The 56,772-nt window shown below is 65.7% G+C and overlaps 2 protein-coding genes across 11 annotated transcripts; both read left to right on the forward strand.

Moving 5' to 3' along the window:
* Positions 1–4,551: 4,551 nt before the first annotated feature.
* On the forward strand, positions 4,552–39,000 carry LOC311514050 (aurora kinase C-like). Of its 10 annotated transcripts, none has more exons than XM_084616351.1 (13): positions 4,552–4,567; positions 4,883–5,010; positions 9,906–9,973; positions 11,230–11,330; positions 13,535–13,631; positions 33,194–33,245; positions 34,158–34,308; positions 34,750–34,813; positions 35,545–35,736; positions 36,367–36,505; positions 37,488–37,636; positions 37,717–37,891; positions 38,411–39,000. In XM_084616351.1, exons 2-13 carry the CDS (start codon positions 4,924–4,926, stop codon positions 38,585–38,587), a joined length of 1,452 nt encoding a protein of 483 aa, XP_084472477.1. In that variant the 5' UTR covers positions 4,552–4,567; positions 4,883–4,923; the 3' UTR covers positions 38,588–39,000. The 10 variants fall into 10 exon arrangements, with proteins under 10 accessions (XP_084472477.1, XP_084472474.1, XP_084472475.1 ...); XM_084616348.1 differs by lacking the exon at positions 4,552–4,567 and adding an exon at positions 4,578–4,661 and having other exon boundaries at positions 4,887–5,010; XM_084616349.1 differs by lacking the exon at positions 4,552–4,567 and adding an exon at positions 4,582–4,661.
* Positions 39,001–39,833: 833 nt separating this feature from the next.
* Positions 39,834–52,535, forward strand: VAMP2 (vesicle associated membrane protein 2). The gene is made up of 5 exons (XM_084616361.1): positions 39,834–39,943; positions 45,782–45,899; positions 45,992–46,150; positions 47,268–47,319; positions 49,510–52,535. Coding segments are annotated over exons 1-5 (348 nt in total). The 5' UTR covers positions 39,834–39,941; the 3' UTR covers positions 49,527–52,535.
* The last annotated feature ends 4,237 nt before the right edge of the window (positions 52,536–56,772 follow it).

Consider the following 56,772-nt stretch of genomic DNA (forward strand, 5'->3'; position numbering starts at 1 on the left):
CCTTCCAACCCTGATATTCTATGATTCTATGATTCTAAGAAGAAATGGCAGGCATTGAGAGGTGAAAGCAGGTCCAATATACGTACTGGTGAGTCACGGTCTGTCATTCCACATGGTAGCAGAGATTTAGTAATTTGCCAGTTTCCCAAAAGTCTCCCAAGGCTACCCAGAGTTAGAATCCGAACAGTCCACAGATGAAAAATGTTTCCGCCTGCCCATATTTACAGCAACAGCTCCCACGTGGGTCTCCTTGTGGGCAGGGGGAGGAGTGGACGCCCGTAACAAAGTCTTTGATCCTCATTTGCATTCAGCGGACAGGATTTACCAGCTTCTCGCAAGAGCTCATCAGCTGCATTCCGCAAGGCTTCGTTCTCGTTGGGCGGGTTATTTCGGTACAGGGGTACGCGCAAGGCAAACATTTACTGTTACATTATAGCCCGGGGTATCGCTGGGTGAGAACAACACACACAGCGCATCCCGCGAGCAGTTTATAAACCGCTTAGCGACACAATGTCTGATGTTTATTCTGATGACGCTGACACCCAGGTGACTCAGAGAGGTTTCCAGCTAGGCGTTTGTCAGGGTTCAGGGAGGCCTGGGACCTCGGCACAAGCCAGCCTCTGGTCTGCCAGTATCACAGAAAGGAAGATCACACAAGAGGGTGGATCGGCAGCTGTCAGAATTGCCGGGTGGCCGGAGACAGGAGTGGGCGCAAGCTGGTTCACAGTTACATAGCCAAGGCAGGAGAGACTCTTGTTTTATGCTCCTGCTGGGTGCGGACTAAGGTTCTCTGTTACCCTAGAAGGGCCAGGCGGACTGAACCACATTTAGAGCTCCGGTGGGGAAACTGAGGCAGAGCGCTGCATGGCCACAAGGGGGTGCACCAGGATGGCGCAGCTGTTGCAATGTCCTAGCCCGACTGGGATTTCATCTCCCAAAGAAGTGAAATACTTTTGCCTAGCTAAAATCTCTGGCTCAACACAGGGGTATCGGGGGTTAAACTGACGAGCCAGGAAATCAGATTGATGCTCTAACAAACTCTGAAATCAGAACTCCAGCAAACCGGTTTCCTCCCCAAACTTGCCAGGAAAATACCACCCTGGCCTACGCACACCCATTATGAAATGGGGTGCTTGAATGCTTGGAACAATTGGACTGTGCCACGGAAGCGTGGTGGGGAAAGCCACCCCTAGCTTGTTTGCAGGGCCGAGACTAGACTAGTGCCCGTGAATTCAGAGGAAAAGTTGCAGGGGAAAGACAGCCCAGGACCTGGGGATTGAGCGGGGCCGGGTGGGGAGCTAGAAGCTGGCTACCTATGCTCAGTGCTGCTCCCTGGAAGAAAAGATCTTGCCAGAGGAAAAACCAACGCAGGATGTAAGAACATAAGAACGGCCAGACTGGGTCAGACCAAACGTCCTTCTAGCCCAGTGTCCTGACTTCCAACAGTGGCCGATGCCAGGTGCTTCAGAGGGAATCAACAGAACAGGTCATCATCAAGTGATCCATCCCCTGTCGCTCATTCCCAGCTTCTGGCAAACCGAGGTTTGGGACACCCCACTCTGGTTGCAGATGAACCCGGGTAAAATCCCTGCAGGGTGCGACACCCCTGAAACTGCTAAAGGCAAATCTCACAAGGCCGGCAGTCGAATGTTAATTAGCAACTGTGGGTTGTATCGGTAGGACAGATAGCGCCACGGAAGGGAAAGGGCGACCCCTTGAGGTGTCACTGAAGAGCCGCATCTTATTAAGATTAGTTAGTATTGTTCCATCACGTTTTAAGAGCCCACCAGAGCATCTACTCTGACCTCCCGGCTGGTCAGTTTCAAGCAGCTACCCCTAGATTGACTTTAGTTAGACCAAAGCAACTTAGCTCTCAGGAGACGAAACTGGCAGAGAACAGGAGGGGCTGAGACATACTTCCTGACCGGCTGCAGGCGACTGGCTGCAGCCCTGAAGCATGAGAGTGGATTGGAGTCGTGGTCCAAATGCCATGTTGCAAACATGGCGATCATACCGAGGGCAATGCAGGCAATTCTGTTCTTCCCCATGAGGGGGACTCGGAGTGGTTATCGACCGTCGCTGCTGGACTTTAGCACAGGTCCATGGGTTCCTCCAGCCAGTCGGGCCGTCTGGCTAAGGGAAGGGCTTCTGCCGCCAGCCCTAATTCTTGACAACGCGCTGGTCAATTTCCTAGTGTAGACAAAGCCAGTGGCTCAAATGGGTGGAGCTTATTTGGTGGGAGGGGCTCAGAAGAGTGTCATCAGGGATGACCGTGTGAAGGCAGCTTTTGGGCTGATGCCCTCTGCCCTCCATCCCATGTGCTGGCCCAAAGACTGGGGTGAGCAAGAGGGGAATTGGCGCCTCTGATTCCAGTGGAGTGACTCCTGATTTACACAGGGCATCAGCCCCCGCCCTCCCCCCAGGCCCTGGCAGGGGGCAGGCAGCACAGAGATCTGAACCCCTCTGGCTCTCTGTGCTGTGGGGGGTCTTGCTCTGGGTTGGACAACACCAGCGGCTCAGTCTTGCAGGGGCCAGTTCCAGCCCGCAGCTGCCAACCCAGCCGGGCATCTCCACGGTACCTCTGTCCTGGCCTCTCGGCGGCCACGTCCCTGCCGGCGTTTGGCTGGGGAGGCTGCTCTGCGGGGATCGGGGCTCCGGCACTGGGCTCACATCCCCAGATTGGCCCCGGGGCAGGCTCCCACCAGAGCCGGGGCCACCCCAAGTGGTGGGTTTTTGGCTGGAGAGTCGATGATGGGTTTGTTGGGTGCCCTGGGTCAGAGAGCGAGTCCTGAACACTGGCCTCCCAGGGCGTGTGTCTTCAAGTGGCGGGGTTTCCCCTCGCCAGCCCCACTGAGGAATTTGGGGGTCATTCCCCTGGCCCCAGAATTTGCTTTTCCTGAACCCAGTAGTGCCAGCCCACAGGTCCCTGCCTGGCATTTCACCGCCGAAAATGCCCTGAGCTAGCGAGATCTCCAGGCATCACCTTGCTGAGCAAAATCAACTAACCGCTGTGAGCAGGATTTGAACCTGCGCAGGGAAACCCTATTGGATTTCAAGTCCAACGCCTTAACCACTCGGCCATCACAGCTGGGTGATATTAGTGCTTCTCCCTCCTGCTGTAGAAAGTCTGTTCTTTGTGGGTGCAATGGGGGTGTTATGGCTCAGAGCTCTGGCTTTCTAAGTAGGTACATTTCTGCGGGGGTGAGTAGATTGGTAAATAGAGGGGGGTGTCAGCGAAGGGGTGCATAGACAGCTCGGGTAGGGGTAGATAGAGAGATTCTGTTTCTTAACGTTTACCTTATGAAAGCAAAACTCGATGAGAAATACATTCTTTCCAGATTTCCCCCCTCTGCCGGTAGTTTCAAGACTCAACCATTCTTCAAACGCAGTCAGCAAGGAGCCTTCGCTGACCATGTTGTTTTGTATGTTGATTGGAGCGTAGCCAGGTGTAAATCATTTTGCCCCTTCCTGATTGGAGGATACCTGGATATAAATCATTGTGTTCCTTGCTGGCTGGCGAATACCTGGGTATAAATCACTTTACCTGTTGCTGATTGGCAGATACCTGGGTATAAATCATGTTGTTCTCGCTGATTGGCGGACACCTGGGTATAAATCATTTTGTTCCTTGCTGATTGGCAAATACCTGGGTATAAATCATTTGCCCATTGCTGCTGGATCTTGCCTTTACTGAAACCTTCATTTTTTCGGCTCCTCCCGAGAGCTGCCTGGAGTTACAGCCTCACAGGGAAACAGCTCTAGCTGCAATAACAAAACCTCTGGAGATGCCGGGGATTGAACCCGGGGCCTCATACATGCAAAGCATGCGCTCTACCACTGAGCTACATCCCCCACATGTAACTGAGCCCTACCCCTGTGAGAACTCCTCTCTATGCCTGGTTCTCAGCCCAGCTCCCCTGGTCCATTCCCTACCCCATCCACCTGGAGAGCCCAGGGCCGATCTCACACCACGTTCTGCCCCCAGGGTGCAGTCAGGACTGGGCATGGGCCTGGGGTTAAGAGGGACTGGACAAAAATTTGGAGATGGGCCTGATGGTGGGGGGAGAGGCTCCTTGAAGCTGTGGGAGCTGGATTTGCACTCAGCATACTGGAAGCCTTTAAGCCTCATGGATACCATATGACCCTAGGAGGAGAGGGGGACCTGTATGGCCCTGGGGGGTGGGGTCTCTGTATTGGCCTGGGGAGGGGGAGTCCCTATATGTCCCCTATGGCCCTGGGGAGGGGAGTCCCTATATGTCCCCTATGGCCCTGGGGGCAGGGTTCCCCTATTGCCCTGGGGAGGGGAGTCCCTTTATGTCCCCTATGGCCCTGGGGAGGGGGAGTCCCTATATGTCCCATATGGCCCTAGGGGAGGGCACAGAGCAGGGGGGAGGGGCCCCTGCCCTTCTTCCTGCCCTCACTCAAGATGGCGGCATGGGGCTCGCCGTCGCCGGCTGCGCCGTTCTCGCGGGATCTCCTCCGAGCGCACGGGCGCGCTCTCTCGATCTATCGCTCTCTCGCGCGCGCAAGCGCTCGTGGCGGCGAGGGGCGGGGCCGGGAGCTGCTGGTCGGTTGCCAGGGGCAACGAGGGGGCCTAGGGCCGGGGCGCGGAGCCTGAGCGAGAGAGAGAGAGAGAGAGAGAGAGAGAGAGCGAGCCCGGGGTGGGCGCGCGGGGCTGCGCCTCCAGCGGGTGGGGCACGAGGGAGGGGGAGCCTCTATGGGGGGGGCGATGCGGGCAGGGGAGGGGGGGCCGTGAGGATGGGGGGGTCCCCTGGGGGTCTGTGGTGGGAACGACGGGCGATGGGGGGGGGCTCCCCAGGGCGGGGGGCCCGGTGCTGCCTCCGGTCACCCCGGCCTGACGCCTTCGCTTCCCCCGCCCCAGCCAGGCCCGGCCACGGGACCCCCCCGGCCGGGGCGCCGCCGATGGCGCTGGTCAGCGGGCTGGTGCCGGCCCGGTTCCTGACCCTCACGGCCCACCTCGTCCTCGTCATCAGCCTCTTCTGCTGCCGGGTAAGAGACCCCGACGGCGCGGCGCCCTGACCCCAGCGACCCCGCCCGCCCCGGCCCGCCCACCCCGACGCCTGCCCGTCCGCCCCGACGCCCTGCCCCGGCCAGCCCGCCCCGACGCCCTGACCCCAGCGACCCCGCCCGCCCCGGCCCGCCCACCCCGACGCCTGCCCACCCGCCCCGACGCCCTGCCCCGGCCAGCCCGCCCCGACGCCCTGACCCCAGCGACCCGGCCCGCCCACCCCGACGCCTGCCCGCCCGTCCCGACGCCCTGCCCCGGCCAGCCCGCCCCCACGCCCTGACCCCAGCGACCCCGCCCGCCCCGGCCCGCCCACCCCGACGCCCTGACCCGCCCGCCCCGGCCCGCCCGCCCCAACGCCTGCCCGCCCGCCCCGACGCCCTGCCCCGGCCAGCCCGCCCCGACGCCCTGACCCCAGCGACCCCGCCCGCCCCGGCCCGCCCACCCCGACGCCTGCCCGCCCGCCCCGACGCCCTGCCCCGGCCAGCCCGCCCCGACGCCCTGACCCCAGCGACCCCGCCCGCCCCGACGCCTGCCCGCCCGCCCCGACGCCCTGCCCCGGCCCGCCCACCCCGACGCCCTGACCCGCCCGCCCCGGCCCGCCCACCCCGACGCCTGCCCGCCCGCCCCGACGCCCTGCCCCGGCCAGCCCGCCCCGACGCCCTGTCCCCAGCGACCCCGCCCGCCCCGGCCCGCCCACCCCGACGCCCTGACCCGCCTGCCCCGGCCCGCCCACCCCGACGCCCTGACCCGCCCGCCCCGGCCCGCCCACCCCGACGCCTACCCGCCCGCCCCGACGCCCTGCCCCGGCCAGCCCGCCCCGACGCCCTGACCCCAGCGACTCCGCCCGCCCCGGCCCGACGCCCTGCCCCGGCCAGCCCGCCCCGACGCCCTGACCCCAGCGACCCCGCCCGCCCGCCCCTATGCCTGCCCGCCCGCCCCGGCCCGCCCGCCCCGACGCCCTGACCCCAGCGACCCCGCCCGCCCCGGCCCGCCCACCCCGACGCCTGCCCGCCCGCCCCGACGCCCTGCCCCGGCCAGCCCGCCCCGACACCCTGACCCCAGCGACCCCGCCCGCCCCGGCCCGCCCACCCCGATGCCTGCCCGCCCGCCCCGACGCCCTGCCCCGGCCAGCCCGCCCTGACGCCCTGACCCCAGCGACCCCGGCCCGCCCACCCCGACGCCTGCCCGACCGCCCCGACGCCCTGCCCCGGCCAGCCCGCCCCGACGCCCTGACCCCAGCGACCCCGCCCGCCTCGGCCCGCCCACCCCGACGCCTGCCCGCCCGCCCCGACGCCCTGCCCCTGTCAGCCCGCCCCGACGCCCTGACCCCAGCGACCCCGCCCGCCCCGACGCCTGCCCGCCCGCCCCGACGCCCTGCCCCGGCCAGCCCGCCCCGACGCCCTGACCCCAGCGACCCCGCCCGCCCCGGCCCGCCCACCCCGACGCCCTGACCCGCCCGCCCCGACGCCCTGCCCCGGCCAGCCCGCCCCGACGCCCTGACCCCAGCGACCCCGCCTGCCCCGGCCCGCCCGCCCCGACGCCCTGCCCCGGCCCGCCCGCCCGACCCGACGCCCTGACCCGCCCGCCCCGGCCCGCCCGCCCCAATGCCGGCCCGCCCGCCCCGGCCCGCCGACCCCGTCGCCTGCCCGCCCCAATGCCGGCCCGCCCGCCCCGGCCCGCCGACCCCGTCGCCTGCCCGCCCCAATGCCTGCCCGCCCGCCCTGACCCGGCCAGCCCGCCCGCCCCGACGCCCTGACCCCAGCGACCCCGCCCGCCCCGACGCCTGCCCGCCCCGGCCCGCCCGCCCCAACGCCTGCCCACCCGCCCCGATGCCCCGGCCCGCCCACCTCGACGCCCTGACCCGCCCCGGCCCGCCCGCCCCGACGCCCTGACCCGCCCGCCCCAATGCCTGCCTGCCCGCCCCGATGCCCTGCCCCGGCCAGCCCGCCCGCCCCGACGCCCCGCCCCGGCCCGCCCGCCCCGACGCCCTGACCCGCCTGCCTGCTCGCCCCGACGCCCTGACCCCCGCCCGCCCCGACGCCCCAGCCCGCCCACCCCGACGCCTGCCCGCTCGCCCCGACGCCCTGACCCCAGCGACCCCGCCCACCCCGAAGCCCCCGCCCCGGCCCGCCCACCCCGACGCCCTGACCCGCCTGCCCGCCCGCCCCGACGCCCTGCCCCGGCCAGCCCGCCCGCCCTGACGCCCTGACCCGCCCGCCCACCCCGACGCCCTGACCCGCCTGCCCGCCCCGACGCCTGCCCGCCCGTCCTGATGCCCCCGCCCCGGCCAGCCCGCCCGCCCCGACGCCTGCCCGCCCCGGCCCGCCCACCCCGACGCCCTGACCCGCCTGCCCTCCCGCCCCAACGCCCTGACCTGCCTGCCCGCCCGCCCCGGCCAGCCCGCCCGCCCCAACGCCCCCGCCCCGGCCCGCCCACCTCGACACCCTGACCCGCCTGCCCTCCCACCCCAATGCCTGCCCGCCCGCCCTGACGCCCTGCCCCAGCCAGCCCACCCCGACGCCCTGACCCCAGTGACCCCGCCCGCCCTGATGCCCTGACCCGGCCAGCCCGCCCGCCCCGACGCCTGCCTGCCCGCCCGCCCCGGCCCGCCCGCCCTGACGCCCTGCCCCGGCCCGCCCGCCCCGACACCCTGACCCGGCCAGCCTGCCCACCCCGACGCCTGCCCGCCCACCCCGACGCCCTGACCCCAGCAACCCCGCCCGCCCGCCCCGACGCCCCCGCCCCAGCCAGCCCACCCCGACACCCTGACACGCCCGCCCACCCAGACGCCCTGCCCCGGCCCGCCCGCCCCAATGCCTGCCCGCCCGCCCCGACGCCCTGCCCCGGCCAGCCCACCCCGACGCCCTGACCCCAGCGACCCCGCCCGCCCTGACGCCCTGACCCGGCCAGCCCGCCCGCCCCGACGCCTGCCGGCCCGCCCACCCCGACGCCTGCCCGCCCACCCCGACGCCCTGCCCCGGCCCGCCCGCCCCAATGCCTGCCTGCCCGCCCGCCCCGGCCCGGCCGCCCCGACGCCTGCCCGCCCGCCCCGACGCCCTGACCCCAGTGACCCCGCCCGCCCGCCCCGACGCCCTGCCCCGGCCCGCCCACCCCGACGCGTGCCCGCCCGCCCCGACGCCCTGACACGCCCGCCCACCCCGACGCCCTGCCCCGGCCCGCCCGCCCCAATGCCCTGACCCCCGCCTGCCCGCCCGCCCTGACCCCAGTGACCCCGCCCGCCCCGACGCCCTGACCCGCCCGCCCCGACGCCCCTGCCCCGGCCAGCCCGCCCGCCCCGACGCCCTGACCCGCCCCGGCCCGCCCGCCCCGACGCCCTGGCCCCTGCCGGCCCGCCCGCCTGCCCGCCCCGACGCCTGCCCGCCCGCCCCGACGCCCTGGCCCGCCCGCCCTGACGCCCTGACATGTCCCGCGCCTGCCCGCCCCGACTCCCTGACCCGCCCGCGCCTGCCCGCCCGCCCCGACGCCCCCGCCCCGCGCCTGCCCGCCTGCCCCAACGCCCTGACCCCAGCGACCCCGCCCGCCCCGACGCCTGCCCGCCCGCCCCGACGCCCTGACCCCAGCGACCCCGCCCGCCCCGGCCCGCCCACCCCGACGCCCTGACCCGCCCGCCCCGACGCCCTGCCCCGGCCAGCCCGCCCCGACGCCCCCGCCCCGCGCCTGCCCGCCTGCCCCAACGCCCACGACCTGCGCCCACCCTAGAGGGGACAGGCCCCAGGCCCCATTCCGTGCCCCCATTCCGTGCCCCCATTCCCCCGCCGTCCTTGCCCTGGGCAAAGGGCCTGTCTCCCGGTGCCTGTTCTCACCACGAGGGGTTATTTCCCTGCTGGCTCCTCCCCAGCACTCCTCCACCCCGACGCCCACGACCCGCGCCCAGACGGCCCGCCCGCCCCGACGCCGTGCCCCTGCACGACGCCCACAACGCCCATACCTCTGCAGCACACCTGCCCACCCATCCACCCCGATGGCACACACCTGCATGACACCCACAAGGTACCCCCATGTAGCACACGCTGACAATGCACACCAATGCAGCACTCCCGCCCGGAGACACCCGCCCACCCTGACAACACACAGCCCTATGGTGCTCGTGAGGTCCGCCCATACCGCATGCCTGCCTGCTCACCCAAGGGTGCACACCCGTACGACATGTCTGCCCCGATGACACATGCCTTTATGACACCCGCGCCTCCAATGTACACCCGTACAACACGCCGACCCTGATGACACACAGCCGCATGATCCCTGTGACGTACCCCCATACGACGACCATGCCTGCAACACACACCTGCCCTTACAACGTCCATGCCTACAGTACATCCCCGTACCATATGCCCATCCTGACAATGGCTGCCTGCCCTAACGACGCACCGCAGCTGCCCCGGCAACACCTGCCTGCCGTTACCACGCACACCCCTGGGACACACATGCCGATCTCCCAGCACGCTCACCACCTAACCCACTGCACAGGATCCTCCAAGGCCACCCCTCGCACAGCAGGGCCTTCCATCTCTCTCACACATCAGGCCTCTCCCAGCCCCCAGCGTGTGCACCTGGACGCACGCTCACCGCCCACACACGGTCGCTTTCCAGAGGTGAGAGGAGGGGTGTGGGGAGCGCTGGCTGCAGGGATCCGGGAGGGGTAGTGGCTGCAGGGAGGTGGGCGGCCACAATGTGGATCAGGACTCCTGGATTCTCTCCCTGGCTCTAGGAGGGGTGTGGGGGCTGGTGGGTTAGAGCAGGGGAGGGCTGGGAGTCAGGGTGGCATCCTTTCCCCTGCCTCTGTTGTGCCCCCCCGATTCTACCCCAGCCTGCCCCCCCCCCCGCAGGGCTGCTCTCACCGCCCCCTGTCTTCCAGGACAACAACGTCCTCGCCTCGCTGCCCCTGCAGTACAGCCAGCAGCAGTATCAGCGCCAGGACCTGGAGTGAGTCAGCCAGGGCCTGTGGGGCGGACGGGTCTGGGTCTGCAGCGGGACGAGGGGCACCTGGGATGGCAGGGGGACAGGAGGGAGCAGGATGGGCCCGGCAGGGCATGGAGGGAGGAGGATGGGACTGCAGAGGGGGTGGAAGTGGGCTCAGAGAGGTGGGGGAGGCATGAGATTGCAGGGGGCTGGGCCTGTGGGGAGACCGGGGCAGGCAGAAGGGGCCTGGGAGGGAGGGAAGGCAGGACCTGGGGGGCGGGCTGGCCCAGGCAGAAGGGGCCTGGGAGGGAGGGAAGGCAGGACCTGGGGGGCGGGCTGGCCCAGGCAGAAGGGGCCTGGGAGGGAGGGAAGGCAGGACCTGGGGGGCGGGCTGGCCCAGGCAGAAGGGGCCTGGGAGGGAGGGAAGGCAGGACCTGGGGGGCGGGCTGGCCCAGGCAGAAGGGGCCTGGGAGCGAGGGAAGGCAGGACCTGGGGGGCGGGCTGGCCCAGGCAGAAGGGGCCTGGGAGGGAGGGAAGGCAGGACCCGGGGGGGCGGGCTGGCCCAGGCAGAAGGGGCCTGGGAGCGAGGGAAGGCAGGACCCGGGGGGTGGGCTGGCCCAGGCAGAAGGGGCCTGGGAGGGAGGGAAGGCAGGACCTGGGGGGCGGGCTGGCCCAGGCAGAAGGGGCCTGGGAGGGAGGGAAGGCAGGACCTGGGGGGTGGGCTGGCCCAGGCAGAAGGGGCCTGGGAGGGAGGGAAGGCAGGACCTGGGGGGCGGGCTGGCCCAGGCAGAAGGGGCCTGGGAGGGAGGGAAGGCAGGACCTGGGGGGCGGGCTGGCCCAGGCAGAAGGGGCCTGGGAGGGAGGGAAGGCAGGACCTGGGGGGCGGGCTGGCCCAGGCAGAAGGGGCCTGGGAGCGAGGGAAGGCAGGACCTGGGGGGCGGGCTGGCCCAGGCAGAAGGGGCCTGGGAGGGAGGGAAGGCAGGACCCGGGGGGGCGGGCTGGCCCAGGCAGAAGGGGCCTGGGAGCGAGGGAAGGCAGGACCCGGGGGGTGGGCTGGCCCAGGCAGAAGGGGCCTGGGAGGGAGGGAAGGCAGGACCTGGGGGGCGGGCTGGCCCAGGCAGAAGGGGCCTGGGAGGGAGGGAAGGCAGGACCTGGGGGGTGGGCTGGCCCAGGCAGAAGGGGCCTGGGAGGGAGGGAAGGCAGGACCTGGGGGGCGGGCTGGCCCGGCCTGGGCCCGTGTAACCCTGTGTCTCCTGTCCGGCTGTCGGCGCTGACCCCAGGCTGGTGGTGGCCCTGTCAGTGACTCTGGGCTTGTTCGCCGTGGAGCTGGCCGGCTTCCTCTCCGGGGTGTCCATGTTCAACAACACGCAGAGTCTACTCTGTATCCTTCCGCCCTGCGGTGGGGGGGGAATGAACTCTCCCGCCCACCCCCCGTGCGGGGTTACAGCATCCCCGGGACCTGCCTGCTCCCCCCCCCCCGGCACAACGACTGTCGTCCCCAGGGGGCGCCACCGCTGATCTGCACTTGCTGGCTCAGGGGCAGGGGAATGGGCGCGGGGCCTGTCCCCTGTAGGGGGCGCCAGCTCCCATCCAGGCCCAGGGCGGGGACTGGCTGGCTCGGGGGGGCGGGGAATGGGAAGGAGGGGGTGTCACTCAGCTGACCCCAAAGATCACCCTGGTTAGCACTGTTGGCATCCACAGCGGAGAGACCAGGGCCTGGATGGGTCCGGGAGAGAGGGGACTGGCAGCCCCCGCCCTGCCCCAGCGGCATCCGCCCCCACATCGGTCCCCGTTGTTGGTCCCTGACTCTGCTCCCCCCCCCAGCCATCGGGGCCCACGCTGCCGCGGCCGTGGCCCTCCTCTTCTTCCTCTTCGACCAGTGGGACAGCAGCCTCTACTGGTGGATCTTTGCCTTCTGCAGGTCAGTGGCGCCACCTGCAGGAGCCGCAGCCCCTTCCCTCTGCCCAGTGTCAGAGACTGGCGGGAGCACAGCACTCCAGGAACCGGCGCCCCCTGGAGGGGACAGGCCCCTGCCCCATTCCCCGCCCCCTGAACCAGCCGTCCCTGCCCTGGGGCCGGACGGGAGCCCACGCCCCCGAGAGGGGACAGGCCCCGTGCCCCATTCCCCGCCCCCTGAACCAGCCGTCCCAGCCCTGGGGCCGGACAGGAGCCGGCGCCCCCTAGAGGGGACAGGCCCCTGCCCCATTCCCCGCCCCCTGAACCAGCCGTCCCTGCCCTGGGGCCGGACAGGAGCCGGCGCCCCCTAGAGGGGACAGGCCCCTGCCCCATTCCCCGCCCCCTGAACCAGCCGTCCCTGCCCTGGGGCCGGACGGGAGCCCACGCCCCCGAGAGGGGACAGGCCCCTGCCCCATTCCCCGCCCCCTGAACCAGCCGTCCCAGCCCTGGGGCCGGACAGGAGCCGGCGCCCCCTAGAGGGGACAGGCCCCTGCCCCATTCCCCGCCCCCTGAACCAGCCGTCCCTGCCCTGGGGCCGGACGGGAGCCCACGCCCCCGAGAGGGGACAGGCCCCTGCCCCATTCCCCGCCCCCTGAACCAGCCGTCCCTGCCCTGGGGCCGGACGGGAGCCCACGCCCCCTAGAGGGGACAGGCCCCTGCCCCATTCCCCGCCCCCTGAACCAGCCGTCCCTGCCCTGGGGCCGGACGGGAGCGGGCGCCCCCTGGAGGGGACAGGCCCCTGCCCCATTCCCCGCCCCTTGAACCAGCCGTCCCTGCCCTGGGGCCGGACGGGAGCCGGCGCCCCCTGGAGGGGACAGGCCCCTGCCCCATTCCCCGCCCCCTGAACCAGCCGTCCCTGCCCTGGGGTCGGACGGGAGCCGGCGCCCCCTCGAGGGGAGAGGCCCCGTGCCCCATTCCCCGCCCCCTGAACAAGCCGTCCCTGCCCTGGGGCCGGACGGGAGCCCACGCCCCCTAGAGGGGACAGGCCCCTGCCCCATTCCCCGCCCCTTGAACCAGCCGTCCCTGCCCTGGGGCCGGACGGGAGCCGGCGCCCCCTGGAGGGGACAGGCCCCTGCCCCATTCCCCGCCCCTTGAACCAGCCGTCCCTGCCCTGGGGCCGGACGGGAGCCGGCGCCCCCTGGAGGGGACAGGCCCCTGCCCCATTCCCCGCCCCCTGAACCAGCCGTCCCTGCCCTGGGGCCGGACGGGAACCGGCGCCCCCTGGAGGGGACAGGCCCCTGCCCCATTCCCCGCCCCCTGAACCAGCCGTCCCTGCCCTGGGGCCGGACGGGAGCCGGCGCCCCCTAGAGGGGACAGGCCCCTGCCCCATTCCCCGCCCCCTGAACCAGCCGTCCCTGCCCTGGGGCCGGACGGGAGCCCACGCCCCCTAGAGGGGACAGGCCCCTGCCCCATTCCCCGCCCCCTGAACCAGCCGTCCCTGCCCTGGGGTCGGACGGGAGCCGGCGCCCCCTCGAGGGGAGAGGCCCCGTGCCCCATTCCCCGCCCCCTGAACAAGCCGTCCCTGCCCTGGGGCCGGACGGGAGCCCACGCGCCCTAGAGGGCAAAGGGCCTGTCTCCCGGTGCCTGTTCTCACCAAGACGGGTTATTTCCCTGACGGCTCCTCCCCAGCACTGGCTGCTCACTGCAGTGCCTCCATCTGCCTCTCCTTCTTCATCTTGGAGCGCTGGGAGAGCGCCACCTACTGGTACATCCTGGCCTTCTGCAGGTAGATGCCCCCCAGGGGGAGGGCTGGGGTGGGCCCCTCGGGAACGTCCTGCCCGCGGCAGAGCCCCTGGCACTGACCCCGCCTGCCCTTGTGCCCCCAGCGCCCTGCCCGCGGCCTTCGAGATCCTGCTCTTCGTGTCCGTCTTTGGGTTCAAGAGGAAGCCCCTGTGAGCCGGAGCCGGGCCCCCTGGCAGGTCTGTTCCGCTGGCCCCACAGGCTCTGAGCCAGGGGGTGGATACGCCGGACGGGGCGCTCGCCAGCGCCCGCTGCTGCTCCTCAGCCCCACAGGCCCGGCGCTGGACGGGGCAGCTGGTGGCGGGGTGGCTGCATGGGGCAGTCAGGACCTGGTGCTCTGCCTCTAGGGGGCAGGGCTGAATTAGCCCCCTAGGAGCCTGCAGCGAGCTGCACCAGGACGCCCCAGTGGCGGCAGGCGGTACTGCACCCTGCGTCAGCCCCTGGGACCCTGCAGCGCCCCCCAGGGGCCACAGGCGGGACTGCACCCTGTGTCAGCCCCGTGGGACCCTGCAGCGCCCCCCAGGGGCCACAGGCGGGACTGCACCCTGTGTCAGCCCCGTGGGACCCTGCAGCGTCCCCCAGGGGCAACAGGCGGGACTGCACCCTGCGTCAGCCCCTGGGACCCTGCAGCGCCCCCCAGGGGCCACAGGCGGGACTGCACCCTGCGTCAGCCCCTGGGACCCTGCAGCGCCCCCCAGGGGCCACAGGCGGGACTGCACCCTGTGTCAGCCCCGTGGGACCCTGCAGCGCCCCCCAGGGGCCACAGGCGGGACTGCACCCTGCGTCAGCCCCGTGGGACCCTGCAGCGCCCCCCAGGGGCAACAGGCGGGACTGCACCCTGCGTCAGCCCCTGGGACCCTGCAGCGCCCCCCAGGGGCCACAGGCGGGACTGCACCCTGCGTCAGCCCCTGGGACCCTGCAGCGCCCCCCAGGGGCAACAGGCGGGACTGCACCCTGCGTCAGCCCCACGGGACCCTGCAGCGCCCCCCAGGGGCAACAGGCGGGACTGCACCCTGCGTCAGCCCCTGGGACCCTGCAGCGCCCCCCCAGGGGCAACAGGCGGGACTGCACCCTGCGTCAGCCCCACGGGACCCCGCAGCGCCCCCCAGGGGCCACAGGCGGGACTGCACCCTGTGTCAGCCCCGTGGGACCCTGCAGCGCCCCCCAGGGGCCACAGGCGGGACTGCACCCTGTGTCAGCCCCGTGGGACCCTGCAGCGCCCCCCAGGGGCCACAGGCGGGACTGCACCCTGCGTCAGCCCCTGGGACCCTGCAGCGCCCCCCAGGGGCCACAGGCGGGACTGCACCCTGCGTCAGCCCCTGGGACCCTGCAGCGCCCCCCAGGGGCAACAGGCGGGACTGCACCCTGCGTCAGCCCCACGGGTCCCTGCAGCGCCCCCCAGGGGCAACAGGCGGGACTGCACCCTGTGTCAGCCCCGTGGGACCCTGCAACGCCCCCCCAGGGGCAACAGGCGGGACTGCACCCTGCGTCAGCCCCTGGGACCCTGCAGCGCCCCCCAGGGGCAACAGGCGGGACTGCACCCTGCGTCAGCCCCGTGGGACCCTGCAGCGCCCCCCCAGGGGCCACAGGCGGGACTGCACCCTGCGTCAGCCCCGTGGGACCCTGCAGCGCCCCCCCAGGGGCAACAGGCGGGACTGCACCCTGCGTCAGCTCCATGGGACCCTGCAGCGCCCCCCAGGGGCCACAGGCGGGACTGCACCCTGCGTCAGCCCCATGGGACCCTGCAGCGCCCCCCCCCAAAGACCCTCCATGGCAGCCCCTGTGCATGGCAGTGATAGGATCAGTGGGGTGGAGCCCCTAAGGAGCGTCTGACGCAGCGAGGGAGAAGAATTATTCCTGTTTCGACCAGCTGCTCCCCCTCTGGCTGTGTCCCCCTCCCCCCGGCCGGGGCCGACGCCATGCCCCATGAATAAAGCTGACTTTCCTAGCCAGAATTGGGGTCTGTTCCAATCTGCTCCCCGTTCGGCTGTGGGCTGGGGGGCAGAACTCACGGCGGTGATCCCATGAGCAGGGGGCTGATTCGCAGAGGGTGCTCTCCCTTCACAGTCACTGCTGCCCCACTGTGCTACCCCAGGGGGCTGTGCATCAGGTTTGAGGGACAAATGCAGTGTGGGGCTGGGGCTGGGCTACCCCCAAGGGGCTGCGGGTCAGGAGTGAGGGGCACTGGCAGAATGGGCTGGGCTAGCAGAGGCTGCAGGTTGGGAGTGAGGGGCACCGGCAGAGCTGGGGGGGCAGGGGCTGCGGGTCAGGAGTGAGGGGCACCGGCAGGGCTGGGCTAGCAGGGGTGTGGGGCAGGAGTGAGGGGCACCAGCAGGCCTGTGGGGGGCCCAGGGCCCGCAGGGGTTGTAACAATTCCTAGTGGCCGCTCCAGGCTGGAGTTAAGCTCCCGCGGTTGCAGCTTCTCTCTGACCTTGGCTTGGTAAACGCTCCCACCACCCAAATGCAAAAACCCCTTGAACCCAGGAAGCCCACTTGGGAATCCCACCCTGTGGGGCGCCCTCAAGCCCTTTCGCCCCCCTCCGGGGAAGAGCTGAGAAAGAAAAGGGGCCACCAGCAAATTACACAAACGGTGCACAAACCCCTTAGGCCACCAAAAAGCCAATCCCGTTCTTAAAAAAGGGAAATTTTATTCAACCCAAAAAGAAAGCCTGCAACTGAGGCTTTGGCTGGATTTGAAAGGAGCCGTTCCGAACATCAAGCGGGGCCCCGAGCTCGGTCGGGGGGTCTGGGCGGCGCCCGGCACGACAGGGCCCCGAGTTCAGTCGGGGGGGTCTGGGCAGTGCCCGGCGCGACGGGGCCCCGAGCTCGGTCGGGGGGTCTGGGCGGCGCGACGGGGCCCCAAGCTTGGTCGGGGGGGGTCTGGGCAGCGCCCGGCGCGACGGGGCCCCGAGCTCGGTCAGGATGGTCTGGGCAGCGCCCAGTGCGACGGGGCCCCGAGCTCGGTCGGGGGGTCTGGGCGGCGCCCGGCGCGACGGGGCCCCGAGCTCGGTCGGGGGGTCTGGGCGGCGCCCGGTGCGACGGGGCCCCGAGCTCGGTTGGGGGGGTCTGGGCGGCGCCCGGCGCGAGGGGGCCCCGAGCTCGGTCGGGGGGTCTGGGCGGCGCCCGGTGCGACGGGGCCCCGAGCTCGGTTGGGGGGGTCTGGGCGGCGCCCGGCACAACGCGGCCCCGAGTTCAGTCGGGGGGGTCTGGGCAGTGCCCGGCGCGACGGGGCCCCGAGCTCGGTCGGGGGGTCTGGACGGCGCGACGGGGCCCCAAGCTCGGTCGGGGGGGGGTCTGGGCAGCGCCCGGCGCGACGGGGCCCCGAGCTCGGTCGGGGGGGTCTGGGCGGCGCGACGGGGCCCCGAGCTCGGTCGGGGGTGTCTGGGCAGCGCCGGTGCGACGGGGCCCCGAGCTCGGTCGGGGGGGTCTGGGCGGCGCGACGGGGCCCCGAGCTCGGTCGGGGGGGTCTGGGCAGCGCCCGGTGCGACGGGGCCCCGAGTTCGGTTGGGGGGTCTGGGCAGCGCCCGGCGTGATGGGGCCCCGAACTCCGTCGGGGGGTCTGGGCGGCGCGACGGGGCCCCGAGCTCGGTCGGGGGGGTCTGGGCAGCGCCCGGCGCGACGGGGCCCCAAGTTCGGTCGGGGGGTCTGGGCGGCGCGACGGGGCCCCGAGCTCGGTCGGGGGGGTCTGGACGGCGTGACGGGGCCCCGAGCTCGGTCGGGGGGGTCTGGGCAGCGCCTGGCGCGACGGGGCCCCGAGCTCGGACGGGGGGGTCTGGGCAGCGCCTGGCGCGACGGGGCCCCAAGCTCGGTCGGGGGGTCTGGGCAGTGCCCGGCGCGACGGGGCCCCGAGCTCGGTCGGGGGGGTCTGGACGGGGCCCCGAGCTCGGTCGGGGGGGTCTGGGCAGCGCCCAGCGCGACAGGGCCCCGAGCTTGGTCGGGGGGGTCTGGGCAGCGCCCGGTGCGACGGGGCCCCGAGTTTGGTCGGGGGGGTCTGGGCAGCGCCCGGCGCGACGGGGCCCCGAGCTCGGTCAGGATGGTCTGGGCAGCGCCCAGTGCGACGGGGCCCCGAGCTCGGTCGGGGGGGTCTGGACGGCGTGACGGGGCCCCGAGCTCGGTCGGGGGGGTCTGGGCAGCGCCTAGCGCGACGGGGCCCTGAGTTTGGTCGGGGGGTCTGGGTGGCGTGACGGGGCCCCGAGCTCGGTTTGGGGGTCTGGGCGGCGTGACGGGGCCCCGAGCTTGGTCAGGGGGGTCTGGGCGGCGCCCGGTGTGACGGGGCCCCGAGTTCGGTTGGGGGGGTCTGGGCGGCGTGATGGGGCCCCGAGCTCGGTCAGGGGGGTCTGGGCGGCGCCCGGCGCGACGGGGCCCCGAGTTCGGTCGGGGGGGTCTGGGCAGCGCCCGGTGCGATGGGGCCCCGAGCTCGGTCAGGGGGTCTGGGCGGCGTGACGGGGCCCCGAGCTCGGTCGGGGGGCTCTGGCCAGCGCCCTGTGGAAGGACCGCCCGGTACCAATGTTAACTAGCAGTGATGTGGGACGCTGTGCGGCCCTGCCTGTCACTCCGACGCCCAGCGAGCTGTGGGGAGAAAGGCAGTCTGTGAAACCCCCAGAGCTGGGGGGCAGTCAAAAGGCCAGTGCTTGTCCTGGGGCTCCCTGCCCCGCACAGGGGGTCACAAGAGTCGCGCTCTGGAGCCACAGCTACTGCCGGCTCAGTGCCCCGTGTGACACGAGTGTGATGGGGCTCAGAGCGGCCCCCGCCAGCAAGGAGGCCAGAGCCTGGGGGAAGCGGGGCCTCCACCCCTGCTCCAGAGCCCCATGGAAGATGCAAACCCGGCCCCGCAGAAGGACCAGAGGTGGGGGGTGGGACGGGGAGGGCTGTCAGGTCTCTCTCTCTCTCTCTCTCTCTCTCTCTCACACACACACACACACACACACACACACACACACCCCCCCCCTTGCAAATCCGCTTGCCTGACTTTTTTGGTAGCTACGGTCACAGCCCTGACCCCGCTGTTACGAAAAGCCTAATGCGCCTCTTTCCTGAGACGTACGGTCGCTACCGACTTGCGGCATATGCAAATATGTTCCGTGGGGCATTGTGGGAGGAAAGAGAGCGGAGCCGGTACTGCGCGGGTTTTTGCCATGCGGGGCCTCCGACCCCCTCCCCGCGGAGCGAGGGGAGGGGCAGGAGCGGCGACGGGACGGGGGTGTCTCCCGGGGTGGGTTGCGGCGCTCACCCTGAGCTGGGCGGCGGTGGGCGGCCGGTGGGTCTCGGCGGCGGGGCCGGCTCTGCATCGTCAGTGAGGTACATCCTTACCTGTTCCCCGCCGGGGGCAGCACGTGATGATCGGAGAGCGCATGAGACGTGATTAGAGTCTCCGCGGCCGCGGCCCGCAACGCCGCGGCCCGCTCCTGTCTGATCCTCCCTGGCGGGGGGGGCCGCGGGGACGGGGGCCCGCGGGGTCCCCTGAGCGGCGGGGGGAGGGGCTCTGCTTATGGCGACCTTAAAGGGGTGGTTTTATGTTCGCCGACTGTTCACGCAGGGCAGAGTAACCCTGGGTCCAGCCTGTCTTCCCGGGGCAGCGCTGCACCGTTACAGGCACGCGCCGCTCTTTGCACGAGCGGGGGACAGCAGTGCAAGGTTACAGGCACGCGCCGCTCTTTGCACGAGCGGGGGGCAGCGCTGCACCGTTACAGGCACGCGCCGCTCTTTGCACGAGCGGGGGACAGCAGTGCAAGGTTACAGGCACGCGCCGCTCTTTGCACGAGCGGGGGGCAGCGCTGCACCGTTACAGTCACGCGCCGCTCTTTTGCACGAGCGGGGGACAGCAGCGCAAAGTTACAAGCACGCGCCGCTCTTTCCACGAGCGGGGGGCAACGAGCGGGGGACAGCAGTGCAAGGTTAGAGACGTGCGCCGCTCTTTGAACGAGCGGGGGACAGCAGTGCAAGGTTATAGACGCGTGCCGCTCTTTGCACGAGGGGGGGGCAGCGCTGCACCGTTACCATGCGCCGCTCTTTGCACGAGCGGGGGACAGCAGCGCAAGGTTACAAGCACGCGCCGCTCTTTCCACGAGCGGGGGGCAACGAGCGGGGGACAGCAGTGCAAGGTTAGAGACGTGCGCCGCTCTTTGAACGAGCGGGGGACAGCAGTGCAAGGTTATAGACGCGTGCCGCTCTTTGCACGAGGGGGGGGCAGCGCTGCACCGTTACCATGCGCCGCTCTTTGCATGAGCGGGGGACAGCAGTGCAAGGTTACAGGCACGCGCCGCTCTTTGCACGAGCGGGGGGCAGCGCTGCACCGTTGCAGTCACGCGCCGCTTTTTGCACGAGCGGGGGGCGGCGCTGCACCGTTACAGTCACGCGCCGCTTTTTGCACGAGCGGGGGGCGGCGCTGCACCGTTACAGTCACGCGCCGCTTTTTGCACGAGCGGGGGGCGGCGCTGCACCGTTACAGTCACGTGGCGCTCTTTGCACGAGCGGGGGGGGGCGGCGCTGCACCGTTACAGTCACGCGCCGCTCTTTGCACGAGCAGGGGACAGCAGTGCAAGGTTACAGGCGCGCGCCGCTCTTTGCACGAGCGGGGGGCGGCGCTGCACCGTTACAGTCATGCGCCGCTCTTTGCACGAGCGGGGGGCGGCGCTGCACCGTTGCAGTCACGCGCCGCTTTTTGCACGAGCGGGGGGCGGCGCTGCACCGTTACAGTCACGCGCCGCTCTTTGCACGAGCGGGGGGCGGCGCTGCCGGTTCCAGTCACAGCCGATTCCCTTGTAATAACGGTGGTGCGGGGGACAAAGTTACAGTCACAATCGATTCCTTTGCAACAACAGCAGACAGCATAATGTTACACTCACAACCCTTGCACTAGCGGCGGACATTGTAACGCTTGTCACAATCTCCCTGCTTGCAAGCGCGGGGGACGGCGTGGTAACGTGACTGTCACAGCCTATCCTGTTGCGATAACATTACAGTCACAGCCTATCCCCGTGCAAACGTTGTCCCGGTACAGTCACCGTCTAGCCTCCTGCCCTAGTGGGGGACCATGTTACCGTCACCCTCCGTCGCCTGCAAGAGGCGAATGACATTTGCGGCGTCGCCATAAGCCACCGGAGATGACAGGCGTGTTTGCAGGGTCGCCGTGTTGGTCCCACCACACCTGGGAGACGAGCGGGGTAAAAAGACGGGGGGGGGCTGTTTGGCCTGGAAAAGAGACGACGGGCGGAGTGGGATCGATACAATCCCGTTGAGAGCGTCCTTCACCCCCTTCGCACAACGCACGGCGAGCCGGGGGTCACCGGTTGCAAACCAAGCGCGCGGTTAACCCGTGGAACTCCTTGCCACTGGACGTGGGGGAAAGCCAGAAGCCACAGGTCCAGCTGCTGGCTATGAGCCAAGCCGGCCCCACGCTCCAGCTGCCCCTGGGACCCCCAACTCCGAGCCCAGCCCCCCACGGCCCTGGGGCCAGGGTGAGGGGCTTCCAGAGGGGAGGGCCAGCTCTATCCTCGCTGCTCTGATTGGCCGGGGGGTGGGGTGATTGCAACAGCTCTTCCCTGGGATTGGCTGGGCCCAGCCCTCTCTCTTGCTTGTGATTGGCTGAGGGTTGCCCCCCCTTCCCTCTGATTGGCCAGGTGCTGCAACAGCTCTTCACTGTGATTGGCCGGCTCCTTCCTTTACTCTTGCTCCCTTATGATTGGCTGGACGCCCGCACATCTGTTCCCTGCCCTTGGAGGAGGAGAAGGGGGATGGGGCCCTCTCATCACCCCTGATTGGCTGGGGGCCTCCCCTGCCCCGCCCTCCACTCGATGGCTGCCCTCCCCCCTTCTGTGATTGGCTGGTCTCCGCGTTCTGTTCCCAGGCAGAAGCCGGAGCCCTCACAAAATGGCGCGGGCGCCACGCCTCCCTCCTCTGATTGGCCGAACAGGGAGTGATTGACAGGAGCTTCCGTTTTTTTTTCTGTTTAATCCTAAAGGCGCCGGCGCGAGCCCCGCCCGCTCCCCAGTGACGTTACAACAGACACAAGCACAGCAGCAGCGCGAGACTCCCCAGCTCAGGATCCCTCCCGCCGGTCGCGCGAGCCTACCCAGACGGTGTGTTCGCCAGGGCGGGGATAGGCGGCTGGCAGAGCCAATGAGGGGACGGTCAGGCCCGGGTAGCCAATAGCGAACGAGCGGGAGGTGAAGAGCGTGCTGTGCCAACCAATGAGAGGGCGCAGTCCCAGATGGAGAGAAGGCCGTGGCGGCCAATGGGATGGTTGGAGGGGCGGGCTCGGCTGCCAATGGGAAGCCTGAGTGGGCGGGTTTGGCCGGGGTTGTCTTCCAATGGCAGGGCGGAGGGCGGGGACCGACCAGGAGAGGCGGACACTCGGGGGCGGGGTCGGTCGAGCGCGGTGGCTAATAGCAGGGAGGTGGGCGGAGTCTTTCGGATGCGGCCGCCAATGGCGGGGCCGGAGGGGCGAGGCCGGCTGACTCTAGCCCCTCCCTCCTCTTGCCTGCCTGCCCAATGATCCGCCAGGAGCGTTTTTGAACTGCGAGCTGAGGCCTCTGATTGGTCGGTTCGCCCCTGGCTGGGCGCCGCCGGTCTCCGCGATTGGCTGGTGGCCGCAGAGCGCGCGGCCTGTCAGCGCTCGCGGGAGGCCGGCTCGGCAGAGCGAGGGGAGCGCGCGAGCCCCGGGTAGGTAGCGCTGGGGCGCGGGGTTATGGGGTGGGGGAGCTGGGGGGTTCTGGGGATGGAGACTGAGGGGTTCTGGGGACGTGGGGGGCTGGAGGAGCTGGGGGGTTACGGGGACATGGGGGTCTGGAGGAGCTGGGGGTTATGGGGACGTGGGGGGCTGGAGGAGCTGGGGGGTTCTGGAGATGGGGATTGAGGGGTTATGGGGACGTGGGGGGCTGGAGGAGCTGGGGGGTTCTGGGGATGGAGACTGAGGGGTTACGGGGACATGGGGGTCTGGAGGAGCTGGGGGTTACGGGGACATGGGGGTCTGGAGGAGCTGGGGGTTATGGGGACGTGGGGGGCTGGAGGAGCTGGGGGGTTACGGGGACGTGGGGGGCTGGAGGAGCTGGGGGGTTCTAGGGATGGAGACTGAGGGGTTATGGGGATGTGGGGGTCTGGAGGAGCTGGGGGGTTACGGGGACATGGGGGTCTGGAGGAGCTGGGGGTTATGGGGACGTGGGGGGCTGAGGAGCTGGGGGGTTCTGGAGATGGAGACTGAGGGGTTACGGGGACGTGGGGGGCTGGAGGAGCTGGGGGTTATGGGGACGTGGGGGGCTGGAGGAGCTGGGGGGTTACGGGGACGTGGGGGGCTGGAGGAGCTGGGGGGTTACGGGGACATGGGGGTCTGGAGGAGCTGGGGGTTATGGGGACGTGGGGGGCTGGAGGAGCTGGGGGGTTCTGGAGATGGAGACTGAGGGGTTATGGGGACGTGGGGGGCTGGAGGAGCTGGGGGGTTCTGGGGATGGAGACTGAGGGGTTACGGGGACATGGGGGTCTGGAGGAGCTGGGGGTTACGGGGACATGGGGGTCTGGAGGAGCTGGGGGTTATGGGGACGTGGGGGGCTGGAGGAGCTGGGGGGTTCTAGGGATGGAGACTGAGGGGTTACGGGGACATGGGGGTCTGGAGGAGCTGGGGGGTTACGGGGACATGGGGGTCTGGAGGAGCTGGGGGTTATGGGGACGTGGGGGGCTGAGGAGCTGGGGGGTTCTGGAGATGGAGACTGAGGGGTTACGGGGACATGGGGGTCTGGAGGAGCTGGGGGTTATGGGGACGTGGGGGGCTGGAGGAGCTGGGGGGTTCTGGGGATGGAGACTGAGGGGTTATGGGGATGTGGGGGTCTGGAGGAGCTGGGGGGTTACGGGGACATGGGGGTCTGGAGGAGCTGGGGGTTATGGGGACGTGGGGGGCTGGAGGAGCTGGGGGGTTCTGGGGATGGAGACTGAGGGGTTATGGGGATGTGGGGGTCTGGAGGAGCTGGGGGGTTACGGGGACATGGGGGTCTGGAGGAGCTGGGGGTTATGGGGACGTGGGGGGCTGGAGGAGCTGGGGGGTTCTGGGGATGGAGACTGATGGGTTATGGGGATGTGGGGGTCTGGAGGAGCTAGGGGTTTAAGGGAATGTGGGGGCTGGAGGAGCTGGGGGGCTATGGGGAAGTGGGGAGCTGGAGCAGCTGGGGGGTTCTGGAGATGGGGATTGAGGGGTTATGGGGATGTGGGGGGCTGGAGGAGCTGGGGGGTTCTGGGGATGGGGACTGAGGGGTTATGGGGATGTGGGGGGCTGGCGGAGCTGGGGGATAATGAGTGGGGGGGTTATGAGGGTGTGTGGGGGTGTTGTGGAGTGTGGGGGCTGGGGAGAGGAGGTTATGGGGGGCTGGAGGAGCACGGGATTGTGGGGAAGCGGTAGGATTATGGGGGCTGGAGGATCAGTGGGTTATAGAGGAGTGGGGGGCTGTCACGGAGTCCCCGGGCGATGCTCTGGAACTGCTCCCCATGAAGCCAGGCAGGACTCTGGGGCAGTCGCCTTTCTGGGAGCAGCCTGTCTGCAGGACACCCAGCTCACCCGGCTTCCACCTTCCTGGGTCTGACCTCGGAGCATTCGGCATCCTCTGCCCCTCCGTGCGCTTCCCACCGCGAGTCTGCCCAGGCGGGGTCCTGGGGAAGCCAGAGGGTCCTGCCCCCCAACTCCGCAGTCAGACGTGACTCTCAGCCAGCCAGGAAAACAGAAGGTTTATTAGGCAACAGAAACACAGTGTAGAACAGAACTTGCTAGCACAGAAATCAGTGACTTTCAGCCAAGTCCATCTTGGGGAGTCCCACTCTGCAGACTGCCCTGGACTGGGGTGTGGGAGGCTGGAGGAGCAGCGGGGTTATGGGGATGAGGAGCAGAGGTAGAGGGATGTGAGGTTGGGGGGGGGCTTTGGCATGGGAGGGGATCTTTGAGCCAGGGGGAGCACGGGTAGGATGGGCGACTCAGGATTAACTGGTATGTGGAGGGCTGGGATCTGGGATGGGTGAGTTGGGGCTGGGGATTTGGAGGGGAGCTGGGATGAGTTCTAGGGGACAGATTCTAGGGGTGGGGGTCAGTGAGTTCGGTGCAGGGGACTCTGGTGCTAGAGGTGGGAGTGGGGGACCCAGGGAGGGAACTGGGGTATTGGGATGCTGCGCAGGCCTCAGGTGGCTGGGCTGGGTGAGTGTGGGGTTGGGGGGCTCTGAGGCAGCCTGGCGCAGGGGCTATTCGCTAGGGTGGGATGTGTGGGATGGAGGTGGAGGCTCTGGACTGGTGCAGGTGGGCTGAGTGGGGGTGCTTTGGGGTTGGGGCTGCTCCGGGAGTTGGGGGGCATTGAGGGGTAGGCTTGGGGCCTGTGACAGTCGAGTCCTGGGGTACCCCACAGAGTAAGCAAGTGATTGGGCTATTAACTTTAATAGGGAAACACTGAGACAACGTGCAGTTGGACAGGACCCCCAGACATGGGGCCATCGCTTGGCTTTTCCCGGGGTGGTTGGAGCGCCCCTCGTCCAGCTGGGGGGCAGCACCTTGGCCCCATTGGGGAGTGGGCTGCACAAATTGAACTCGGCTTTCTAGTGACCCAAATGCATCCGCTCCTGAGCCCCGTCTGTGCCCAGCTCTCGCTAGGATGTTGCTTGATGTACCAGGTGGCTCAGTTGCCTACTCCGTGGGGTCCAGACACTCTTCTCCCCATGGGGGGTCTGCATCCTAATTGTCGCAGGGGCCTCTGGGGGGGCAGGAGTTAGGGGGCTGGATGGGCAGGTTTCCAGCCCTGCGTTGCTCCCTGTGGTGTCTAAGCCAGCAGGGGAGTGTAGTGCTGTGGGTCCCTGGGGTCGTACCAGCGTGGGCTAGTGGCTAGGAGAATGGAGGAGGCGGTCAGGATGCTGGGGATCTATTCCTGGATCTTTGGGTAATCTTTGACAACTCATGCCCCCCTACCCCCCATGCCTCAGTTTCCTCTCCTGCCCTCTGTCTGTTCAGATGACGCTTCCCAGGGCAGGCCCTGTGTAGCCGGCACAATGGGGCCCTGATCTTAGCTGGGATCTCCAAGCACTGTCGTAATACCCATAACTAGGGTGAAAAAAGAACAGGAGGACTTGTGGCACCTTAGAGACTAACCCATTTATTTGAGCATAAGCTTTCGTGAGCTACAGCTCACTTCATTGGAAGCATGCAGTGGAAAACACGGGGCAGGGGGGACGGGGCGGGACAACCTTTTGTAGTGATAATCAAGGTGGGCCATTTCCAGCAGTTGACAAGAACATGTGAGGAACGGGGGGGGGGGGTGGAGATGATAAACATGGGAAAATAGTTTTACTTTGTGTAATGACCCATCCACTCCCAGTCTCTATTCAAGCCGAAGTTAATTTTATCCAGTTTGCAAATTAATTCCAATTCAGCAGTCTCTCCTTGGAGTCTTCTTTTTGAAGTTTTTCTGTTGAAGAATTGCAACTTTTAGGTCTGTAACTGAGTGACCAGAGAGATTGAAGTGTTCTCCGACTAGTTTTTGAATGTTATAATTCTTGACGTCTGATTTGTGTCCATTTCTTCTTTTACGTAGAGACAGTCCGGTTTGGCCAATGTACATGGCAGAGGGGCATTGCTGGCACACGATGACATACATCACATTGGTAGATGTGCAGGTGAACGAGCCCCTGATGGTGTGGCTGATGTGATTAGGCCCTATGATGGTGTCCCCTGAATAGATATGTGGACACAGTTGGCAACGGGCTTCGTTGCAAGGATAGGTTCCTGGGTTAGTGGTTCTGTTGTGTGGTGTGTGGCTGCTGGTGAGCATTTGCTTCAGGTTGGGGGGCTGTCTGTAGGCAAGGACTGGCCTGTCTCCCAAGATCTGTTTGAGAGTGATGGGTTGTCCTTCAGGATAGGTTGTAGATCCGTGATGATGCGTTGGAGAGGGTGGCACCCTTCGCAGCTCCTGTCCCTCCATTACCTGGCTTCCCCCTCCTGTCGCCCCTCTATTTCAGGGCTCCCTGCAGCTCTCCCCGTAAGTATCTCCATTCTCCACACCATGCCAGGGACCGGGTGCCCCCTTCCCCCCAGGCCAGGGTGTCACAGAGTCCCCGGGCAATGCTCTTGAAATGCTCCCTACGAAGCCAGGCAGGACTCTGGGGAAGTCTCCTTTCTGTGAGCAGCCTGTCTGCAGGACACCCAGCTCACACAGCTTCCATCTTCCTGGGTCTGACCTTGGAGCATTCAGTCTCCCCTGCCCCTCTGTGCGCTTCCCACAGCGAGTCCACCCAGGCGGGCTCCTGGGTAAGCCAGAGGGTCCTGCCCCGCAACTCCGCAGTCACACGTGACTCTCAGCCAGCCAGTAAAACAGAAGGTTTATTAGACAACAGGAACATGGTCTAACACAGAGCTTGTAGGTGCAGAGAACAGGACCCCTTAGCTGGATCCATTCTGGGGGGCAATGAGCCAGACAACCATGTCTGCCCTTCACTCCATGTCCCCAGCCAGCCCCAAACTGAAACTCTCTCCATCTCCCCCCCCCCCCCCCCCGCCTCCTCTGGGCTTTGTCCCTTTCCTGGGCCAGGACGTCACCGGATTCCTTTGTTCTCCAACCCTTTAGCTCTCACCTTGCAGGGGGGAAGGCCCAGGCCATCAGTTGCCAGGAAACAGGGTGTTGGCCATTCTCTGTGTCCAGACCCTTGCACATACCTGCCCTCTAGGGCTCTGCAATGATCATACACCCTTATCCCACCACCTAGATACTTAAGAACTGCATAGGGGAAACTGAGGCACCCCCACAATATTCAAAGGAAACATTAAGAACAGTCACGCTTCGTCACATCTCTCCCCCCTTTGAGACTGAACTGAGCGGGGTCGCTTTAGCCGGTGACCTGAGGAAGTTTGAAGCCACCAACATTCCCATGGATGCCCCAGCATCTCTCCCGTTCCTTGTTGGGAGTTACACCAGGCCCTTCCAGTTTCACGCCCTCCCTTAGGTCGGGGGTGGTCGATAGCACTCACATGCCGCATGTGGGAAGGTTTATGCGGCCCTTGCCCTTTTGCCACCCCAAAACCCCCGGGGGTCAAACTGGGATTGGGTCTTCTCCCAGCACTCCAGTCTGGAGGCCTGCAATTTGGGCTCTCTTGGTTAAGAGCCCCCATCTTGACCTGGGCCACATACTGTTCACTTACAGAACTAGCGTGGAGACATCCCCTTCTCAACAATCTTGTCTCCCCAAGAAACTGGCCAAACACGGCCACTTGGTAATAGGACTGTTTAACTTTCTTAAGAGCTTTCACTTCATCTGAGACCTTCTCAAAGCTATCCACACTGGATCCTTCAACAGGAAAGTCAGTGGATCCATTCACAACAGAAAATTTCTGCCTGTTAGGAACTGAAACTGTCTTGATTAAATCACTTTCACACCCTTCAGTGGCAGTAAACTGCTTGCAAAGACTACTATGAGGATTCCTTTCCCTAGGAGTTTTTCTATGCAACAATTCACCCTTCACAGAAATTCTGCTCTTACCCTCTTCACCAAGGGCTTGCTCTAAAGGAACACTTTCCTGAGCAAAAACAGACTCTTTCTGGGTCTCCCTTACATCCAGAATTACCTCTGGCCCATCCGGCGGATTCCTACACCATCCCCTTTCAGGCAAACTTACAGACTTCCTAGATAAAAGGTTAGAAGCATTCTCCTTCCCTTTGCCACACACAAGTTCAGGAATCTTTTCCTTCTTGCTACAGGTTTCCACACCCTCAGTATGTAAAATAATCAAATCACCTTCCTGCTCTCCTTGTGCCCTGGCTAGGATCTCACCCTGATTAAACAGAGTTGTTACACCCTTTCCGAACAACACACTAGCAATAGGCAAAATACAAGCACCAGAATTGTCTGGTCTCTGGGATTTTACGTAGACACTAACTGGATGCGACCTAGTTATGGTGCCATTCTCCCGAGCAGACACAAACTTAGGACCATTCCCTTCCTGGGCTTTAGTTGAATCCAGAACCAACTCTGAGACAACTGCACTATTCTCAACCATCACAGGCTGAAAGACCCCTTCTGTCTGCTCCACATACAAAGAAGAGCCGGACACACTTTCTCCTTTCCCAGACACCCAGCTTGGGATCTCTTTCCCCTTGTCCCAGCACACAGGGCTGGTCACAGACAACTGCTTGGAGACCGGGGTAGCTCCCTCCATAGGCAAGTCAATACCCCTGGCAGACACAGGCACGTTTCCTTCCCTGTCCCAATTCTCCACCCAGGTAACCGGTAAGGTCCAGGGACATTCCTCTTCCACTCTCCTCGCCTTCCCACCCTGCTGACTAGACACAGCCATCAGCTCACAAGGCTGCCTAGGCTCATCCAAACTTTCCTTCCCAAGCACCTTGCCACTCCCAACAGATCCCCTGCCCTGCCTGTGTCTCCCCACCTCAGCTGGGGTCTCAGCTCCCACTGTGCTCAGCGCTGCCCTTGCTGTCCCAGTGGGGGTAGGCAGCGAGCTCGCTGCTTTCCTTGCTGCATCAGAGCCTGCATGAGCCCCCTGAGCCCCCCTCTCTGGTGCGCAGGGGGGCGAGGAACATCTCTCTGTCCCAGGATCTCGCCACCCCAGGATGTCTCCCCATTGACCATCACCTTCCGTTCTCACTGGGGAGGGGCTTGACCCCAGGAAACTTGCTCTCTCAGACTCAGCTCCAATCCCGTCCGTCTCCGATCCCCCGATGGGGAACCCGATCATGAAGACCCCCGTCTGGTCGGGGACAGGAGTCTTAGGGATGCCTGGCTACCACTGCAGCTGCTCCCAGATCCTGCTATAGCCTCATTTGGGGTCAGGAATCTGCTTCTTAGAGTGATCATCCTCCTCCAGCTGCACGATTAATTGTGCCTTGGTGAACTTTCCAATGTGTAACCCTCTGTTTGTCCTTTGCAATGTCCTTCTTAAGGAGATGGTGACAGGCCATCACTCCGTTGTTCCCAGGTTGCTGTGGACTTACAGGCCTGTGTGCTCTCAGCTCCCCACGGTTTCCAGGGAGAACCCCTAGTGAGCCAGCCCTTCTCGAGGTCACCACCTCTTTGCCAGTGTCGAGCTGCAGACTCCTCTGCCCCTTGGACTGCTCGCTGCAATCCCCAGGGGAACCCTGTTACTGCAAAAGTCCTTCTCTCTCCCAGAGCGAAGCCACAGGCTCCTCCGCCCCTGAGACTGCTCACCGCAGTCCTCAGGGGGCCCCCATTACTGCACAGTCCTTCTCGGTGGTCACACACTCCCAGGGGTTAACTACCCCCCGAAACCGCTCCTCTCTGAGCCTTCAGCACGCCTGGTCCTCGGCGATCCCCCTTCGTTTTATTGCTCCCCAGTCACTTACTGCAGGAAGCGCCGTCCACGAGGTGCAGTACCTCCCACCCCTGCCACCAGTTGTCATGAAGGCCCCCGGGCGATGCTCTGGAACTGCTCCCCATGAAGCCAGGCAGGACTCTGGGGAAGTCTCCTTTCTGGGAGCAGCCTGTCTGCAGGACACACAGCTCACACAGCTTCCACCTTCCTGGGTCTGACCTCGGAGCATTCAGCCTCCTCTGCCCCATCCGTGCGCTTCCCACAGCGAGGCCGCCCAGGCGGGGCTCCTGGGGAAGCGAGAGGGTCCTGCCCCCCAACTCCGCAGTCAGACGTGACTCTCAGCCAGCCAGTAAAACAGAGGTTTATTAGATGACAGGAACATGGTCTAAAACAGAGCTTATAGGTGCAGAGAACAGGACCCCTCAGCTGGGTCCATTTTGGGGGGCAGTGAGCCAGACAACCACGTCTGCCCTTCTCTCCATGTCCCCAGCCAACCCCAAACTGACTCCCCCTCCAGCCCCCCCTCCTCTGGGCTTTGTTCCTTTCCCGGGCCAGGAGGTCACCGGATTCCTTTGTTCTCCAGCCCTTTAGCTCTCACCTTGCAGGGGGGAAGGGACTAGGCCATCAGTTGCCAGGAAGCAGGGTGTCGGCCATTCTCTATGTCCAGACCCCTGCACACACCTGCCCTCTAGGGCTCTGCAACAATCATATGCCCTTATCCCACCCCTAAATACGTAAGACCTGTCTAGGGGAAACTGAGGCACCCCCACACTATTCAGAGGAAACATTAAGAACAGTCACGCTTCCCCCCAGGCCAGGGCCCTGTCTTTCCTTCCCCGCCACCCCACCTCCAGATTACAGCAGGCTTTGGGGAAGAGTGGGGGCTTGTTCCGCTGCAGGGTATTGCTGGGTGCCATTGAGTTAAGCCTTCCCGAGGGTTTCCAGCTGTTTCATCAATCTATTTCAATGATTCTCGTCAGCCAGAGAGATCTTCTCCTTTCTGGTAGAGTCACTGATGCACATTTTTTTGGAAAATCTGAACGGTTTTAAGAGAAAAACCCCACCACCCTCTCTCTCTCTCCCCCCTGGCTCTGCTTGACCTGGGCTGAGTTCTGTTATCCTCACCCTGTAAAAACCCCATTGCTATCTGGGTGGGGGGAACCAGTCGAGGTTTTAACAAGACCCAAAATAATATACTGTGCAAAATGAAAACCTTTGCAGTTCTGTGAGGAAAGCTGCCGAGGGCCTGACTGTTGGCGTTGGTTATGCAGGCAAGATGGTTTTCACTATAAGCGAAGGAGTGAATTGAACCCAGACGCTTATTAGAGGCGCCCTGTTTCGGTTTGCTTGTAACTAGGCTTGGACAGGTTAGATTTTTATGGGTGAATGTTGATTTCACCGCCCGCAATAAACTGAGGAAAAATACTTCCATGCCTAACAATGGAAACTGACGGGCAAAGTAAGAAGAATGCTGCTTGAGAGCTTATTAGTTTGATTTAAGGGTCTTTGCTTTGTATTTTGGCACGTGATATAGACATTCTGTGGTTTAACGATCGCAAAGCTTTCACTTTTCCAATCTGTCTGGTCGTTAAATAATTGATGCCCGCCAATTTCCTGTGACTGTGGAAAATTTAAAATGAAAAACATTTGGGGGCAAAATGCTTGAAACCATCATTTTGCACGGTTGGGATTTAAATATGCAAACACTGGGGGGAAGTGCTTCAAAATAAATATTGATATTATCCATTGAAATTAAAACAAACAAAAACTTCTGCCAGGCCTACTTATAACTTTGGCAAACTTTTAACTGTTTGCATTAAATGGTCCAGTCCAGGTCTTTGCCTCAGGCTGACTTTTGGGAGACCATTTCAGCCAAAATAGCTCAGCCATTTCTGAGAACGAAGATAGGAACAAAATATGGCATTTTCCCCGTGTGAAATTCTTAGGACTTTCTTTGAGGCGCTCCAGCGCGCACCCCCCCCCCCCAGCTTTGGAGCAGGGACTTGAAATCTGGCGGGGATCACAGCCGTGGTGTCAGGGACGTGGCTTTTGCTGTTCCTGGGGAGCGGGATTCTGCCCTTGTCTGTGTCGCAGAGTTCCCCGGGAGACGTTGGCCACTTACACCAAATGCTTTCCAGATGGTCTTCCTCCCTTTCTGAGTGCCCAAAGTGAGCAGCCGGCCGTGTGCTTGCAGCTGGAGGCGCGGGGAGCTGTGCTGTGAACACACCAGGCTCTATGTGACACAACACATTGCTGCCTCAGTGCCTCTGTTCTCCCTCTAAAATGGGAGAACAGGGCCGGTAAGAGAAATCAAGGCACGGGAAGCACTCGGCTCCCAGAAGGCCGAGCACTGGGGGAGCTGGAGCATTGCGTCTCCAGCAGAGCTGTGTCACTCCAACACCTGTCAAACAGCTGGGAGGAAAGACTTCTGAGTTAGTTTCCCTTCAGAGTTGGGTGATCCCCAGTCCGTGTCTCTGGTCCTCCACAGAGACCTCTGGCAAACGCCAGGCTGTAGGGGTGGGGGCAGGGGAAGCTGAATTAGCTTATTTTGGGGGAGGAAATCGATTTTCCAGCCTTTGTCATAAAGGAGGGTTAATCATTCCCTCCCCAAATCGGTCCCGCGGGAGTAATTGTCTCTGTGCGGCAGGTCCCCTGGGGTGTGCTGACGTGGCTGATTCAAACAGCCGGTCTGTTTCCAGTGGGGTCCCACTGGGATCGGGGCTATTTAACATCTTCCTCAGTGGCCTGGAAGAAAACAGCAAATTGTCTCTGCTACAGCCTGGAGATGACCTGACAGCTGGGGGCGTGGTGAATAACAAACAGGTCGGGTCACTGATACAGGGCACTCTGGATTGCTTGGTGACCTGGGTGCACGCGAAATACGTGCTTTAGTACAGCTAAACTCCAGAGGGACATGGGTTAATTGGAGAGGGGTCAGAAAAGAGCCATAAGAATGATTCAAGGACTAGTAACCGGCCTGGAAGTGAGAGACGCCAGGAGTTTGGTCGGTTTAGCAGGGGAAGGCTGGGCTAGTGGTTAGGGCACTGGGCTGGCCCTTGACTCCCGACTCCCCGTGTGACCCTGAATCGCTCTGATCTCTTCTGTAAAGCGGGGATCCTCGTGTCTCGCGGGGATTTCCCCCCTCCCGATCCAGGGCCCTCTGGCGATCAGGGTCTCCGCGGGCAGGCAGTCTCAGGTGGGGATTCTGGGCGACCACGGGCTGGTGCTGATGCTGTGTCTGCTTCTCCCCACAGAATGGCCTACAAGGAGAATGTGACCCCTGGTACCAGCATCAGCCTGGCCAAGGTGAGCTGATCTTGCGGGCCTATGGTGAGAGGGATTCTGTTGTGCCAAGCACTGCACAAAACCCTCTTCCCCCCGCCCGAGATCGAGGCCCACCACCCGGGTGCCGCCAGGGACCCTTTCTCCCCCCGAGATCAGGGCACCATGCAGACTCCCCTGTCCAAGATGAGGTGCCCCCCCATGCCAGGTGCTGAGCCAAAGTGAAAGCCCCCACTCAGCACCTGCAGTACCTAGCTAAGGTACAGGAGCGGTGGCCAGCTGCCACAGACTAGTGATAAATAAGGAAGACAACAGGGCCCTGATTCCGAGCGATTGAGTAAACTGGGTGCAAGCGACCGATGTGTGTTTAACGTGGCTAAGTGTAAATGGAGACGTCTAGGAACATCGGATGTGGGCCACACTTACAAACTGGGGGAAAAAGATTTGCGGGAGGAGGGTGTGGATAATCAGCTGAACATGAGCTCCCAGCACGACCCTGGTATGTACAAACAGGGGAATCTCGAGTAGGAGCGCAGAGGTGACTTTATCTCTGGTTTTGGCCCTGGTGCAGCCACTGCTGGGATCCTGAGTCCACTTGGGGTGGATGCTGATAAATTGGAGAGCAGTCAGAAAAGAGCCCCGAGAACGATTAAAGGGGGAGAAAACCGGCCTTGGGGTGAGAGACGCCAGGAGCTTGGTCTGTTTCACTTACCAAACAGAAGGTGAAGGGGTGAAGTCTCTAAATATCTACACGGGGAACCGATATTTGACAATGGGGATTCTCCATCACTGACAATTTTCACCTCGAGATGGGCTGGTTTTCTAACAGATCTGTTCTAGGATTTCTTTTGAGGCCGGGTCCTGGAGAAACCCCTTCCGGCCTCCAGTGCCTGCCTGTAACCCTCGGTTTCTCTCTCCCCGCCACCCCCCGCACAGTATGGGGTGCTGAACGGGCCAGGCCCCCAGCGAGTCCCCCGGAAGGATCCCTACATGCCCAGTGGCACCCCCTCCGAGTCGCTGCTGGCACAGAGAGCCATGGCCAGCACCAATAAGATTATCCTGAAGTCCTCCAGCATCCAGAAGCCAGGTAAGGAGGGGCAGGTTGGGGGCTGGGGGTACACTCAGGGGCAGGGGAGGAGGGAGGATCTGTGCTCCCCATCCCCCCCCAACAGATCTGCTCAGGCTCAGCCAGGCGTTAATTCAGGGCAGTTTTGAGGCCTGCATTAGACAGGAAGGCAGAGCAGGTGATCTCGGGGTCCTTTTTGGCCTATATCTATGGGTCTAGGAGCTAAGAATGGGGGAGAAACACGGAGTGGGGATTTCCGACCGTCCAGTAGGGCCCATTCGATCAGCCAGCCCGACCTGGCTCGCCCAGGCCAGAGATGGTGGACGGGGCATTGCCCGCACTCTGACGGGACGTCGTCTAGCTCAGCCGGGAGCTGTGGGCGGCCCGCCGGGACCTGTCTTTGGGGAGGGTGGGCACGGTGCAACGGGGAATGCTAGGATGTGACTCTCTCCCTCTCCACAGCTGTCGCGGGCAGGGTGCCCGCTGAACCCAGCTGCGGTCCCCAGGCGACTCAGCCCACCCCACAGTGAGTCCCTCTGCGGGGGCTGGGGTGGGGGGCCGAGGTGACACTTTCCCTTAGAGGGCACTGAGATCTGGCTCCTGTGGAGGGGAGAGCCCTCGCTTTGGGGCTGCCCGTCCTGGCTGACATCCCCCTCACCCTGATCCAGGTGGTTCCCTGGAGATCTGCTGTCTGGGCTAGGGAGATCTGGGGCCAGGGGAGGGGATTTGGGGTGGCAGGGCCCTGGGGGAGCGCTGCTGGGGGGGTGGCTACCAGGGGGAGGGGAGATCTAGGGCAGCTGGGCCCTGGGGAAGGGCTGCCGGGGGGAGGGGAGTTTCTGGGGCGGCCAGGCTCTGGTGGGGGAGGGGGGATCTGGGGGGGCTGGGCCCCGAGGGCAGGGCTGCCCAGATGGGAGGGGTATGTGGGGCGACTGGTATCTGGTGGAGGGATCTGGGGTGGCCAGGGGGGATCTGGGGTGGCTGGGCCCTTTGCAGGGAGGGCTGCCCAGGAGGAGGGGGGAATCTGGGGTGGCCAGGCCCTGTGTGTGGGAGGGGGGATCTGGGGCGGCCAGGCCCTGAGGGGAAAGGGCTGCCTGGGAAGCCGGGGTGGGGGGATGTGGGGCAGCCAGGTCCCGGGGGAGGGCTGCACGGGAGCGGGGGCCCTGGGGGGGGAGGGGGATCTGAGGACGTGCAAATCCCCTGCTGTCCCTTGGCACCCCTTGTTCTGCACCCCCCGACTCTAACCCCGTCCGCCCCCAGGCGAGTCTTTACCATCAATGACTTTGAGATTGGGCGCCCGCTGGGCAAGGGGAAGTTCGGGAACGTGTACCTGGCCCGGGAGCGGGCGTCCCGGTTCATCGTGGCGCTCAAGGTGCTCTTCAAGTCGCAGATGGAGAAGGAGGGCGTGGAACACCAGCTGCGGCGGGAGATCGAGATCCAGTCCCATCTCCAGTGGGTGGGGACGGGCACGGGCGGGGGGGACGCGAAGTGGCTGGGCACGGAGCCCTGCCCCCCCGCAGCCCGTTTGGGGCAGGGTCCTGGCTGGGGGCTCGACCCTGGGAAGGGATTGGTGGGGGGCCCCCAAAGCCTGGCGTGGAGATAAGGGACTCCGGAGATCGGGAAGCAGAGAGGAGTGGGGGTGGCCCGGGCGCAGCCCTGAAGCCGTGGATTGGACCCATCTGGGGGGGCCGTCCTGCACTGGGGCACCCCCACAACACCCGCCCCAGTAACCGATGTCCCAGGCTGTGCATGTGGGGGTCTCTCCGGCGGGGGGATCTGGAGCAGAGACGAGGGCTGGCGCCCCCATTGGGAGGGGAGACCCCCCCACCCCAGCTGCCCTGGCCCTAGGTGATCTGACTCCAGCCCTCCCAGAGCAGCCTCGTGGCTGGGATGCTGCAGGATCCAAAGGGGTGGGGGGTGCTAGCCCCTGGGAGGGGGGGCTGACCCCGGGGTGGTGCCGGGGCTGCTGTGCTGCGGGGAGCGGGGCGGGGGGCTCCCTAGGGGTCACTGTGCTGCGGGGTGGGGGGCACTCTCTGCATGCTCAGGCCCGGCTCTGACTGCCCCCCCGCCTTTGGCCCGCAGACACCCCAACATCCTGCGCCTCTATAATTACTTCCATGACAAAAAGCGGGTCTACCTGATCCTGGAGTACGCGCCCCGCGGCGAGCTCTACAAGGAGCTGCAGAAATGCCGGCAGTTCAATGAGCAGAAGACCGCCACGGTGAGCGGGCGGGGGTCTGGCAGGCGCAGCGCCCCCCAGGCCAGAGCAGATGGGGGCGCCATTCCCAGCTCAGAGCACGTGGGCTGCAGCCCCCTGTTAGATACAGGCCTGGCACGTGCCATCTCCACCTTGGCTGTGAGGGCGGCGTGGTCTAGTGGGTAGATCACTGGCTGGGAGTCAGGACGCCTGGCTTCTCTGCCAGGTTCTGAGAGCGGTGTGCGGTCTAATGGTTAGAGCAAGGGGGCTGGGAGCCAGGAGTCCTGGGTTCTCTCCCTGGCTCTGGGAAGGGAGTGGGGGCTGGTGGGTCAGAGCTGGGGGGCTGGGAGCCAGGAGTCCTGGGTTCTCTCCCTGGCTCTGGGAAGGGAGTGGGGGCTGGTGGGTCAGAGCCGGGGGGCTGGGAGCCAGGACTCCCGGGTTCTCTTCCTGGCTCTGGGAGGGAAGTGGGGGCTAGTGGATAGAACAGGGGGTTCTGGGAGCCAGGACTCCTGGGTTCTTTTCCTGGTTCAGGGGGGAGTGGGGACCAGTGACAGCTCCGCTCCTGCCCTTCTGCAAGTCACTTCCCCTCTCTATTGCCTCAGTTTCCCAATCAGCAGACTGGCCCCAGCGTGGCACTAGGGGATGCTGTGGGGCAGGGAGCGGGGCAGGTGGCTGAGCAGGGGGCGCTCTCCCCTGGCAGGCAGGGCTGGCCCCAGGGCGGCGCTAGGGGGCGCTGTGCTGTGGGGAGTAGAATATCATTGAGCATTTTCCGGTACAGGCAGAGGAACTAAGTGACGTTTTCCCCCTAACGTTTATTTTTAACCTGTGCGCCCCCATTTTTCAGGGGCAGTAAGAAGGGGGCTGGTGGAAACAAGTGGGTATTTTCCTTGTTTCAAAGGCCTTCCATCCCCCCACCCCCAGCGTTTTTTAAAAGCTTGGATTTCAGAGGGGAAATGGGGGGTTTCGGCCGGCCCAGCCCCCTGACAGCCCGCGCTCTGCCCCACAGCTCATGGAGGAGCTCGCTGACGCGCTCATTTACTGCCACGCCAAGAAGGTGATCCACCGCGACATCAAGCCGGAGAACCTCCTCATGGGCCTCAAGGGCGAGCTCAAGATCGCCGACTTCGGCTGGTCCGTGCACGCGCCCTCGCTCAGGTGAGAGCCGGCCGGGGGCGGGAGGGAGGGTCCCTGCCCCGTCTTCAGCGTGGCGCTCACCCCGCACCGCTCCCCCGCAGGCGGAGGACCATGTGCGGCACGCTGGATTACTTGCCCCCCGAGATGATCGAGGGCAAGACGCACGACGAGAAGGTGGATCTGTGGTGCATCGGGGTCTTGTGCTATGAGCTCCTGGTGGGGCAGCCGCCCTTCGAGAGCTCCACCCACACGGAGACATATCGCCGCATCACCAAGGTGAGGTGGGGCCGCGCTGCCCCAGAGCTGGCCGCAGCTCGGCGCTGGGCGAGGGGTCCCTGAGTAACCAGCCACCCCGCCCCAGAGCTGGCCGCATCTCGGCGCCGGGCGAGGGGTCCCTGAGTAACCAGCCGGCCTGCCCCAGAGAGATGTGGCAGAATAACTCGTGGCACATTGTGGGGGGGCTGCACAGGCAATCCCCCATCACCCTAAGGCTGCTGCTGTGGGCTTTGGCCGCCAAGGGGCCACTAGCCCTTTGGCATCCCTATGAGGCGTCCCCCAAGTCTGGGATGATCTGTGCTCTTGCCCCTCAGTCCTGAGCTCCAGGCTGAGGGCGTTACCCCAGCTCCAAGTGGGAAGACGGGCGCAAAGGAGCGTCCTCCCCTAGTTCCCACAGCAGAGAAGAGAACCCAGGAGTCCTGGCTGCCAGCCCCTCCTGCTCTAACCCCGAGACCCACTCCGCGAGTCGGGGCTCGACCCCAGGGGTCTGGGCTCTCTGACTCTGCGTGCCCCCGGCAGGTGGATCTGCAGTTCCCGCCGTTCATGTCGGAAGGCTCCCGGGACCTGATCTCCAAGCTGCTGCGCCATAACCCCGCCGAGCGGCTGCCGCTGCAGGCCGTGCTGGAGCACCCCTGGGTGAAGGCCCACTCCCGCCGGGTGCTGCCGCCCGTCTTCAACCCCGCCCCTGCCAACTAGCCCTGCCCCGCGGCCTCTTTCATCCCTCGGCCGGGGCGGGGAATGGGGCCAGTCCCCGCCTCCTCCGCCTGGCCTCCCTCGGTGCTGCCCCCCCTCGGCCGGTCCCGGGCAGGGGGCACGGGCCGACACGCCCGCTCGGGCCTGTAGATAAAGGTGCGGCTGCCAGGCCCTGGCAGGTTTCCCAGCTGGGGGGATCTGGCTCCAGGACCCCCTCCACAGTTGGCCCTTTCGCTGGCTGCCTTCCCAGCTGTCGGGCTAGCCCCCCTCACTCCCAGAGGGGCAGCGGGTCCCTGCCTGCCTCTCCTTTCCTGCCAGGGGGCCGGGGGATGCCCCGGCATGGCCTGTTTTAAATGTCCCCGCGGGAGGCTGCGTGCTCCCTGCCCTCCTTTTAATAAAATTTGGAGTTACTTTGCCGTGGGGTCCTATTGTGTTTGTCTGTGTTGGGGGGGGGGGCAGTTTGGGGCCCACAGAGCCAGGATCCCCTGTGGGGTTTGGGCGTATGAATCTGGTTCCGGGCTGGGTGGGGTGCTGCGGGGTGGCGAGTTCAGCAGGGGGGCCTCTCTCCTGGCCGGCAGGGCTGGCCCCAGGGTGGCACTAGTGGGGGCTGTAGGGCAGGGACACAGCAGGGGGCGCTCTCCCCCACCATGCCCTGAAATACAGCCATTGCTGGGGCCCTCTCCCCGGTGCCCTTGGCTGCCTGGCCCCCCAGCCCTCGCAGGGACTCGCCCACCAGACAGTGCCCTATGCCCCTGCCTGCTGACTTGGGGGGCAGAGCCTCTTCTCACCCACCGCTTGCCCCATCTCCTCCACTCAGCCTCAGCTCGGGGTGGGGGGATCCCTCTGGCCTCGCCTGTGTGTAGGGGACTGACCCAGCCCCACAGCTACAGGGGGCCGGGCACCTTCTGCCCTCCATCCCAGCATCTCACCTGTCCTGGGGGGGAGGAGGGGTAGAATAGGACGGACAAGGCCCTTTCTTGGTCCCCTGTTGCCCCCTCCCTTTATTTGCCCCCATCTCCCTGGTCTCCCCCCCCTTGTTGCCCCATGACCCTTTCTCACTCTTTGTCTGCCCCCAGCGTTATCTGCCCCCTTTGCTGCCCCTCCCCCTTCATCGGCCCCTGGATTGCCCCGCCCCCTCCCATGTGGCCCCGCCCCCTCGCACGGCCCCGCCCCCCCCGCTGATTGCAGGGGCTTCGGGTCCAGCCGCTCCCCCTCCTGGCCCCCCGCCCCTCACCCGCCCAGGTGCCCGGATGCGCCAGCCCGGCCGCCATCTTCCCCGCTCGGCTCAGGGACCCGCGCCACTCGCCGAGCGCCCGCCCCGCCGCAGACCCCGGCCCGCGCCGCCGCCGCCCCCGACATGTGAGTAGCCCCCGATGCAAGAAGGGGAGCAGCGTGCAATGGTCCCCGGGCTGCATCGCCTCGGGTGCATGCCAGAGCCGGGCTCCCCGCGCCCCCGCAGGGGCTGGGCGCTCCGCCGACCCCAGGGCTCAGCAAAACGGGGGGCAGGGGGCTGCTCAATGCAAGGCGGTAAAGGGCGTGCAGTGCTCCGCGGGCTGCATAAAGCCGGGGGGATGCGAGATCCGGGCCCTTCCGCCGCCCCCGCAGGGAAAGGGGGCTCATCCACCCTCCCAATGGATGGGTGCAAGGCGGTAAATAGCGTGCAATGCTCGCCAGGCTGCGTAAAGCGGGGTGCATGCAAGATCCGGGGTTCCCCCCCGTCCCCGCAGGGGATGGCAGCTTGTGCACCCTCCCAATGGATGAGCTCGGTAAAGCCAAGGTTGGGGTGTGCTCAATGCAAGGAGATAAATAGCGTGCAATGCTCCCTAGGCTGCATAAAGCGGGGTGCACGCAAGGTCCGGGGTTCCCCTGTCAAGGGAAGGGGGCTCATCCACGCTCCCAATGGATGGCTCCGTGAGGCAGGGTAGAGGCATCCTCAGGGCAAGGAGAAGAATAGGCTCTGGTGCGGGATGATGCCCGGGCTGCATCGCCCCGGGTGATTTCCTTGCCCTTTTCCCCATTTGGGGGGCTTATTCCCAAAAGCCAGGGGCCCCCGGGGCTGGGTGCAGCCGGCAAGGGCAGGGACGGGACTAGGGGATCGATAGCAAGGGGATCGATATCTTGCAATGCACCTCTGCTTGCATTAACCCCCCCCCGCCCCAATGCATCAGCTAGCCGCAATCTTCCTGCCCCACCCGGGGGGGGTCCGATCACACCCGTTGGCACCCGCGCCAGCAAAGCCCGGTTGCACAGAAAGGACCGGCGTGCCCCTGGCTGTGTTCCCTGCCATGCACGAAGGAAAGTGGGTGCCAGGGGGCTGGGTTGGGGGACCCCTGCAAAGGGGCAGGGGGAGGGCTGCATTGCTCCTCCGTGGTGGGGGCCAAGAGGCTGGAGAGAGAAGAATGAGGGAGAGGGACATAGGGCTATGGGGGGAACCTGGGATGGGGAGGAAGAGGGAGATTTGGGGGCAGGGGCTTGTCGGGGGGGGGGGGCGGGAGTCTTGTGGGGGGACTGAGGGAGGGGGGCGGGAGCCTGGCATGGGAGGGTAGCCTTGGATGGGGAGCAGAGGGAAATGGGGGGCAGAACCCTAGGATGGGGAACAGAGGGAGAGGAGGATGGGGGGCAGGAGCTGGGGATGGGGGGCAGAGGGAGAGGGGAATGGGGGGCGGGAGCCAGGGATGGGCGGCAGGAGCATCATCCCATCTCTTCCCCCCTGCCCCAGCAGACCTGGGCAGCTGAAATCCCCCCCCCCCCACCATGTCATGCAGGGGTACCCCCCAGTGCTCCCCCATAGACAGGGGGCATCGGAGCCCTGCCCAATATGGGGATCTGGGGTGGGGGGGCTGCGTCCCCCATTTCTCCTGCCGGGTATTTTTAGCTCCGGTGGCAGGATGACGCTGAACATGGCTGCCCATTGGCAGCCCGGCTCTCCCCCCGTACCCCACCCCCACACATGTTTTGCTTTCCTGGGGGGGGGGGGCGGCAGTTCTCCAGCGCCCCCCAGCCTCCGATGCGGAGGCCTTGTGGCCAGTTGTAGCCCAGCCCCCCACCGGCCGGGATCGTTTCGGGGGGGGGGGCGTCGTTCTTTATTTTTAGAGGAGACGGGAAGGTCACGAAGAAACAGACGGAGAATGGAGTGAGCCGGGTTGGGGGGGTAGGATGTGGGACGGGCTGGGGGATGGAGGGAGGACAGGGCAGCAGTGGGGTGTGTGATGGGGTAGGATGGGGGCGGGTTGGGGGATGGGGGGAGGACAGGGCAGGTGGTGGGGTTTGGGCGGGGTGGGATGTGGGGCTGGGGGGTGGGAGGGATGGAGGACAAGGCAGCAGTGTGGGGGGGGATGTGAGGCTATTGGGCGGGTTGGGGGTGGATGGAAGACAGCAGCAGTGGGGTGTGAGGGGGTGGGATGTGGGGCTGGAGGGCGGGTTGGGGGATGGATGGAGGATAGGACAGCAGTGGGGTGTGGTGGGGTAGGCCGGGGGGCGGGTTGGGGGATGGAGGGAGGACAGGGCAGGTGGTAGGGTTTGGGGGGGTAGGATGTGGGGCTGGGGGGTGGGAGCAATGGAGGACAGGGCAGCAGTGTGTGGGGGGGAATGTGGGGCTGGAGGGCTGGTTGGGGAGTGGATGGAGGACAGGGCAGTAGTGGGGCGTGGGGGTTGGGATGTGGGGCTGGCAGGGCCCTGGGTATGTTGGAGGGGCATAGGGCATTGGGGCAGGGCAAGACTGTGGTCCTACCCCTCCCCAACTCAGACCCCCCTCCCCTCCCAGAGCTGGGGTTAGAACCCAGGAGTCCTGGCTCCCAGCCCCAAACCCACCAGCCCCTTCTTCCCCCACAAGCCAGGAGAGAACCCAGGCGTCCTGGCTCCGGGGTCCCTCCCTGGCCTGCAGTGGACGAGCAGCAGGGCTGCTGTGGGTCTTTGGCTGTGTGATGGCGGGGCGGGGGGCGGCCGTGCCTGTTTTGGGGCCCCCCAGGAGCTGTGTGCGTGTTGGGGAAGGGGAAGGGGAATGGCCGATCTCACTGCCCCCAAACCCCTTCTCTAGGAGGGGCAGCTGCCTACCCCTCTCCCGGTGACCTCAGCCCCCTACAGCCGGGGATTCTCTGCCCACGGAAGCTCTAGGGCCCCGGGAGGGGGGTCTGCACACGCCCCCCAGGGACGCTCTAGGGCCCCGGGGCGGGGGGGTCCTGCACACGCATCTCTGTAGGACGGTGTCTGGAGCTGGGGCGTTTAACACAACGAAAAAACCTTAGTACAGTATAAACCAGAGAGAATTTCCCTTCCGCACATGCTATGGAGTGCGGGGGCTGGGCACCAGGACTCCTGGGTCCTCTCCCTGGCTCTGGGAGGGGAGTGGGGGCTGGTGGGTTAGAGCAGGGGGGCTGGGAGCCAGGACTCCTGGGTTCTCTCCCTGGCTCTGGGAGGGGAGTGGAGGCTGGTGGTTAGAGCAGAGGGGCTGGGAGCCAGGACTCCTGGGTTCTCTCCCCGGCTCCAGGAGGGGAGTGGGGGCTAGAGGTTAGAGCAGAGGGGCTGGGAGCCAGGACTCCTGGGTTCTCTCCCTGGCTCCGGGAGGGGAGTGGGGGCTAGAGGTTAGAGCAGGGGGGCTGGGAGCCAGGACTCCTGGGTTCTCTCCCTGGCTCTGGGAGGGGAGTGGGGGCTTGTGGTTAGAGCAGAGGGGCTGGGAGCCAGGACTCCTGGGTTCTCTCCCTGGCTCCGGAGGGGAGTGGGGGCTAGAGGTTAGAGCAGGGGGGCTGGGAGCCAGGACTCCTGGGTTCTCTCCCTGGCTCTGGGAGGGGAGTGGGGGCTAGAGGTTGGAGCCGAGCAGGGGGAGCTGGGAGCCGACCTCCTGGATCACCCAGGCCAGAGAATCTCCCCCTGGCTGGAGGCCAGTAACTTGGGTTTGGCTAAAGCACCCACCCGGCCGGATCCGAGCCCCCAACGCTGGACCGTGCCCCCCACTCCCCCAACCCCGGGCAGCTTGTTGCAAGGGTCCCTTTCCCCCCAGTTAAACACCGGGACCCGATCCTGTCCGGCGCCCCCGGGGTTTTCTCCCCGGGCCGCTCCCCAGATGGAGCCGCATCCCCGCTTGCTCCGGCCCTTGGCTCGGTTCTGGGGCTCGTCTCTGCCCCGCGCTCCGGCGTCCTTTTGAAAAGCTGCCCCCCGGCCCTGCCGCCCGCACTGGAAGCAGGGGCCGGTCACGGGCTAACCCATGCCGCAGCCGGGGCAAATCCCATCCCGGCTCCCCGGAAACACGGCCCTGGGGCGGGGGGAGTTCTCTGCGGATGGTCTGGTGGTCCTGTCCCTTCTGGAAGTTGAATCTTGGCTCCCAGTCCCCTCCTCCTTGCTCTGACCACTCACCCCCACTCCCCTCCCGAGAACCCAGGAGTCCTGGCTCCCAGCCCCCACTGCTCTAACCCACCAGCTCCCACTTCCCTCCCAGAGCTGGGGAGAGAACCCAGGAGTCCTGGCTCCCAGCCCCCCCTGCTCGAACCCACCAGCCCCCACTCCCCTCCCAGAGCTGGGGAGAGAACCCAGGAGTCCTGGCTCCCAGCCCACCTGCTCTAACCACTGGATCCCACTCCCCTCCCAGAGCTGGGGAGAGAACCCAGGAGTCCTGGCTCCCAGCCCCCCCTGCTCGAACCCACCAGCCCCCACTCCCCTCCCAGAGCTGGGGAGAGAACCCAGGAGTCCTGGCTCCCAGCCCCCCCTGCTCTAACCCACCAGCCCCCACTCCGCTCCCAGAGCTGGGGAGAGAACCCAGGAGTCCTGGCTCCCAGCCCCCCCTGCTCGAACCCACCAGCCCCCACTCCCTTCCCAGAGCTGGGGAGAGAACCCAGGAGTCCTGGCTCCCAGCCCCCCCTGCTCGAACCCACCAGCCCCCACTCCCTTCCCAGAGCTGGGGAGAGAACCCAGGAGTCCTGGCTCCCAGCCCACCTGCTCTCACCACTGGATCCCACTCCCCTCCCAGAGCCCTCCCCAGTGCAGTCCCCATTTGCTCTCTCCCCGGCACGGCACTTGGTCGTTTCCCAGCTGATCGCAGCCTACCCCTGCAGGTGGGGATCAGTTCTAGGGGTTCATTCCCCGGTGCTGCCCCAGCAATGCCCCACAGCCCCCCTGCCCAAAGAACCAGGATAGAGGGGCACCCAAGGAGCTGGGGGGGCTGCGGGGAGAGGCTGGCTACGGGGCAAGATTTTGGGGTACTGGCAGTTCAGGAGTGGGGGGCATCTATGGGGTGGGATTGAGGGGCAGTGGGGCACTATGGGGCAGGAGGGAGGGGCTATGGGGCGGGATTGAAGGGCAACGGGGTGCTATGGGGCTGGAATGAGGGGCTATGGGGTGGGATTGAGGGGCGCTGGCAGCGCAGAGGGGGCTATGGGGCAGGATTGAGCGGCTATGGGGCGGGATTGAGGGTTGCTGGCAGCGCAGAGGGGGGCTATGGGGCAGGATTGAAGGGCAACGGGGTGCTATGGGGCTGGAATGAGGGGCTATGGGGTGGGATCGAGGGGTGCTGGCAGCGCAGAGGGGGGCTATGGGGCAGGATTGAGCGGCTATGGGGTGGGATTGAGGGTTGCTGGCAGTGCAGAGGGGGACTATGGGGCAGGATTGAGGGTTGCTGGCAGCGCAGAGGGGGGCTATGGGGCAGGATTGAGCGGCTATGGGGTGGGATTGAGGGTTGCCGGCAGTGCAGAGGGGGGCTATGGGGCAGGATTGAGCGGCTATGGGGTGGGATTGAGGGTTGCTGGCAGTGCAGAGGGGGGCTATGGGGCAGGATTGAGCAGCTATGGGGCGGGATTGAGGGTTGCTGGCAGCACGGAGGGGGGCTATGGGGCAGGATTGAAGGGCAACGGGGTGCTATGGGGCTGGAATGAGGGGCTATGGGGTGGGATTGAGGGGCGCTGGCAGCGCAGAGGGGGCTATGGGGCAGGATTGAGCGGCTATGGGGCGGGATTGAGGGTTGCTGGCAGCGCGGAGGGGGGCTATGGGGCAGGATTGAAGGGCAACGGGGTGCTATGGGGCTGGAATGAGGGGCTATGGGGCGGGATTGAGGGTTGCTGGCAGCGCAGAGGGGAGCTATGGGGCAGGATTGAAGGGCAACGGGGTGCTATGGGGCGGGACCGGGGGCAGCGCCCGCTGTGGCTGGCCGTGTTCGGGGCTGTTTCCCCCTCGCGGGGTCACCGTGACCTTTGCCCTCTGCCCCCCCCCCAGGTCGGCCCCCGCCGCCGCCCCCCCTGCCGCCGGAGGAGAAGGGGGTGGCCCCCCCCCACCGCCCCCCAACCTCACCAGCAACCGGAGGCTGCAGCAGACCCAAGCCCAGGTGGACGAGGTGAGCGTGGGGGGTGGCGGGCGGCCTCCGGACGCCTGGGTCCCTTCCGTGGGCGGGGCCCCCCGTGTCTGACTCCCCCCCCTGCCCCCCAGGTGGTTGACATCATGCGGGTGAACGTGGACAAGGTGCTGGAGCGGGACCAGAAGCTGTCGGAGCTGGACGACCGGGCCGACGCCCTGCAGGCCGGCGCCTCCCAGTTCGAGACCAGCGCCGCCAAGCTGAAGCGCAAGTACTGGTGGAAGAACCTCAAGGTGCGGCCCCCCCGCGGCCCCCCGTCTCCCCCCCGCGGCCCCCCGTCTCCCCCCCGCGGCCCCCCGTCTCCCCCCGTTCCCCCCGCGGCCCCCCGTCTCCCCCCCGCGGCCCCCCGTCTCCCCCCCGTTCCCCCTGCGGCCCCCCCGCGGCCCCCCGTCTCCCCCCCGCGGCCCCCCGTCTCCCCCCCGCGGCCCCCCGTCTCCCCCCCGTCTCCCCCCCGCGGCCCCCCGTCTCCCCCCCGCGGCCCCCCGTCTCCCCCCCGTTCCCCCTGCGGCCCCCCCGTTCCCCCCGCGGCCCCCCGTCTCCCCCCCGTTCCCCCTGCGGCCCCCCCGTTCCCCCCGCGGCCCCCCGTCTCCCCCCCGCGGCCCCCCGTCTCCCCCCCGCGGCCCCCCGTCTCCCCCCCGTTCCCCCTGCGGCCCCCCCGTTCCCCCCGCGGCCCCCCGTCTCCCCCCCGCGGCCCCCCGTCTCCCCCCCGTTCCCCCTGCGGCCCCCTGTTTCCCTCGTCTCCCGACACCCCCTCACAGCCCCCCTCCCTGCGGCCTCCCATTTCCCCCCACAACCCCCTGTCTCCCGACAACCCCCCCCACAGCCTCCCGTTCCCCCCCGCGGACCCCGTTTCCCCCCCCCCACAACCCCTGTCTCCCCCGTGGACCCCCATTTCCCCCCGCGGATCCCGTTCCCTCCCCCCACATCCCCCGTCTCCCGACACCCCCTCACAGCCCCCCCTCCCCGCAGCCTCCCGTTCCCCCCCACAGCCCCCTGTGGCCGCCCTCCCCGCACAGCCCCCCATTCCCCCTGTGGCCCGCCGTTCCCCCCGCAGCCCCCCCATCCTCCCTGCAGCCCCCCATCTCCCCCCACTGCCCCTGACCCCCCATCTCCCCCTGTAGCTCCTGACGCAGCCCCCCATCTCCCCCCGCTGCCCCGACCCCTCCCCGTGGCCCCGCTGATCTCCCGTCTCCCCCGCAGCCCCCTGACACCCTCATCCCTGCCACTCTCTGCCCCATAGCTGCCCTTCCTGGCTCCCTCTGACCCCCTACCCTCCCCCATGGCTCCCCTCCTGGCCCCAAGCCCCTGCCCCCCACCTTCCCCTGACGCTCACGGCCTCTCTCCCCACAGATGATGATTATCCTGGGGGTGATATGCGCCATCATCCTGATCATTATCATTGGTGAGTGGGGGCTGGTGGGGGGGGCGGGGGCGTGTCGGGGCAGCATGTGACCCCCACCCCCTTGGGATATGGGAGAGACAGCTAGGCACCTTTCATGGGGGTGTGGCAGCAAGGAGGTGGGGCTGCCTTTGGCCCCACCCACAGACTGGCCCCGCCCACAGCCACCCCTCAAGATGGCAGGGAAGGGTCGCTGGAAGGGGCGTGGCTTTCCTTGGACCCGCCCACCATCACACCTGCAATACTGAGAGGAAACTGCTGTGAAGGATGATGGGAAGGGGTGTGGCTTCCCTTAGCCCCACCTACCCAGAGACCCACCAGGCTCCCCTTAGTACAGAAATAAAAGGGGTGGAGCTTTTTTTTCACCCCACAGGCCCCGCCCACTGCTGCACCTACAGGGTCCAGCCAATAGTGCAGAAATAAGATCTTCGAGGGGGTGTGGCTTTCTTTGGCCCTGCCCCCAGCCACCCATCCTACTGCAATGAAACAGGCACAGGGTTATTGGGAAGGGGTGTGGCTTGTGAGGCCCCGCCCACAACTGCAGCTGGACGCTGTGGGGTGAAACAGGAGAAGGGTTATTGGGAAGGGGCGTGGCTTTCTGTCGCCCCGTCCACATGGTGGCAAGTAGCCTTAGCACAAAGGAGCCAAGTTAGACCCGGATGGCCTGAAATTTCCTTCCCTCGCTCCCTGGACTTCCCCTTCTCCAGCTGCTGCAGTCTGCTGGGTCCCCCCCACACGCTATTCTTCCCCCCGAGCCCCTTCTGTATTTTTGGGGCACCCATTTGAATGAAGCAAGAGAAATGTCCCATCTCCAAATGCCACTAGCTCCCTCTCCCATCCATAGACATGGCAACATCCACCGCCACCATTAGGTTCCAGGGTTAACACTCACTTGAGATAAACCGGGAGACTTCCTCTTTGCTGTGAAGAAAGCCTCAGTTCCTGTCCTAAACTGTGCTGCTTCCTGTAGGGCTCTTAGGCTGTCCTGGGTCCCCAGAACTGGCTGCATCTCAGCGCTGGGCAAGGGGTCCCTGGGTAACCAGCTGCCCCACCCCAGAGGTGGCCGCATTTCAGCACCGGGCGAGGAGTCCCTGGGTCACCAGCCGCCCCGCCCCAGAGGTGGCCGCATCTCAGTGCCGGGCGAGGGGTCCCTGGGTAACCAGCTGCCCCACCCCAGAGGTGGCCGCATTTCAGCACCGGGCGAGGAGTCCCTGGGTCACCAGCCGCCCCGCCCCAGAGGTGGCCGCATCTCAGCGCCGGGCGAGGGGTCCCTGGGTCACCCGCCGCCCCGCCCCAGAGGTGGCCGCATCTCGGCGCCGGGCGAGGGGGCCCTGGGTCACCTGCCGCCCTGCCCCAGAGGTGGCTGCATCTCGGCGCCGGGCGAGGGGTCCCTGGGTCACCAGCCGCCCCGCCCCAGAGGTGGCCGCATCTCAGCGCCGGGTGAGGGGTCCCTGGGTCACCAGCCGCCCCGCCCCAGAGGTGGCCGCATTTCGGCATCAGCCAAGGGGTCCCTGGGTAACCAGCCGCCCCGCCCCAGAGGTGGCCGCATCTCAGCACCGGGCGAGGGGTCCCTGGGTCACCCGCCGCCCCGCCCCAGAGGTGGCCGCATCTCAGCGCCAGGCGAGGGGTCCCTGGGTCACCAGCCACCCCGCCCCAGAGGTGGCCGCATCTCAGCGCCGGGCGAGGGGTCCCTGGGTCACCCGCCGCCCCGCCCCAGAGGTGGCCGCATCTCAGCGCCGGGCGAGGGGTCCCTGGGTCACCAGCCGCCCCGCCCCAGAGGTGGCCGCATTTCGGCATCAGCCAAGGGGTCCCTGGGTCACCAGCCACCCCGCCCCAGAGGTGGCCGCATCTCAGCACCGGGCGAGGGGTCCCTGGGTCACCAGCCACCCCGCCCCAGAGGTGGCCGCATCTCAGCGCCGGGCGAGGGGTCCCTGGGTCACCCGCCGCCCCGCCCCAGAGGTGGCCGCATCTCAGCGCCAGGCGAGGGGTCCCTGGGTCACCAGCCGCCCCGCCCCAGAGGTGGCCGCATTTCGGCATCAGCCAAGGGGTCCCTGGGTAACCAGCCACCCCGCCCCAGAGGTGGCCACATCTCAGCACCGGGCGAGGGGTCCCTGGGTCACCCGCCGCCCCGCCCCAGAGGCGGCTGCATCTTAAACTAACTCCCGTCTGCTCCCGTCTCTCTTTCCTTTCCAGTTTACTTCAGCACTTAATGGACCCTCGGAAGCCAAAGCCCCCCTCCCTTCCCCAAAAGGAGCTGCGGCCGGGAGAGGCGCGAGGGGCTGCGACCCCCCCCTCCCATGATGTCAGCCATATCTTCCAGCCTCCCCCCCCTTCTCCCCCGGGCCCCCCCGTGGCATGTGTGTCTGTGTTGCGGTGCGTATGGCCGTCCTGTATATAGGCTAACTTATTTATACATATTCTATATTTTGTCTGTTTGTAGATTTATTACTAGATTTACAGCTGTCATGGACCCCACCCCCAATACCTGCTCCCCACCAGTGTTTTCAGTGTCTACTGATTTAATTGAAATATTTTAAGGACCAATCCCCCCCCACCCCCCCCAAAAAAAGTAAAATAGGGGGAACCCAGAAGCCTGAGAAACTCAAGCGCCCCCCCCCTTCCCTTTCAGAGCGATGCCGAGCAACGCGAGAGCCGGGTCCCCCGGCTTGGCTGTGTCTCGGCCCCTGTATAAAGAGCTGCCCCACTCCAGAGCTGGCCGCATCTCAGCGCTCCGGGGAGGGGTCCCTGTATAAACAGCTGCCCCATCCCAGAGCTGGCCGCATCTCAGTGCCGGGCGAGGGGTCCCGGGATAACCAGCCGCCCTGCCCCAGAGCTGGCCGCATCTCAGTGCCGGATGAGGGGTCCCTGTATAACCGTTACCCCGCCCCAGAGCTGGCCGCATCTCAGCGCTCCGGGGAGGGGTCCCTGTATAAACAGCTGCCCCATCCCAGAGCTGGCCGCATCTCAGTGCCGGGCGAGGGGTCCCGGGATAACCAGCCGCCCCGCCCCAGAGCTGGCCTCATCTCAGTGCCGGATGAGGGGTCCCTGTATAACCGTTACCCCGCCCCAGAGCTGGCCGCATCTCAGCGCTCCGGGGAGGGGTCCCTGTATAAACAGCTGCCCCATCCCAGAGCTGGCCACATCTCAGTGCCGGGCGAGGGGTCCCGGGATAACCAGCCGCCCCGCCCCAGAGCTGGCCGCATCTCAGTGCCGGATGAGGGGTCCCTGTATAACCGTTACCCCGCCCCAGAGCTGGTTGCATCTCAGTGCCAGATGAGGGGTCCCTGTATAACCGTTACCCCGCCCCAGAGCTGGCCGCATCTCAGTGCCAGATGAGGGGTCCCTGTATAACCATCACCCTGCCCCAGAGCTGGCCGCATCTCAGTGCCGGATGAGGGGTCCCTGGATAACCATCACCCTGCCCCAGAGCTGGCCGCATCTCTGTGCCGGATGAGGAGTCCCTGTATAACCGTCACCCTGCCCCAGAGCTGGCCACATCTCCGTGCCGGATGAGGGGTCCCTGGATAACCATCACCCTGCCCCAGAGCTGGCCGCATCTCAGTGCCGGATGAGGGGCCCCTGGATAACCATCACCCTGCCCCAGAGCTGGCCGCATCTCCGTGCCGGATGAGGGGTCCCTGGATAACCAGGCGCCCCGCCCCAGAGATGGCCGCATCTCCGTGCCGGATGAGGGGTCCCTGGATAACCATCACCCTGCCCCAGAGCTGGCCGCATCTCCGTGCTGGATGAGGGGTCCCTGGATAACCAGCCGCCCCGCCCCAGAGATGGCTGCATCTCACACCATGCAAAGGGGGGTGTCATAAGTGTCTTTACCTTCCTCTTCTCCCCCCCACATCCCGATCCACCCCCTTCCCTGACCCTGTGAGGTTTTGTAACATTCCTGGATCTGTACAGTGCAGTCTGGCTTTGGGGGGGGCTGGGGGTTGCTCTTCCTACCCCACACCTCATGTGTGGGAGGGGGCAGTGTTGTCACACCCCCAGCTCCAAGCCCTTTAAGAGTCTTAGGGTGGGGGTTGCATGGGGAAAGGGGGGGAGCCCCTAAATCCACCCCTCCCCCATGGCCCAGCGGTTCCAGCTTCTCTCCTCCGGGGGTGGAGAGAGGGGGCAGGCTGGCTCCCCATTAACTGTCTGTCTGACCCCAGAGAGCCCCCCCACCCAGCAGCAGGGCCCAGGCCTGGCTGGGGCAGGGGGGCTCGGTGATCCCGTAGCGGGGGGGGCTGGATAAATCTTGTCACGGGGAGGGGGAGAAGCAGTCACAGCCCAGAGCCAGCGACTCCTTCCCCCCACCCCACCTCCCCCAGAGTGTGGGCACAGATGGGGCATTCCCCTCCCCCACCCGCTAATGGGGGGGGTTCCCTGGTGGCCAGCAGGGGGCGATCCCTGAGCAGCTCTGCAACGTATCCCTGTGTCCTGTGATGAGTGACCCCCACCTTGCCCAGTCCCTCTCCCCCAGCCCTTTGAGGCAGTCATCTGTAGCATTAAACCTTCCCTGCTAGCCCCATAGCGCTAAACCTCTCCCAGCTCCGAGACAGCCCCATAGCACGACCCCTCCCCCCGCCAGCCCCTACAGAACGATCCCCCCCCCCACACACACCCACTGAGGAGATATGACGTCTCTCCGTGCCGAGTGCTCGCTGGGGGGGGGCGGATTGGGCCCCCCCCCCCCCCGCCAGCTTGGAGGGACATTGGCGCGGGGTCCCCTACAAGGCCCGCTTTGGAGGGCGCAGCCTGGCGGTCCTCTGCTCCCCATCTGGAGGGAACGTGGGCGCTAAGGACCTGGCTGGCTCTGCCCCCTGTGAGGCTGGCTTGGCAGCGGGGTGCCCTGGGGGTCCCTTCAACCAGGCTGCGTGGATTGTGAACTGCTGGGGAACAGAGAGTGGGGGGGGCAAATCCCAGGCTGTGTTTTCCTTGGGCCGGGGGGCAGGTGTCACTGCTGCCCCTCGGCTTTGGGGGCACAGGGTCCTCCGTGCCCCACGGTGGGACCAGTGCCCCCTAATTCTAAAGACACCTGGGATGAGGGTGGAGGGGGGGCAGAGCTGGCTGGATTCCCCTAGACCTAGCTAGAGGGAGGGGGGGTTCGGCCTTGCCCCCCACGCACTCCCCAGCAGCAGGCGGGGGGCGAGGCACCCCCTGGAGGGAACGGGGAGTGACTTTATGCTGTGAAAATGTACAATAAATGTCCTGTGGAGAAAGCCCAAGCTGCTGTCCGTCCGTCTGTCTGTGCTGCCATCCGTCCTGGGGAGGGAGCCCTGGATAATCAGTCGCCCCAGAGGTGACCACAACTCAGCGCCGGGCGAGGGGTCCCTGGGTAACCGGCTGCCCTGCCCCAGAGGTGGGTGCATCTCAGCGCCGGGCGACGGGTCCCTGGGTAACCGGCTGCCCTGCCCCAGAGGTGGGTGCATCTCAGCGCCGGGCGAGGGGTCCCTGGGTAACCAGCTGCCCTGCCCCAGAGGTGGGTGCATCTCAGCACCGGGCGAGGGGTCCCTGCGTAACCGGCTGCCCTGCCCCAGAGGTGGGTGCATCTCAGCGCCGGGCGAGGGGTCCCTGGGTAACCGGCTGCCCTGCCCCAGAGGTGGCTGCATCTTGGTGCTTGGTCCCTGTCTAACCAGCTGCCACGCCCCGGAGGTAGCTGCATCTCTGCGCTGGGAGACGGGTCCCTGGGTAACCAGCTGCCCCGCCCCAGAGGTGGCTGCATCTTGGTGCAGGGCGAGGGATCCCTGGCTAACCAGCCGCCCTGCCACATATGTGGTTACATCAGCACTGGGCGAGGGGTCCCTGGATAACCAGCCGCCCCGCCCCGCCCCAGAGGTGGCTGCATCTCTTCTGTCCACACAACCCCCTTATTTCCATTTCTGGAAATAAGGGGGTTAGTGTCTGAGATTCACCGCACCCCCTCCTGCCACGAATCCCACTACCCTCTGAGAACCAGGGGGAGAACCCTGGAGTCCGAACACCCAGGTCCAGCCGCCTCCCTCCCCGCAATCACTAGCCCCCCACTCCCCGGGCCAGGATTGGGGCCTGGTCCCGCTTTGACCCAAGCGGCTAGTGAAATCTCAGCGTCCCGGGACTATTCCGGTTGGACGTAGGGCCGGCTGGCGTCGGCCGTTCTCGGACCTGCCCTCCACTTCCAGCGTGCTGCTCTTCCAAAATCGGCCCCAAGCCTCTTCTCCCGCTCAGATGCTGGGGGGGGGGGGTGCCCTTCCCGTAACCCCCCCTCCCACGGGAATGCGTTTGGCTTCAGGGGCCTCATGCCTATCAATCTCAGTGAGGTTTTAACTCAACCCATAACAAGGTTTGGCCCAGTTCATAACAGAACCCAGGAGTCCTGGCTCCCAGCCCCCCCTGCTCTAACCCTCCGGCCCCCACTCCCCTCCCAGAGCCGGGGAGAGAACCCAGGAGTCCTGGCTCCCAGCCCCCCCTGCTCTAACCCTCCGGCCCCCACTCCCCTCCCAGAGCCGGGGAGAGAACCCAGGAGTCCTGGCTCCTCTTCCCCACAACTGACCTTGTTAAAAACCAAGCCTCCCACTCATGCAGTGGAGCTGGGTGAGTGCCAGGGCCTGCCAGCAGGGGGCGACCTTCCCCACTGCTAGAGAAAGGGGGCGGGGCCATAGCCCCATTCCCACCTGGCTACAGCTGGGACCAAGGGAGCCTTGACTGGTTCCAGTGCTGAGCTGGGAACTGGAACCCAGGGGGACACTGGGCAGCACCCACGGCCACGGGCTCTCTTGTGGCTGGGAGCCAGGACTCCTGGGTTCTCTCCCTGGCCCTGGGAGGGGGGTGCAGTCTAGCGACTGGCTAGCACAGACCCATCCATTTCACTCAGCCCCCCCCCCCCCCCCCCGCAATGCGTCCCCCGCCCAAAGCCTTTCACCCCTCGGCTAACTAAACTGGCACAGATCACAAGAGAGTGAGGGCAGGGGGAGCCCTGATGTCCCTGCAAAGGTGAGCCCAGCTGGGCATCGGTGCCCCACGCTGGACAAGAAGGCAAACTCCCCCCACGGGCCCTGCCCATCTGGCTTAGGCGGGCAGGGCTGAATGCCACCTTGCTCCAGGCAATGAAAAGGGACGGAGGGGTTGGCTGGGTCGGCTCTTCCCTTTGCCTACAGCTGGGCAAGGGCACAGCGGGCACCGCTGGCCAAAAGAGCCTGATCTCATGGGCACAGGGCGGGCTCCACCCGGATAAGCGCTTGAAGAATCCACCGATTTCTGCTTTGCCCGCTCTGAACGCTGCCTCAGCAACCAATCTCCACCTCCCCTCCGCTTTCTACCGCACGCCTTCGGAATTTGGCACCCAGGCCCCCTGATTTCTGCACGGCATTTCCCTGACTTTTGCGTGGTACACACTGAATTCTGCACCAGCTTGCCCCGATTTCTGTCACCTGCTTGATTCTGCACCTGTTCCCCTTGCCTTGTCTTTCCTGCTGAATTCTGCATCCAAATTCCCCGATTTCTGTTTCACACTTACTGAATTCTGCATCCAAATTCCCCGATTTCCCCATCACCGACACTGAATTCTGCATCACACACCCGATTTCTGTTTCAAACATACTGAATTCTGCACCAGTTTCTCCTGCTCTCTAAGTCACACTTACTGAATTCTGCACCCAAATCCCCCCGATTTCTGTTTTGCACACTGAATTCTGCACAGAATCCCTGATTACCAGCGCCCATGCTGATATCTGCACCAAATCCCCACTGAATTCTCCATGAAATCACCCTGATTTCTGTGTGTCATGCTCAATTCTCCACCAAAGACCCCCTGATTATATAAAGTCACAGCGTTGAAGGCCAGAAGGGAGGGACTCTGACTTCCTGTACCTCACCTCACAGGCCACCAAGCCCCGCATACCAAACGGCCCAGCCAGCCAAACACTGGAGAGAAACAACTCTTGGTGCCAACTCAGATCCCTGGCCCAGCCACCCACCCACCCAGCATCCCATCTCTGGCATGGCCATCCCCGATGCTCCAGAAGAGAGAGAGAAAAACAAACAGAATATACTGGGCAGGTGTCGGGGGGATTCCTTCCTGACCCCTGCAGGCGACCAGCCAGCGCCCTGAAGCCTGAGATCTACAGAACGTAAGAGCGAAATTGGAACCTGTTTCCCTCCACCCCAGGACTCTCAAGCCCCACCCTCCCAAGCAATCCTGCCACACAATGGCCCTCATCCATTTGCCCAGCTCCTTCTAACAACGAATTAAGCTGTTTGCCCCCCTGCAATTCCCAGTGGGAGACGGTCCCAGAAGATCACCCTGCAGATGGTGAGAAACCTTCTAATCTCCAGCCTGAATTTGTCCAGGGCCGGTTTCTAGACACTTGTTCTTGTGGGAACGTTGTCCTTCAGCTTCAGTCGCTCATTGTACCCCTTGGTGTTCCCCCCCGATTTCAGAACCACACGAGCTGGATCCTGCCCCAAATCCCCCCGATTTCTAAGTCTCTCGCGCTGGATTCTACCCCAAATCCTCCCGATTTCCAAGTCTCTCGCACTGGATTCTGCCCCAAATCCCCCCGATTTCTACGTCTCTCGCGCTGAATTCTGCCCCCAAATCCTCCCGATTTCTACGTCTCTCGCGCTGAATTCTGCCCCCAAATCCCCCCGATTTCTACGTCTCTCGCGCTGAATTCTGCCCCCAAATCCTCCCGATTTCTATGTCTCTCGCCCTGGATTCTGCCCCCAAATCCCCCCGATTTCTACGTCTCGCACGCTGGATTCTACCCCAACTCCTCCCGATTTCTACGTCTCGCACGCTGGATTCTGCCCCCAAATCCTCCGGATTTCTACGTCTCTCGCACTGAATTCTGCCCCCAAATCCCCCCGATTTCTACGTCTCTCGCGCTGGATTCTGCCCCCAAATCCTCCGGATTTCTACGTCTCTCGCACTGAATTCTGCCCCCAAATCCCCCCGATTTCTACGTCTCTCGCGCTGAATTCTGCCCCCAAATCCTCCCGATTTCTACGTCTCGCACGCTGGATTCTGCCCCCAAATCCTTCCGATTTCTACGTCTCGCACGCTGGATTCTGCCCCCAAATCCTCCCGATTTCTACGTCTCTCGCACTGAATTCTGCCCCCAAATCCCCCCGATTTCTACGTCTCTCGCGCTGGATTCTGCCCCCAAATCCTCCGGATTTCTACGTCTCTCGCACTGAATTCTGCCCCCAAATCCCCCCGATTTCTACGTCTCTCGCGCTGAATTCTGCCCCCAAATCCTCCCGATTTCTACGTCTCGCACGCTGGATTCTGCCCCCAAATCCTTCCGATTTCTACGTCTCGCACGCTGGATTCTGCCCCCAAATCCTCCCGATTTCTACGTCTCGCACGCTGGATTCTGCCCCCAAATCCTCCCGATTTCTACGTCTCGCACGCTGGATTCTGCCCCCAAATCCTCCCGATTTCTACGTCTCTCACGCTGGATTCTGCCCCCAAATCCTTCCGAT

The sequence above is a fragment of the Lepidochelys olivacea genome (assembly GCF_965140295.1).
Source record: "Lepidochelys olivacea isolate rLepOli2 genome assembly, chromosome: 28".
Taxonomy (NCBI): domain Eukaryota; kingdom Metazoa; phylum Chordata; order Testudines; family Cheloniidae; genus Lepidochelys; species Lepidochelys olivacea.

Coding starts and splice junctions, on each gene's coding strand:
- LOC311514050 (XM_084616346.1), top strand. CDS start 4,801: ATGGGGGGGGGCTCCCCAGGGCGGGGGGCCCGGTGCTGCCTCCGGTCA. Junction 33,246..34,157: donor CCAGCATCAGCCTGGCCAAG/GTGAGCTGATCT, acceptor CCCCCCGCACAG/TATGGGGTGCTGAACGGGCC. Junction 35,737..36,366: donor GAGATCCAGTCCCATCTCCA/GTGGGTGGGGAC, acceptor TTTGGCCCGCAG/ACACCCCAACATCCTGCGCC.
- VAMP2 (XM_084616361.1), top strand. Junction 45,900..45,991: donor CCCAAGCCCAGGTGGACGAG/GTGAGCGTGGGG, acceptor CCTGCCCCCCAG/GTGGTTGACATCATGCGGGT. Junction 46,151..47,267: donor ACTGGTGGAAGAACCTCAAG/GTGCGGCCCCCC, acceptor CTCTCCCCACAG/ATGATGATTATCCTGGGGGT.